The following is a 72,089-nucleotide window of genomic DNA, read 5'->3' as shown; positions in this document are numbered from 1 at the left end:
CCCACACAATACGCAACAAACTTCTATAAACATTAAAAGTGGTGGTGATGACCAGGTCGTGGTAATGGTGTTATTGTTGGTGACTACCGTCATGATTGGTTGGAAAAGGTTGTTGAGTTTTCGTCCGACCATTAATGAAGAAGTTTTGTGGTGCTCCCGGTGATTTTTGATGATGAGAGGCAACGTTTTTGCGTATTCTGATGACTTTGTGGTGGAACTACTAAAATCAAAAAGAACTAATAATATACATTATAAAAAACTAATAAATTAATAATCTAACCAAATAATATTTATTATATAAAAATAATAAATTAAAAGTAATATTCCAATAAAAAACAATTAATCCAAAAAAAGAATTAAAAACATTAACAAAAGAAATTATTAATATGATAATATAATATTTATTAGGATATAATATTATAAATTAAAATAATATTTATTCATATATAATAATCCATTAAAAAAGAATTATTCCAATAAACAAAATTAATTAAAATAAATTAATCATCCAATATAATAATATTTGTTAATATATAAATACTATATATTAAAAATAATATTTATTTATATATTATAATCCAATTAAAATATTCGATAACAAAGATATTAAAAAATTTAAATAAAGAAATTAATAATCTAATAAAACAATATTTATTAATATATAAATATTATATATATTAAAAATAACATTTATTAATATATAACTAGAAAAGATTCCCCGGCGTTGCCGGGGTCGGAAGGTATTGCTTTGTAAAGTAAAGTAGCATGTTGAATTGCATTGAGATAATCTAGTAAATAAAGATAAACAATGTCATTTAATTACATAAGTAAAGAAATCTAAATCATTATTTCTTGCAATAAATGAGGAAAATAAAGAAATGGTCTCAAAAATTGAACTTTATTGCCATATATGGTAGCGGTCGGAAAACCAATCCGGAAAATATAGACTGTTGCTTTTTGTCCATTAATGTGAGGGTAATTTGGTCTTTTCAGGTAGTAGGGACTGAATTTGTCACCATGGGTAAACCATATGGACCATTTATGTAATTTTAGCGGTGATGGTGGTGGTGGTGGTGGTGGCAGATGGTGGGTGGGTTTATGGTATTGGGTGGGTATAATCAAAAAGAGAATGTTAAATATGGTAAACCATAGGGACCAATCATGTAATTTTGTTTAACAATAGTAATAATAATGATGAGGGACCATTTCTGCCAAAAGACGAAATACTAATAATATGTAATAAAAGGCGAGGGTGTGACATCCCCAATTTCACGGCCAGAAAAGACCGATTTGTTTATGCTTGTTTTTAAAATCAGAGTAATCTTTTAAAGAAAGCAGTTACTGAATTTGTTCCCAAAACAAAATGTGATAATAATTTATCGAAGCATTTCTTTAAAGAAATGTATTTTCATTAAATAACAAAAGCTCGGGATGTCATGTTCCGATACAGACCAAAAGCATAAACAGTAAAAATAGACCTTACAACAGTCATTTATAAGTACTGATCTATAATCCAAAATATCTCGTCAAGTCCACCAACTTATACTCTTGTGTCATTACCTGTAATGCAAAGAAAACTGAGTGGGTCAGGCTGGGGAGCCTGGTGAGCATATAGGGTTTTCAATCCATAATCATATAATTATTATATTCAACCATCAAACAATCGACCCAATTAACCATCCCCATTATCTTCTTTATTTCTTAGGATTTTACCCTTAGAATTCAACTACCCACCATTCTTTCATTCCTAAGGATTGACCTAAGGAATTGGCACAAAATCTATTACTACATAAGGCGCATCTACCAACATCATCCTTTAAGCGCCTCTGCCAGGATTACGTCATACACTATGAGGCGCGACTGCCAGGTTTATGACATTCTCTTTTGGGCGCATCTGCCGACATTATCCTATAAGTGCATCTGCTAGTATTATGACATTCTCTATTTGGAGCATCTACCAATATTATTGTCAAGCGCATCTGCTAGTATTATGACATTCTCTATTTGGTGCATCTACCAATATTATTCTTTAAGCATCTTACATACCTCGTCATTTACCTCATCATTTTATCACATACCAACTATCTCATCTACCCATGTTCTACCCAACATATTAGTAGATATAAAATACATATACAGTTTAACTCATTTAAAAACCTGTATAAAACATTCATTCGACAACCATCTCAAGTAAACAAACAACGTATAAACACATAGCTCGTATTTCATAGCAAATACTTCATATCTATGCGGTAGAAGAAAGTAATTACACACTCACTCAAAACATATACTTAATACATTCAAATAATACTTGTATTAAAATCATGTTATGAAAGGGACTATACACTCACACGTATAAACAACTTTATATTATACACATAGCACGTATTTCATAGAAAATACTTAATATTTATGTGTTAGAAGAAAGTAACCACACACTCACTTGATCAGAAGATGATCGGACAGCACTACGACTTGTAGAAGTAGTATTCTTCGGTAGATCTGGAAGATCTTCACAAAAACCGGGCTCCTCACGGGCAGAGCTTCGTCTCGGGAATTTCACTTCTCGGGATCCTCGGGGCTTCGGGACTTGCTTCGGGGCTTGGGAATGATATCGGGGCTTCGGAATGTTTTTTGCACGAAAAATGAGGTAAAACAGGAGAGAGAGAAGAGAAAATGAGCAAGAAGGCCAGCTGCCCTCGCAAGGTATTTATAGGGTTGAACCCTCGCATTACGTTGGGTGTAATGCTTAGCTACGTGGGGCGTAGTGCCAAAAACGTCATCGCTTACGTATGCGAGGCACTCGATTCCGAGGGGTTCATGCATCGTGGTACGCTGGGCGTACGCAAGTATGTTGGGCATACTTCGGATAAGATCAATGACTCCTTCGGATATACATCCGAATTAAAGATTAAATATATATTTTACTTATTTAATAAACTTCAAAAATTCATATCTTCCTTATACGAACTCCATTTTCGACGTTCTTTATATCCACGCGTAGGTGTAACTACGCTCTACAACTTTCATTTAGACCCTGTCGGCTAATTTTGACTTTATTTTTACAATTTATTTTTAGTAGGTCGGGACAAGAAAACTCCGTTATACATTCATAACTTCTTCATCCGACGTCCATTTTCGTCTGTCTTTTTACTGTTGCACTATTATCAACAAGATCTTCGATTCTGATTTAGATCGCTAAGGCTAAATATCACTCTAACGTAAATTCACTTTTTACGTCATTCAACGTCGTGCCGGTTCTGTCGCGAAACTTCGACAGGTCATAACTTCTTCATTATAACTCAGATTTTGGCGTTCTTTATATGTATGGAATCCTTGTAACATATACTACCACTTATTTAAGATTATTCCTTCAAATTAATCTTCCATCAAAAAGTCATTTTTGATGCTTAACGTCTCAAAATTGACTAGCCCGGATTTACGGGCGTTACAATTATCTTCCCCTTAGGATGATTACGTCCTAGAATCATCAACGAAATAGGACTCGTATAATGATTCCATATGTTATCCTTCATCCTAGGTAATAAATGTAAGTTCTATGTTTCCTCGAAAGAGTATCTAACTCTTCGACTTCTCGATAGCAGGTAGTGCTCAATCCTGCATCTGCTCTTCGTACTATGTTGTACTTTCAATCGTAACCTTCGAGTTACAAAATAAATCCTTACTGAGGACTCCTTCTTTTTCTTAAATAAGTATTTTCCTTTATCTATTGTAACAGACCAATGGGTCGTGTTCTAATGACCTCTCATCGTATGATGCAATGCTTAGACTCAAGTCTCATAGAGTCAAATTCTAGAATGGAATATACCTTCCTTCATATTCTAATGTGATATAATCACATTTTTACATGTAGCATTTCTAGCTACAAGCTTCCTTAACAACGAGCGTGATGTTATTGATCGCATTGATTTCAATCTTCTAACTTGAGTCAGATGCTACCTCGAACTTGGTTCTATGAACCAGTAACAAACTCATCGTAGTTGGAATCAATTTGATATGACCGCTAGGGTCAGAATATCAATCATCTTCTTAGTCACTACCGAAACAATGGTAACGACATACTTGAATAAAACGACATCAATTACTAGCTTCTTGGTAACCTTGTGACTTTCCCTGATCCAAGTGTGAGTCATGTGCTTCCGGTAGTATATGCATCTACTACCTTTCACACTTACTCATACTCGTCCCAAGTATTGTCCCGCAGTCGACCAAGTCACCGTACAAGAAAAATCATACAATCATTCAACACACTAGATAACAAAACAAGGTTTTATATTATTTCCTTGAAACTATTACACAAAAGTTCAAGTTCACCCTATACTATGCCTCTAATAGGATACACCATAAGTTACTATTCACATTTCTACTTCATAACTTGATCTTTGGATATAAAATCCTCATTCCTGATTCCTTGCATTGCCATCTGCTTCATCAAGGATCATCTGAAATGAGCAAGAAGGTCGGCTACCCTCGCAAGGTACTTATAGGGTTGAACCCTCGCATTACGCTGGGCGTAATGCTTAGCTACGCGGAGCGTAGTGCCAAAAACGTCATCGCTTACGTATGCAATGCACTCGAGTCTGAGAGGTTCATGCACCAGGCTACACTGGGCGTACTTCGGATAAGATTAATGACTCCTTCGGTATACATCCGAATTAAAGATTAAATATATATTTTAATTATTTAATAAACTCCAAAAATTCATATCTTCCTCATACGAACTCTGTTTTCGACGTTCTTTATATCCACTCGTAGGTGAGACTACGCTCTACAACTTTCGTTTAGACTCCGTCGACTAATTTTGAGTTATTTTTACTATTTATTTTTAGTAGGCCGGGACAAGAACATTCTGTTATACATTCATAACTTCTTCATCCGACGTCCGTTTTCGTCTGTCTTTTTACAGTTACACTACTATCAACAAGATCTTCGATTCTCATTTAAATCGCTAAGGCTAAATATCACTCTAACGTAAATTCACCTTTTACGTCATTCAACATCGTGTCGGTTCTGTCGCGAAACTTCGACATGTCATAACTTCTTCGTTATAACTCGGATTTTGGTGTTCTTTATGTGACATCCCCAAAATCTCGGCCAGAAAAGACCGATTTTCATTTATGCTTTTAAAATAATTTCATAGTAAATCCTTTTGATTTGAAAGAGTTTTGGAATTTGTTCCCAAAAAACAAAGTATGATAAAATAATATTTACCAAAGCATTTCATAAAGAAATGTATTTTTATTATATAATCAAAACTCGGGATGTCATGTTCCGATACAGACCATAAAGCATAAACAATAACATTACAAGTCGTTCAACAAATATATACATATACATACTTGTAAACAAAACAAATTGATGATTCATCCATCTTATGCCCTTGCGTCACTTCCTGTAATACAAATAAAACTGAGTGGGTCAGGCTTGGGAGCCTGGTGAGCATATAGGGTTTTCATCCCACAATAAGTAATTAAATTTATTTTCATTAACCAACAATAACCCAATTACCCATTCCCGTTATTCTCACTTTGTGTCCCTAAAACAACTAACACAAGGGACCTAGTCTAAGAATATTTCATCGGGGCGACAACACATGCATTCAGGGGTTTCCCGACAATATATGCCAAATAAGGCAACCATGAGGGGGATGGAGTACAGCGCATGAACACCCAAGTTCATTAACACCTACAGGTGGCGAACCTGCTAGCGTTCCACATGACTATCTAGAAAAGTCTGTGGTCGTCATCTAAACTCCGCTAGATGACTAAATCAAAAACAACATCGAGGCCTCTCATCCTTTTATCACACAACTATCTACCCATGTTCTGCCTGATATATTAGTAGATAAAAATATATATTTTTATACATAGTTTAAAACCTATATAGCATTCCCATTAAATACATATTCCAAACAACAGATGAGACACATACACAGAACATGTATTTCATAGAGAATAAATCATATCTATGAGATAGAAGAAAGTGAATATACATTCACACATATAACAACAAAATATACACATAACACGTATTCGTATAAAATACTTCATAATTATGCGTTAGAAGAATGTAACTACACACTCACTTGATCAGAAAATGATTGGACAACACTACGACTCTAAGAGTAGTATTCTTAGGTGAAACCTGGATCACTTCACACACCGTGATTCTCGCGAGCAGAGCTTTGGCTCGGAAACTCTTTTCTTCTCAGGATCTTCGGGCTTCGGGACTTGCTTCAGGTCTCGGAATGCACATCGGGGCTTCGGGGGGTTAAAATAGGGCTTAGAGAGAGTATCGGGAGTGGGAGAGAAGAGATGGAGCAACCAAAATCGGCTGCCCCTTGAATTCTATTTATAGGGCTGATTTTCATTCCTCACGTCGTGAGTTTCTAAAGCTCACGTCGTGAGCCCGATAGGTCACCGCGTTCGTCATTCGTCCACTTGTGTCTGCAGCTTTGAAAGGTCAAATCGTCCTGCTCACGTCGTGAGTCCTGACACAGGCTCGGTTTTCGTGCCCCGAACTTCAGAAATTTATATCTTTTGCATACGAGCTCCATTTTGACGTTCTTTATATCCAAGTGTAGGTGAGATTATGCTCTACAACTCTCTTTTAGACTCCATTGGCTAATTTTGATTTTAATTTTAATATATTATTTTTAGTAAGCTGGGACAGGTAAACTCCGTTCGAAATTCATAACTCCTTCATCTGAACTCCGTTTTCGTCTATTTTTTTATCGTTTCACTACTATCGATGAGATCTTTGATTCTCATTTAGATTGTTTCGGCTAAAAATCACTCGATCTCAAATCGAGGATTCGGGCTACATACTGCTAAGTCGAAACTTCGGAAAATCATAACTTCCTTATACGAAGTCAGATTTGGGCGTTCTTTTTTTGCACGCTCTCGGTTTAAAAAACTCTACAACTTCCATTTAGATCACTAAGGCTAGATATCGCTCTATCTTAAATTCATATTTTATGTCATTCAGCGTCATGCCGGTTCTGTCGCGAAACTTCGACAGGTCATAACTTCTTCGTTATAGCTTAGATTTCAGCATTCTTTATATCTTCGGAATCCTTGTTTCGACCACTACGTATTTATGCAAAGATATTGGGCTTATCTCATACTTTAATTTTGACACTTATTTTATTCTTAATTCATTAAAATATAATAATTAAGAAAATAAACACATAATTCACATAATTCACATAATACTCAAATATTTCATCAATAATACTCCAAAAAGAGTTACAAGGGTTAACCTAGACTATTACATCAATGATAATGCCTAGCCTGGAAATGCGGGTGTTATAATTCTCTCCCCCTTAGGATGATTTCGTCCCCAGAATCACACATCACCAAATAATTGCGGATAGCGACTCAACATGTCACTCTCCGTTTCCCAAGTGAGATTTGACCCATTCGAATGTTTCCAACGGAGAAGCACTAATTCGACCATCTTTCATCGAAACTTCTTAGTCTTTCGGTTAACAATTTCCTCTGGTTCTTCAATTAACCTCTTGTTTTCATCAATTCTCAATTCAGAAATTGGAATTATATCGGGAACTTCTCCCGTGAACTTCCTCAACTAACACACATGAAAAGTGTTATGAATTCCATTCAGTTCTTCTGGTAGTTCTAGCTTGTAAGCTTTGTTCCCAATTTTTTGAAGAACTTTAAATGGTCCAATAAACCTTGGACTCAACTTTCCCCATTTTCCAAAACTTATAAGTCCCTTCCACGGTGATACTTTAAGTAAAACCGAATCTCCAACTTCAAAAGTCATCGGTCTTTGCTTTTTGTCAGCATAACTCTTTTGATGATCCCGAGCTGCTAGCATTCTTTCTCTAATTATTTTCAACTTTTCAACGGTCTGATGAACCATCTCGGGTCCCATAAACTGCTTTTCTCCAGCCTCAAGCCAACAAGACGGCGTACGACACTTCTGTCCGTACAAAGCTTGATAAGGTGCCATCTTTATGCTCGAGTGGAAAGTATTATTGTAGGAAAATTCTACCAAAGGTAAATGCTCACCCCAATTACCTAGGAATTCTAGGGTACATGCTCTCAGTATATGTTCAACTGTTTTTATCGTTCTTTCACTCTGAACATCAGTCTGTGGATGGTAAGTTGTACTTAAACACAATTTGGTACCCATTTCCTCTTGTAGACTTTTCCAAAATCTTGAGGTGAAACGGCTGTCATGATCCGACACAATCGTTAACGGAACACCGTGAAGCCTCACAATTTTCTTCACGTAAGAATTCGCAAGCTTATCCATAGACCACTTCTCATTGGCTGCTATGAAATGCGCACTCTTAGTGAATCGATCAACGACCACCCAAATCATGTCGTGACCACTTTTCATTCTCGACAGTTTAGTGACAAAATCCATAGTAATGTCTTCCCACTTAACCATAGGTACAAGTAAAGGTTCTAAACTCCCATATGGTTTCTGATGTTGTGTCTTAACTCTCGTACAAGTCACACACTCAGCCACATACTTTGCAACATTAAGCTTCATTGTTGGCCACCAGTAGTAGGGTTTCAGGTCCCTATACATTTTAGTGCTGCCAGGATGCATCGAGTACATGGTTTTGTGAGCTTCTTCCATCATAAGATCTCTAATTCCTCCGGACTTAGGTACCCAAATACGATCTTGGAATACCTTCAGTCTATGACTGTTTGTACCAAACACCAATGTTTTGCCAAAACGTTCCTCCTTTCGGTCATTTTTCCCAGAAGATTCCTCTTGAGCTTTCTTTAAACTCTCCACAATTATCGAGACAACTTCTATTCTTAACGCTCTTGGCCTTTTTCTCTCAACATTGACTTTTCGGCTGAGAGCATCAACAACAACATTAGCTTTACCAGGGTGGTAAAGTATCTCACAGTCGTAGTCCTTGAGTAACTCTAGCCAGCGTCGTTGCCTCATATTTAACTCTTTCTGATTAAAGAGATATTGGAGACTCTTATGATTAGTGTAAAGTTTGCACTTTTTGCCATAGAGGTAATGCCTCCATATTTTCAGAGCAAAAACTACGGCTGCCAACTCCAAATCATGAGTAAGGTAGTTCTTTTCATGCTCCTTCAACTGTCAAGACACATATGCTATCACCTTTTCTATTTGGGTCAAAACACAACCCAACCCAACACCAGACGCATCGCTATAAATAGCGAAGTCTTCAACTCCATCGGGTAGAGAAAGAATTGGTGCCTCACATAGCTTCTTCTTTAGCTTCTCGAATGCTTCCTTATGCTTCTCGCTCCAAGCATAAGTAGCTCCTTTGTGGGTCAAAGCTGTTAATGGAGTAGCAATCGAAGAAAAGCCTTGGATAAACCTTCAGTAATATCCGGATAATCCTAAAATGCTTCGGATCTCCATGGGACTTTTCGGTTGTTCCTACTTCATCACATCTTCAATCTTTGCTGGATCAATTATTATCCCTTCTTGGTTGACCACGTGACCCAAGAATTGGACTTCTCGAATCCAAAAATCACATTTGGAGAACTTTGCATACAGTTTCTCCTTCTTCAAGACTTCTAACACTTCTCGCAAGTGTCTGCCATGCTCCTCTTGGCTTTTCGAGTAAATCAGAATGTCATCTATGAACACTATCACAAATTTATCAAGGAACGGATTACAAATCCTATTCATCAAATCCATGAATGATGCTGGAGCATTGGTTAGTCCAAACGACATAACCAAGAACTCGTAGTGTCCATATCTAGTTCTAAATGCAGTCTTCTCGATATTCTGCTCTCTCACTTTTAGCTGATGATATCTTGACCTTAGATCGATCTTCGAAAAATAACTTGAACCTTGTAGTTGATCGAATAGGTCATCAATCCTCGGTAACGGATATCTATTCTTTATTGTTGCCTTGTTCAGCTCTCTATAATCTATGCACATTCTCATACTTCCATCTTTCTTCTTCATGAATAACACCGGAGCTCCCCAAGGTGATGAACTAGGTCTAATGAAACCTTTGTCCAATAACTCCCGAAGTTGCATCATCAGCTCCTTCATCTTCGTCAGTGCTAATCGATAAGGTGCTTTTGCTATTGGTGTGGTTCCTAGTAACAAGTCTATTCTGAACTTCACTTGTCTATCAGGTGGTAATCTAGGAAGATCTTCGGGAAATACTTACGGATAATCACACACTACTGGAATACTCTACATCACCTTCTTTTCCTTCTTAGCATCAATCGCGAATGCTAAATATGATGTACATCCCTTGGTCAAACACTTTCTGACTTTCATTAGGGAAATGATTCCAGAATTTACTCGTCGTTTGTCCCCGTACACCATAAATGACTCTTTCCCTGGCGAGTTTATTTTTACTATCTTCTTTCTGCACAATATTTCGGCATCATTGGCGCTAAGCCAATCCATTCCCAGAACGATGTTGAAACCATTAAGTTCGATAGGAAATAATTCCTCGTGAAACTTTTTTCCATTAAGGTCGATTAAGATGTTTTTCATATGATGGCTAACATGTACAAACTTGCCACTAGCAACTTCGACTAATAAAGCAATATCTAGTCTATCAACAGAAAAGCTAGTTTTCTACCAAACTTATGCGAAATAAAGGAGTAGTTGGCTCCAGAATCAAACAAAATTTGAGCAGGTAATTCGTTTACGAGAAAGGTACCTGAAGCGACATCAGCTTCGTATTTCACAACCTCAAGTGTCATCTGAAAGGCTCTCGCCTTCGGATTTGGTGTAATAATGGGCTTAGCTTCCTCCTTCTTCTTCAGACAGTCTTTCAAAATGTGGCCCTCTTCATTACAACCAAAACACATCCTTTTGTTGGCCGGACACTAATTGGAAAAATGCCCAATTTTTCCACACTTGTAGCAGGTTACATCCTCACTACATTTCCCAAAGTGATTTTTCTTGCACTTCTCGCATCATTTTGCTTCGCCTCCTTTTCCTCCAAACTTTTTCGAATCGGACTTCGAAAATTTTCTTTTCTTATTGGAACCTGAAGTTCCTTCAAACATTTTCTTCTCGCCAACTTTAACCTTGCTATCGGTTCTTCCCTTGATCATGTCCTCAACAGACTTGGCAGCCCAAATAGCTACCTTTAGAGTAGGTTCCTGACGAACTGGCACTGCATACTCCCATGAGAGTCCTTTTGCATACCAGTCAGCTTTAGTCAGCTTGTCTGGGATGATGCGCAAAGAAAACTCCATCTTGTCTGTGAAGTTGTTAGTATATTCGTCAACTGACATGCTGCCCTTTTTCAATGTTAGAAACTTGTTCTCAAACTCCAACAGATTTTGAGCCGAGCAGAACTTGCACTTGAACTGGCCAAGAACTCTGTACATGACAATTGCAGTGGCTCATTAGGGCTTAAAGTCTTCCCTAGCGTGTTCCACCAACGAACAGCTCCACCTCGGAACCGACACACTGCAAAAGTAGTCTGCAACTTGCCTCTGCAGCCACAAGTTATAAAGGCTAACTCCATTTCGGAGATCCAATCCATCACTCCAATCGGGTCCTCCTTTCCAGTGAAGGTTGATGGTTTCCAAGTCAGAAAGTCCTTGTACTTGCATCCCATTCCATCATTCCTTCCACCCGGGTTGATTTGCCTAACTATCGGTGGGTTGGCTTGACCAACAGACCCACTGAAGTTTCCACCTTCCGAGTGCCCATCTTTCACTTCGGGCTCTTCCAGTGGAATTAAGAGTTCTTCACGATTTTATTGAAGCAACCGCCTAGTCTCCTCCATTTGACGATCCAACATTGTTTGAATCATCATTTGTACACCACCCATTGTTATCGGCTCAGGTGCTGCTGCTACGACAGCTATTTGCTCAATCATTGGTGGTTCATTCCTGTTGTCATCAGCATTTCCAACTCCACTCCTCGTTCTCACCATTTTTATCTATGCACCAAATAAGGTGAAATTAGATCCTCATTCAAGATAGATATTCAAATCATCCTTATCACTCCGAATCGTTTACATGCTAGTTCTAATATCGTAGATGTACGCTTAGAATCCTACACACATAAGGTTTCCAGATCCGGTCAGCAACAGACCATTGATCCGAACAAATAATATCATATATGGCAACAAATAACATTTAGCACATAAAAGCATTTTAGGCAACTTTTCTAAAATAAACTAGTTCTCGTGTCTAAAACATAACAGCCACGCATCTCAAAATTTCACTTAGCTTTTTAAGTTTAAGTCTAGAAATCCTACAAATACCTAGTTCACTTAAACTAATGCTCTGATACCAACTGTGACATCCCCAAAATCTCGGCCAGAAAAGACCGATTTCCATTTATGCTTTTAAAATATTTTCATAGTAAATCCTTTTGATTTGAAAGAGTTGCAGAATTTGTTCCCAAAAACAAAGTATGATAAGATATATATTTACCAAAGCATTTCATAAAGAAATGTATTTTATTATATAATCAAAACTTGGGATGTCATGTTCCGAGACAGACCATAAAGCATAAACGATAACATTACAATTCGTTCAACAAATATATACATATACAGACTTGTAAACAAAACAACTTGATGATTCATCCATCTTATGCCCTTGCGTCACTTCCTGTAATACAAATAAAACTGAGTGGGTCAGACTTGGGAGCCTGGTAAGCATATAGGGTTTTCATCCCACAATAAGTAATTAAATTTATTTTCATTAACCAACAATAACCCAATTACCCATTCCCGTTATTCTCACTTTGTGTCCCTTAAACAACTAACACAAGGGACCTAGTCTAAGAATATTTCATCGGGGCGACAACACATACATTCGGGGGTTTCCCGACAATTTATGCCAAATAAGGCAACCATGAGGGGGATGGAGTACAACGAATGAACACCCAAGTTCATTAACACCTACAAGTGGCGAACCTGCTAGCGTTCCACAGGACTATCTAGAAAAGTCTGTGGTCGTCATCTAAACTCCGCTATATGACTAAATCAAAAACAACATCGAGGCCTCTCATCTTTTTATCACACAACTATCTACCCGTGTTCTACCCGACATATTAGTAGATAAAAATATATATTTTTATACATAGTTTAAAACCTGTATAGCATTCCCATTAAATACATATTCCAACCAATAGATGAGACACATACACATAACATGTATTTCATAGAGAATAAATCATATCTATGAGATAGAAGAAAGTGAATATACATTCACACATATAACAACAATATATACACATAACAGGTATTCGTATAAAATACTTCATAATTATGCGTTAGAAGAATGTAACTAAACACTCACTTGATCAGAAAATGATTGGACAACACTACGACTCTAAGAGTAGTATTCTTCGGTGAAACCGGGATCACTTCACACACCGTGATTCTCGCGGGCAGAGCTTCGGCTCGGAAACTCTTTTCTTCTCGGGATCTTCGGGCTTCGGCACTTGCTTCAGGTCTTGGAATGAACATCGGGGCTTCAGGGGGTTAAAATAGGGCTTAGAGAGAGTATCGGGAGTGGGAGAGAAGAGATGGAGCAACCAAAATCGGCTGCCCCTTGAATTCTATTTATAGGGCTGATTTTCATTCCTCACGTCGTGAGTTTCTAAAGCTCACGTCGTGAGCCCGATAGGTCACCGCGTTCGTCATTCGTCCACTTGTGTCTGCAGCTTTGAAAGGTCAAATCGTCCTACTCACGTCGTGAGCACCGTCTCACGTCGTGCCCCGAACTTCAGAAATTTATATCTTTTGCATACGAGCTCCATTTTGATGTTCTTTATATCCAAACGTAGGTGAGATTATGCTCTACAACTCTCTTTTAGACTCCATTGGCTAATTTTGATTTTAATTTTAATATATTATTAATATATTATTTTTAGTAAGCCGGGACAGGTAAACTCCGTTCGAAATTCATAACTCCTTCATCTGAACTCCGTTTTCATCTATCTTTTTATCGTTTCACTACTATTGATGAAATCTTCGATTATCATTTAGATTGTTTCGGCTAAAAATCACTCGATCTCAAATCGATGATTCGGGCTGCATACTGTTAAGTCAAAACTTCGGAAAATCATAACTTCCTCATATGAAGTTAGATTTGGGCGTTCTTTTTTTGCACGCTCTCAGTTTAAAAAACTCTACAACTTCCATTTAGATCACTAAGGCTAGATATCGCTCTATCTTAAATTCATATTTTATGTCATTTAACGTCATGCTGGTTCTGTCGCGAAACTTCGACATGTTATAACTTCCTCGTTATAAATCGGATTTCAGCATTCTTTATATCTTCAGAATCCTTGTTTCGACCACTACATCTTTATGCAAAGATATCGGGCTTATCTCATACTTTAATTTTGATGCTTATTTTATTCTTAATTCATTAAATTATAATAATTAAGAAAATAAACGCATAATTCACATAATACTCAAATATTTCATCATTAATACTCCAAAAAGAGTTACAAGGGTTAACCTAGACTATTACATCAATGATAATGCCTAGCCTCGAAACGCGGGCGTTACACTTTATATGTACGAAATCCTTGTAACATATACTAAAACTTAGTTAAGATTATTCGTTCAAATTAATCTTCCATCAAAAAGTCATTTTGACGCTTAACGTCTCTAAATTTACTTGCCCGGATCTACAGGTGTTACAGAGGGTTATGAAAAATTCAAACCATTGGTTGTCTAGATGCAGCTGCCATTGATGTTCGGTTTGTTGTGTCCATTGTTTGTCTGGTTGCTGCTACCATTGTTGTTTGGTATGTTGTGTCCATTGGTTTCCTGGCTCATGATGCTATTGATTTTCGGTCGGTTGCGTCGATTCCTCTTCTGTCGCTTTTTTCCCACTCCATGATGCCCCAGTACCTTTTTTAGTTTTACTTTGGTTCTTTGGAACGATTTCATTACAGGTCCTTGCATTATGAGTTGTGCTATGGCATCTAGTACACCTTCTTATTTTTGGTTCCTCACCTTGAGATGGAATACGATTTGTATTTTTTTGGTCTAACGGATTGACTTATTTCCATCATAGGAGGGTTAACAACCATAAGGTCATCCAGAACCTCCCAATCACTAAGTTCTGAAAGAGGGTATACAACATGCTTGTACGTTCTTCGATATGTTTCTATTTTATAAGTATCTATAGCCATATACCCACAATGATCATTTTTCAATTGCGTTAAAACCATAATCACATGACCACACGGCAAACCAGTTAGTTGCCAATATCTGCAAGAACAAGTCTTTTCCCTCAAATTCAATATGCCACCACTTTTGAAGTCATGCACTTGATATATTGTATTTTCAACACCAGATACTGACCATCCTTGAATCCCCTTTTTATGTTTTTTAACCATATCCTCAGCTCACTTCGTAAGTATTGTTGAACTTTTTTCTGTTAAAAAAACATATATTATTATATATGACAATTATCATATCATTTAAAATTAAACATAATCACACCTGTAGCCATCCGCCGTTTGTAAAACCATTTCTGCATAAGTGTGCGAAAGAACTCAAGAAGTGGTAATATAGGAAACTTCCTTGCTTTATTTGATACAACATTCATGGACTCCACACTATTTGAGGTCATATAATCATACCTCGTGGTAGGGCAATACGCTCTGGTCCATTTCTCACATGGAATTTGAGTGAGATATGTCGCTACATCATCTCTTATATTACAAAGTCTACCCCAATAGAATTCAAACTCAGTGGTTTTGTAAGCTCTTACTAGCTTCCAAAACAAAATTGCTATTCTTTTGTTTTTTCCAAAGGTGTGGAATATGTTTCCTATTAGATGAAACCCACACAATCCATGTTGAGCATTTGGAAAAACATTTTGAATACTTACAACAATTGTGGGTGCTCTATTTGTGACCACTGTCAGACCTTCCACATCACCAATTCATTCATGTAGTTTTTCAAGAAACTATGTCCATGAATCCGTAGTCTCTTTTGGGCAAATTCCATACCCAATAGGCAAGATCTGATTGTTGCCATCCATTGCTACTACATGCAAGATGGTGCCTTTGTACTTTCCCTTCAAATGAGCATCATCCATAATAATAACTTTTGACAAAACTGCAAATTTGGTCCTTGTGGTTTGCAAAAATCTTTGGATGGGGTTCAAAAACTTTCCATCTTGCACAGAAAAGATCCAAAATCAAGGTTTTTCTAGGTTTTTAGTCCAAAAAAAATTGAAAAGACGGTTATACCCTTATTTATTTACTTTTACATTTTTTTAACATTTTATTAACATTTCAATAATAATAATAATAATAATAATAAAATATATAAAACTCTATCACTCTTACGTCTCTTTCTCCCTCCCTCCCTCCCTCAACTGATACTTCTCTTTCTTTCTTTCTTTCTCTCTCTCTCTCTCTCTCACACACACACATACACACAATGTATTTTCATTAGAGATTAAAGACCTATCGACGAATTCCCCTTCTCTGTTCTTCGTACCACTGAGTTGTGTGTCTCCGACTATTACTACGGTTTCATCTCTAGATTCAAGACCCACTGACGAGTTCTCTAACTCCGGCGATAGCTCTAGACATGTATCGATGGTGGAAGCTCCGACATGTAGCAGTGGTGGGATCACAAACAGAAGGCTGAAAACATGGAGCAATAGTGGAATCACTATTAAACCCTCTTTTCAATGATGTATCCTTCAAAATCTCGATACACTTGAGTCAATCCAAACCTCAATTTCTATACAAATCGTCTTATTGCAGTGAAATTGTGGAACCCCCAAATGGAATATAGTTTAGATTGAACACAATCACAATAAATCGAGAAAAAAATTGAAAACCAAGATGGTCGGTTTGCCGACGCGATCCATCGACATCAAAACCTCATCGGGGGTTGTTGTCTTCGATCCATCGACAACAGTGGGCATGGGAAGCATTTGGGTGATTCTTGTTCAATACGAGGGGCTGTAGTCGACGTCTCCAGCAGGCCCATCATGGCTTCTTTTCTCATCGTCGGTAGTGAATGAGTTAGGGGTGTTTGGGTGGCGTTCCTCGACCAATCGCCAGGTAGGAAGGGGGTAGCTCCGGTGCTCCACTCGACTGCTTCCCTTCTCATTGTAGGCTGTGTATTTGAGCTGTAACAGTAACAATCAAAGGGGGTGTTTGGCTGAGATCGGTGAGCAGATTAGGAAGAGGACGAGTACTGTCATGGTGGCGATTGGTGGTCTCCTAGTTCCACCGGTTTCCTCCTACGCCAGAGATACATAACTGGTAAAGGAAGTTAGAGAGAGAGAGAGAGAGAGAGAGAGAGAGAACGTATGGGTGGGTGGGGGATAATATATTTCTTTTCTTTTTATTTTTAAGACAAAATGGTATTAGAATAATTGTAAAAAATAAATAAAATAAAATAAAAGGGTATAATCGTCTTTTCAAGTTTTTTTGGACTAAAAACCCATAAGAACATTGATTTTGGATCTTCTGTGCAAGTTGGAAACTTTTTGGATCTCATCCAAAGATTTTTGCAAACCATAAGGACTAAATTTGCAGTTTTGTCAATAACTTTTCTAAAACACTCTCTGAAAGCACGTATCTACAACAAAAAATGTTAAAACCATTAAAATATCAACAATATAATTTGTTTATAAACACTAAGGAAAATAACAAATATATTTAAAAATATATTACCGCGCATCCAATAGCGAAAAAGCAATACTCAAAACGATCATCCGAATCAGTTTTTATGTACGCCACAGTACCATGATTATGTTTCTTAAGATTGTGAAAATAAATTGGAAGTTTGGAGAAACTTTCTTCGGGGGTCCCCATCATCAATCCTAAAGCAAATTCTCTAGCATGTCATGCTTGTGAATAACTCATATTTATTTGTACCAAAGCATTCATATCTCTAATTATATCATTAGGCTTCCAAACTCTCAAACTTCCTTGACCCATAATGTTATGTATTATGGTTCCCACAACTTCGTTATTTGCTTGCCTATGATTTAGGTGTATAAGCAGTAAAGAACATGTATGCTCGTCATTAAACGTCTCAATTTCAAACCTTTTTGTTCCTTTAATGACACATGTGTATAAACGCCAATGACAATTTTCTTGCATATAAACAAACTGATACCGAGATTTTGAAGTTTTTTCGACCTTTATCTGAAACTTTTCTCTAAAGGCTTTGAATTTAACAACAAATTCTAGCTCTTTTTTAGTGTTATAGGTTTGATTGACAATTAATTTATCATTCAGACGTAAACTGTGAAATGGTCCAGTTTCAAGAATAGGTTCTGGACAATCAGGAAAATAGAAGGAATACAATACCATGGATTAAAAGCAATTTTTCGTTGCGTGTACTCATCATCCGACCACCCTTCATTTAATTTTTCCTCACATCTTCGATCATCAATTTCAGGAACTTCTCCAAGCTCAAATAAAATTTCATGTTGTAATTTAGCCATGCCCACTTTTGGTTCTTTATCATAATCTGATACAAAAGTGTCATTATCAGTAACCAAAACTTTTTTTTTTCATATCCCACTGGCACTTCATTTCCTCTTCCCCTTGAACGGTTTCCATCACATTGGCTTTCTCTACGACCTCTATTAGTTTTTGTTGGATTAAACTGGTTGTTAACCACTGCTTGTTCGTCACCTTCTTCATCTATCACCGTTAAATACAAATGCACCGTCTTCTTTGATTTAGACATCACATGTCTTAATTAAAATACAACAGTTTCATCTCCAAGCTCCATGACACACCCTAACTTCGGGTGTTTAAAACACAAACATATATGACTATTTAACACACCCACCTTACTTCTAACCATTTGTAATAACATTTCATGGTCAATGTTAGGAGGAAGATTTAAACCATAGTTTTTCACATTATTTCTAACGTAAACCTCAACTCCATTAGCTAACTGCCACAACCCTTCTGTACACAAAATAATAAAACTCATTTTACAAATCACTCTCCATAAAATCAACGAAAAAACAACTTTTACTGGTAATTGGAACTCACAAATAACCACTTTAATACGTCTATAACTTCTATAACTGATATGAAGAGGTGTACACAGATCTGCAAAGATGTACATTGATCCTTAGAGGTGTGCACTGATCCGCAGAGGTGTACACTGATCCACCGAGATGTGCACAAATCCGCAGAGCTGTACACTGATCCGTAGAGGTGTACACTAATCCGCAGAGGTGTACAGAGATCCGCAGAGTTGTACACTGATCCTTAGAGGTGTGTACTGCTCCGCAGAGGTATACACTGATCCTTACATGGCTAAGGTGCTGTTTGTTTTTTGAAAAAAACCTCTTCAAACCTCTTACTGCTGCGCGGCGCAGCACACGCGCAACACTTTTCATCTCACAGTTGTTTGTTTTTTAGAAGTCTTCTGAGTCAAAAACCTCTGCGCAGGCTCTGTTTGGCGCAACACTTGTACTGCCTCTTCTAACCTCTTCCAACATCTTCTTCTTCTTTTTTTATTGCTGAAATTTTGATTATATGTTATTAAAATTTTATTTCACATTTTTTTCTGTTTTTGTTTCTCTTTATTCTTATTGAATTTATTTTTCATTTTTTTATATTCAATAATGATAATTTCTTGATGAAATATCATTATTTTTTACTAAAATATTTTTATTTTTACTTGAAATATCATTCTTTTTTACTGAAATATCATTAATTTTTACCGAAATGTTATACATTATTAAATTTTACGTATTAAAAAGCTATTTTCGGTTTATAAAATTAGTTTATTTTAATTTTTTAATATCTGCAGCAGTATGCAGATGTTAAAAAAACAAACACGCTTCTTATTATAGTCTGCAGCCGTTCGGTCCACCTCTTGTACTGCAGAGGGTTGCAGAGGTGGTTCGCAAACTTCATGAATTTTTGCTTCAGAAAATCAAACAGCACCCAAGTGTTGTGTCAAAAAAAATTATTAATATTAATAAACTATATGCACCAATTTGTATTATATTATTTATATGTATTTGGTTTGTATTAGTGTATTTAAAAAAAAAATTAATATTAATAAACTAAAATTAACGCAAAAAAAACGGAAAAAAAAAATTGTCATATTTTTTATATAATAATCACGTAATATAATAGTGTATTTAAAAAAAATTAATATTAATAAACTAAAAATAACGCAAAAAAAATTAAAAAACAACATTCCGTAGAGGTGTAGCAACATCCGCAGATGACTTAATAGATCCGCAGAGAGTGCTTTGCGGATCCTTTGATTATTTTCTGAAATGTGTTTTTCCTTAGTTATTTTCTTCAAACCACTTATCGTTTTTTTTATTACTGAATTTTCTCTTTATTTATTAACGTAGGGAGGATAAAAATAAGATTGTGGTACGAACCTCAATTCAGTAAACCATCGTAACAGTCAAATAGTCATATCAACGGTGTAATTACACAAAGTAATCCATAAAACTGATTTGTCATGCCCATCACTATGTCTGGAGACTTATCTTGATTCAAGGGAAGAATATATTTTTTGGTTCAAGTTTAATCATGAACGCAACTATGATGAAAAAGACCCTAAAAGAAATCTATGCCTTTACATCAATTCAGTCTTTACGTGATGTCTATTTAATCTTTCTTTTAAATGCAATAACTTATCAACTTTTCTTATTGCATTTGCCTTTTTCCTTTTTACATCCATATCCGTCGTTATTTGCTCATACTCAAATCCTTTTCTTGAAGGAGATGTTTAAATTTTATTAATATATTTTTTAGTGTAAATTAAATTAAAAAATGTATACTCTTATATTAGAGGTTAACTTAAACATAACCGTAAAAAAAAACAGAATATTGATATTTATATGTTTCAGTCAATATGACATATGTATAAGAACATGTGGTGGATCCAAGGCTACTTGGAACATGAAAGAACAAAACAAAGAATAGACAGGGGATAAACAAAGAATACTTGTAGCCTAAGTATTATTAACTTAAAACTTATTTTAAGGATTGAATTAATAAAAATTGCAAGTCCTAATTTATATATAGTTTAATTGTGAGTTACCTTTAAGAATAGTACTTTGTTCTTGATCCGAAAGTAGCATGGTCCATTTGGGTTGTATGACACCGGAACAATATAAAGGATGGATAATTGATAAAAGGTTATTTATGGTTTATTAATATATTATAAGTTCTAATATATTAATATGCAATCATATTATTTAATTAGTATTGATCAAGAATTAATTTTGAAGTAATTTTGTGATCAAAAGAAACTAATTAAATATAAGGGGTTGATTTGGTAAATCATTCATTCTTATAAAGTGGGCTTATGATCCATAGTTATTCATGTTGAGCTAAATCGATGTGGTAACCTACGGATACTCAATGAAGGTTTTAACCCATGGAGCATGAGGGATATGGAAAGTCGTTAGGGTTTATATGGTATAACCCTAGTTTGCCACACTATATAAGAACCCCTCTAGCTTAGGAAATTGGCACTTAAGTGAGCACTAAGGAGGCACTATTGGAAACACAAGAGGGCTAGCCAATTTTATGAGTGCAAGTGACTTCCTCTTAAGTTCCTCAATTGTTGGTGGTGTTGTGTGATTCCATTTGAGGTACAACACTTAGGGCACTAAGTTCTTAAAGGTCTAAGGCTTCCAACTACAACAAAATGTATGTCATCTAACTTGTTTTAGTACCCAAGTATCAAAGTTTTGTATGCAAGCTAGGGTAATACCTTGGAAAGTTCAAGTTTGGATGTATAATAGAGAAAACAGATATCCAAGATATCTACGGTTGTATGCATACCTTAGGAGTGTTAGAATGCTCAAAACCCTTCTCATGTCCCTCTTCCTATCTACTCCGGAGTTTCGTTCGGTCTTCAATTGAGAAACTCTCAAGCTTTGAAAACCGTTCAATATGGAGGACCCATTGATGCTTCACCTTTGTTCATGCTTACATTTGGTGCTGGAAGGAGGAGTTGCCCTGGAAGGATATTTACCATGGCCATCAATGAGAAGGCCTTGGCTAATGTTTTGTACAGGTTTGATTGGGCTCTGCCACATACCGGCGTTTTACATAAGAGATTGAACGAGAATAAGTACTTCAAACCCTTTACAATTCTCTATGTGTGGAAATATTTAACTATATAGATTCGACATATCGGTTGAAAAGGATTGGTGTATAGAGGTTGTTAATATGGTAAAGGAAAGTGCACATGCAGTGTTTGTGGAAATGCCTAAGAGAAGGTAATATGTTTATATTGCTTGTTATAGATCAAATATGTCGTAGGTTTATACATGATCATGTTATTTTTTTTTTTCATATGAACAAGTTTCTAAGTCTTCTTCAGAGTTGGAATTGGGTATATCAGCTTGAATTATGAAGGAAGCATTACCTGCTAATGATAAAATGGCTAAGAATGCAAAGGATATTGTTAAGGAGGATGTTGTGAGTTTATCGGCTTTATCACCAACGAGTACGTTTATATACATCTAAAAACTTCTACTGAATTTGATTTCTAGATAGTTGAAATTGATTTTAATCTGTGTAAGGTGAGTGATAAGTGTCAAAAACAGAATAAGAAAACCATCAGTGGAGATGATCTTCTTTGGCCAATGGCTACTCTAGGGTTATAAGATTATATTGACCCACTTAAGCTATACAAAGAGGTATTTTTAGCTTTTGTGTACCATTTTTTGTGGATTCAATTTCCTTAGTCACTAATGAATTTGTTTTTATGTTACTTTACGCTCTTCAATGGATTGTTGTGACAAAGGATAGTTAAAGCTACTAATCGATCAAACCATATAAACTATTTATAAATTCTATGTATCTTTATATAAATAATCACATTTCGGTGTCTTACGTTTTAAATATTTTATTACAGATTCTATGTCCCTAATTTGGTTGTGTGGTGTGTTCAGTTGCTATGGACTCAAATGGCCACACATACACTTAATTTATCCTATACTATTTTGGTTAAATACTTATTTACGAATTTCACTAACTTTTTGTTAAGTACATCTATTACAGTTGGATATATCAACTATGCTTTTACAACTGGCATGTCGTTCTATTCTTTTAAATAAAATTTAACTGTTTTATTCATCAGTGGAAATATTTGTGTTCAGGTGGAGGGTAGTTGTACATTTGGGATAAGATAAAGAACACCGATGATGATTGGATGCCCTAAACCTCTCGTGGCTCTCAGGTTTTTCTTCTTCCCATGAAAACTTGACCAGTAAGCACGTAAGTATTTATATTTATATTAACATCTGAGGCTACAGTTTTGTTGTTTTCCTTTGTGTGTTTTTTTGTACTGTTTGGAACGTAGATCACAAAGATTTAGGCAATGTGCATCATTTTGTTGGTGCTGAGAACACATGCATAGGTTGGGGTCATGCTCGGTCTGGTGAAAAGGTTTGTTTTAAATTTTATGTAATAGGATTGACCAATGAGTACACTTTTGGATATGAATTCAATACTTTACATCCTACTAAGTTTTGTAAATGTTTATTTTGACTTTATATATTGAAAGCTACTTATTGAAATGTCTGAATAGGTTTAACCAATTTTCTATAATCTACGAGTTTGTTTATTTACTTTGTACGATATGCTTAGATAAGGTTAATCTTTCTATATAGAATATAATATTGTTTAAATAGCATCTTCACTATGTTCTATGAAATTGGGTTTTGTCTTTGCTTTGTGTTAATATTACTTCAGTCTTTCCACGGACTTTCTTCATGGGTATCTACTAAAGAGGTGGTTGCAACCACACGTGTTCTTTATTGCAATAGTACACTAAGAAATCTACAATAGTGAGTTTTCACTATAACTTTTTCTTTAACAAAACGTTTTGAATTTATTCGACTAATTTAATCAACTACAAACATTAATATATTACTACGTCATCTAACTGGATGCTATTAAAACCGCTCTTCTACTTGGAAGGGACGTACAAAATAGTTAAGACACACAGATTACATGCAATTCGGCCACTAATCAATGTGGTTGTTGTTTCAACTTCAAAATGAATAAATATGATGTTTTTTTTCCATGTAGCCATACATTTAGTTGGCAAATAGTTACAACACTAGAAATGTTCCAGAACTTGAAGAATTTGTAGTATCGAATCAGGAGAAGTTTGAGAGTGTGAGTTTCATAGTTCATAGTCTCCTTTTGCATGTGAAGTTGAAAACATAGAACATATATAATAATTTACTTTCTTTTGCAGGGAAACAATCTTGAATTGGTAAAGCAAGTTGTGTCATCTATGACCAAAAGGAATATTCAGAGGTTGACTAAGACACATTTGACTTTACCGCTTCAAGACATAGCCAACACTGTACTTATAAGTGCTACTAAGGAGGATAAAATGGATGTACTTGAAATGGTAACTAGAATATAAGCATCTTTCTTTTTGATTTTTTTTATACTTATGTTTTGACTTTGTAAGTTTTTAAAAGATTGAAGCTGGTGAGATCTATGCAACTATCAACCAACATGATGACATGTTAGATTCCTTGAGGATCCTAAGGAATACAAAACATGTGAGATGATTAAGCATATTGATTCATCCATCTTAAGGTATAATCTTGAAACTAAAAAGATTCATCATCATGTAATTTATTATAGAAGAAGTTAAGAAATATGTTATAGTGATAATATATGGATGTTTGTTTTTGTTACTGAACTTTAGAATCATGAAACTATCAAAGAAGCTGACCACAATGGATGAGTCTGAGGTACCAAAAGGCCAATGACAAAATTGTATTTTGGTTAAAAATCCTAAAAGATCAGTTCTAGATGAGAGAAACAACAATACTACTGCAGCTTCAAGTGCCCAAAATGTAACATCCCAAAATTCGAGGCCAAAAAATTTCACTTTTGATTAGGTGATTTATAAAATGGTTCATCAAAGCATTGCCAAAATCATGCCAATACATAAAGCCATAGTATCATTTTCAAACCCAAATCATCTGAAATAACAAGATATTAGAGTACAATCCAAGAAAACTCTAAGCAGAAATCATAAGTGTGCGTGTATGATGCGCTGCTACACCGCCAGCTCCTTCCCCTTAGTAAGTTCCCCCATCATACCACATAGCATACATACTACTGGGCAATTCAGGGGCGCCCTTCCTACCCATGTCAAGCCATTCTGGGGTGCTAACCTACCCATGTCAAGCCATTCTGGGGTGCTGACCTACCCATGTCGAGCTATTCTGGGGTGCTTACCTACCCTCCGGTCTATCTCAACTGAACACGGGGACTATTTCACCCCTACTACTAACAGATAACGTCATATCATAATCATGTTCTCAGACATATCTGGGGTGTCCGACCTACCGATTGGTCCCAATAACCGAATTGGGGATTGGTCCCTTTCTACTGATACTATCTCATATAACATGGCAATTAGCAAACTAGCATACTCACATATCTAGCAGTCTTGCATACTCGCATATCCAACAATCAAACTAGACATTTATCACAAAGATAACCATCCCAACTAACAATTACTAGTGGGTCGGCCTTGGTGCCTTAGACCCACTCGTACAAGAAGGTAACTTACCTCGATATCGTGTGGTGTCTGAACTATACTTGGCGTGAAGGTCAGCTCTCCGCGACTCCTCAATCCCTACATGACAACCCTCAAATCATCAAACAGAACATACAACCCTAACCAGGGTCAATACAATACCAAAACCAGGCAAAGTCAACATTGGCCAAAGTCAATGCCTAGTTGAACTGACTCGCTGAGTTGGTCTACCAACCCGTCGAGTCCATACTCCACTAACACGATGCAACCCCAACTCCACTCGTCATGTCTAGCGAGGAATCGTCGAGTTTTCCTTCATTCAAACCATTGGGACCATCTTCATCCGAATCGTCGAGTTCTTCCTTCAACTTGGTGAGTTCATCTCCCTCATAAGAACGTGTCTAGTCTATGACTCACCAAGTTGTATGAACAACTCGTCGAGTCCATCTTCAAAGATTGGGAGATTGCCTTGGCCTCATCGAGTCTGCTCATACACTCGTCGAGTCTCATGATTCCCATGTCCCTTTTCGTGTCTAAACATCTACGGAACTTTCCTCCCAAACAACTAGTCCATCCACAGAAAGATTTGGTGGTCACTACACCGCGACTCGTCGAGTCCCAAGAACAACTCGGCGAGTCCATCATTGACCAACACTATACAGTCGATTTAGATGGGCCTTAACACCCCAAAACCATAGATCTAGCCCCTAATGTCCATTTCATACGTAAAGTTCCAAACTTGGTGCATACGCAAGGGCTATTTGGCCCAAAAAGCTATAAAAGATTGTCTCCAAGGTGCATGGGGTGTTCATGGCACCAAAGTGGGTACCTTTGTGCCATAAAACCCCCCAATAGCCCTGGATCTAGAGCATACACTAGCCTCCAACACTTAATCCCGAATACCACCTCTCTAGGGCTTAGAAAGATGTAGGAAAAGGCCCAAAAATCAATATCTGTAGACAAAGGTTTAGCTTCATACCTCCAATAAGCTGAAAATGAGCTCCAAACTCTGTATCTTCTTGTTTCCCCTTGGCCCCACAAGTCTCCTCCTCCTTTCCAATCTTCAAACACAAGAAGTAGCACCACAAGGCTCAAAAACACAATAAGAACGGCTAGGGTTTCAATATGATGTTTTATGGGAGTGATAAGGGAGGTGGAGGCTGAGCTAAGGTGCTTAAATAGGGTGCAAACCCTCAAATTTAGGGTTTCACTCACTCAACACCTACTTGCCGAGTTAGTCTCCTGACTCATCAAGTAGGTCACTCAAACTGTCCACGGGTCACGACTCTACTCGACGAGTTGGGCCTCCAACTCCTCGAGTCCCAGAAAAAAACAAACATTACTTGAATAATAGGCATACCAGGAATCAAGTGTTACACAAAAACAAGAGGAGAGTTGTTCTTAAAGATCTCACAAACATTTGTTGTGATAATATTCACCAATAATTACAAAGTCTCTATGTAAGTAAACTTTCATATTTTCAATATTCTATCAAGAAATAAAAAGAATTAAAATTTTTTGGGCAAATTGTAATGTAACAATATGGGCAATGCATGTCTTATGGTTGTCACTATTAACTTTGTTTATATTCTGTAACAATATGTATACAATTAAACCGATTCATATGATTAGCTTAAGATTGTTTTTCTTTAACGATTTTTGTCTTTAGTCTGGAGTCCACAAAAGACCAATATTGAAGGGTCAAACAACAAAACATCTCCAGGTATCAAATTTTGGGCTTCCACGACCTATCAATGGAAGACGATCTACCATTCATACTTGGGTGTATCCACAAAAGAATTCAAAATTATAAATGTATAATAAATGATGAATAAATCTAATGTAAACTACATCTACTACCATGTCTATCATCTACAATAATAAATTCTAATCTCGCAACGCGAGTTTCTTCACTAGTTTATAGTAAACACAAAAGAATCCTACTTAAACACAAGAACTGAAAGAAAAACTATTAAATAAAAAGACTTCCGAAAATACCCCGAGGACTAAAAGAGTCTCAGTTTCTGGATTATCCTAATATTCCATAAGATACCACATTTTCATTCCATCTCTCCAAGTTCCCATTATGTGATTTATAAATCCTCTTCAATCTACGAAAATCACCTTCCAAACCAGGCGAATCATGTATTTAAAATAGATTTGATAATCTCTCCAAGTTCTAATACTTTATATGCAGTGTAGTCGTTTCATAAGATAACCCCGATTTGATAATCTCTCCAAGTTCCCTACTTTTAACCAATCCCTAACATTATCAATATTTCAGAAAGAAAACTTTAATCATATAAATTGAAATTATATTAAACATTTTTATGAAACCTCAATTGTATGACTAAGATGACCTGTTCAAGGTCGATTTTGAGTTGTAAGTCGAAGGGAGAAGGATTACCAATTACGTTTCTCGGGTTTTAAGTATGGTTTGAAAAAAATAAAAAGGAATCACAGTAAAGAATGAAAAGATTTTTCCAAATGTTAACCAATTAAAGCCAAGAGTGGGCTTAATTTGTTTTCAACTTAAAAGTATGATGCTCCACACTATCAAATTCCATCATCCTTACCCAAATTTTGTTGGGGGCCTTTTGTATTACGAACAACGAATAAGTAGACTTTAAGAATATTAAAATAAAAAGTTTCAAACCGTTGGGGCTACTGCATCCGCCCCTGAGGATATGAAGGAGTATTTCATCAGTTGATTGTCAGCCAAGTTAGCGCATAGCCAGCCAAGTAGCTTTGTATTAGCTACAAATAAACTAATTGATTGTTCACTAGCCAATTGATGGTCTTTAATTCTCAAGTCATATTTAACAATCTCCATCTTGACTTGTATAATAATTTAAGCTACAGAAACCAAGAACTTCATCTTCTTCTTTCCAATTTTTCCTGTAAGGACTTAACTCCTTTAAACATCTACCAACATATAAATGCATGCAAGGTCCGTTTTATCCCAACATATAAATTAAATTACCAAGAAATTACATTACAAAGTTTTCAAGTTCCTCAAACTCCAAGAACATAAACTTAAAGGACTTAAAACTTCATTCTACCATTAAATTTGGAGAGAAAAAGCATAAAGGAAGGAACTTTACACTTACAAAAGGTCTAGAAGAGACTTGAGTGGTTGGATCTTCTTTGCAACAACTAAATTCACCTTCAAGCTTCACAACAAGGAAAAAGAACAGTAAAAAATCAATGGAAAGAGGAAATGATTAACAAGGAGTGTTCTCTGATGATGGGGGATGAGAGAATGATTGAGTCGTAGGGATTTATACCTTTAAATAGGCCTGAATCCCGATTCCTCTAAGGTTATTCACATCAAGACCTTCACATCGTGACTTTTATTAAAGACCGGATCGTGAACTGGTCATCCCATTACCCAGAGAAATTCCAAAATTTAATTAATTCAAATTAAATAATCTAAAAACATACCAAGAGAATGAGTGCTACATCTTCATTTATTGAAATGTACTTTGCTTCAATTATAGACAAAGCAATAGTCGGCTACAATTTTGACTTCCAACTTATATCACATCCGAATAAAGGGAAGATGTAGCATTGTAAGCAATTTTTTTCACCAGAGCACCACCATGGTCAAAGTCTATGTATCTAACCAAGTCATTATTTTGTATGTTAGCACCATACACTAGACAAATGTTAGTCGTTCCTTTCAAGTATCACATAATGTAATTGATCTCTTCCTAATGCGTGTTCTCTGGATTACTCATAAACCTGCTCATGAAACTAACTGAATAAGCCAGAACATGTCTAGTAGAAACCATAACATACATGAGACTTCCAAGAACACTTGAATATGGATCCATACTCATGTAATATGTTTCCCTATTTGTTGTCAGTATAGTGCTTCAATCAATGTTTAAAATGTGTTGCCAAAAAAATTCCAACATGTTTGGATGGATCAATTTGAAACGATTGCAACACCTTTATCATCCATGTATGACTATATATATATATATATATATATATATATATATATATATATATATATATATATATATATATATATATAACCATTATAAAATTGCATTGAGTAATTAAAATTAACAAACTAATTTCGAATATAGTTGTGCGAAATCATAAACAAATCAAACCTTGTGTACCATTGTCTTGGAGACTAGTTCAAACGATAAAGAGCTTTCTTCAGCAAAAATACATGATCTTTCTTTCAATCAAGGAAACCTTATGGCTGGTTCATGTAAATCTTCTCATTTAGACATCCAAGAATAAATGTTGTCTTAAAATCAAGTTGCACAAGCTCCTGATTAAACACACTAACCATGTCTAATAAAAAATGAATCATTTTATACTTTACAACTCGTGAGAAAACCTCATTATAGTTTCTTCCTTCTTTACATGAGAATCCCTTTTCCACAAATCATGCCTTGAACCTTGTTGGATCAAGTTCAAGGAATCTTTATTATATTTTAAAGACTCATTAGCATCCTATTGGTTTTGCTCCTGTAAGTCCCCAAAATGCCTGTATATCAATCAGATCCGTTTGATGGTGCGGAATCCTAATCAAACGGATGATGTCAGATCAAATAGAAGAGAAGGAGAAGAAGAATAATATGAATCTCAATGTATTGATAAATAGAATGATGATCCAGATATAAGAGATTCACACACACTAACACACACTTGTTCTTCTCTCTTTTTAGGCAGTACACTCTTTTTCTGTTCATCAATCTCTACTCCTCACCCTAACACCTATATATATACAAGGGGAACATGGGCCGTAAATGAGTTTACGGCCGTAAACACTGACTGTAAACATGTATACGACCGTAAAAACCAAGTTGTTTACGGTCCAAAACACAAAAATACATTTTTCTAGAAAAGTAAGCTATGAACCATATTTCTAACCCAACAATCTCCCCCTTGGTTTATAACTTTGTTTTCTAAATGACCCAACAAGATCCCCCTAAAAAGTAGCTGACTTTCCATGTTAATCTTCATTGGGAGATTGGCTTCAACATTTATCTTCAAATTCTTCATCTTGAGCACTTGGGCTTTTCTTCAGAATTTGACATTGAACACACATTGGGTGAGGATGCTTGATGTACTGATTCTTGAAAGATAGCGCTTTCAGCTTGAGAATCTTCAGAGAGGATATCATAGAGAACAAATCTTCTAGATCACTTCAGCAGGTTTAAGATAGCAGCAGACTGATTGAGGAGTCATCAATGCAATCCGTCACATAATCTTCTATTTCAGCTTCACCTTGCTTCTGGGGTAGAAAAAAATTGAATGTTGAAAGAATAATCTTCATTTCTTGCTCCTTCGAATGAGAATTCTTCGATGATCACGGATGAAGCCTTGGCGCAGAAAATCTTCGATACATTCTCCATGAGTCTTATCTATACCTCAAACCACTTTTAAAGACCAAACAAAACTAAAAGAAAACTTAGCACACATATCAAAACAGAAACAAAAATATTTTTTGATTTTTCATATTTTCTAAAAAAGAAATAAAATAGAAATAACACTATTTTTTTAAATTTTAAATTTTCTTATTTTTATTTTATTTTTTTTAATTTTCCCCTAATATTTAAATTAGAAGAGCACTATGAACAAACTTAACAAAAACAAAAATAATAGCTAACTTTAAGAGTGATTTGGGATCAAAGTTTTTATATAGCCTTTATCCGTTTATCAGTACCTCTCCCTTCATGAATAATTCTGGTCAATCGTCAGTATTGTGGTCCACTTAAACACGAGAAATTGTGACAAAATTAGGACATACTATATGTGACAAGACAATGTGATCCTAAGTTCCTAGATAATATTCCTTAAGGACCATTCAGCTGACGACGACCAAAGATATTGTTGTCCACCTAAATTGAGCAGCGAGATCTACAGACAACCTAGTGATTGTTCAATTTTAAATGTACTAGAATGTGTTTCCCACCTCTTGATATGCCCCAGCCATCAAGGACTTCCAAAATACTCCTTAGACCGGGTGAGCAGACAATTATTAAGAGAGAAGATAGATTTAGAATGCATATACTGTACATCCAGGTCGGATCTCTTCCAATCACGCAAAGGATGAAACATATAACTAACTGAAGTTTTTAGAGGGATTAAGAAGAGAACGTTGCATATACTGTGTACCAGGTCGGATTATGAGTCATGCAAAGGAGATAATATGTGGCTAACAGATAGAAAGAATTGCATAGAGAGAAAATGCAGAGAGATAGAATTGCATATGTTACAGACCAGGTTGGATATCTCGATCACGCAGAAGAGGCAACATATGACTAAGAGACAGAAAGCAAGAAAATAACCTTCTACAGACCTAGTTTATCGGAATTCCCTAGTCACCCTATCAAAACCGGAATTAAGGACAGAATCTGCACATCGAGAAAAAGTTAATCCATAGTTCTAGATACGGGTTATTTTAATGTGACCGGTAGATTCCCATGTACATCTCCCTGCTCAACCTATCCGAGCGTCATGATGTCAGGCTAAAAGGATCTAACTAGGTTAAGGTTTTTCAAGTCCTTGAATTCATTAATTTCAACTCTCCCTAGTCAAGTCCATTTAAAATCTTTCATGCCTACCAGCGCATCGAGCACAGAGCCTAGACAATTTAGATTGAGTCCCTTACACAGATTCAGATTTCCTGTTATCACATTATTATATCACTTCCCACAACATCTCCCTCAAGCATATTTCATTTACACCAAAAAATTTTAAATTAAAATTTTCTAATTTTTGTTTTATTTTTATTTCTCCCCCTAAATTTGTGCATAGGAGATAAACGAAAGTAAATGCGCAAATTTAAACTATCCTAAAACAAAAATTAGTCTTTAAAGCGAATCACAGTAAGATAAATTCAGGAGTATAGAGAAGAAAATGCAAACCGTAATTCACCGATTGAATCAGCATCCAAAAGGTCTGAGAACAGCACGCATAATCTCAGAAAAGATCCGAAAATTCTTTATGTCATTAAGCACTAACCCCATGTGATCCCTTCCTTTCTTCCCTTCTTTCCTTTCCCGCAAAGTACACATACTCTCGAACAAAGTTCTGAGTGTTGTATAGTTGAGAGATGTCTCCATATCATGTGCCTGGAACAGCCACTACCAACAAACTGAAGTATGATGATATGCCTCCATAGCTGCTTCGACACAGAGCGAGATTAGTTGGTCTTTGGAACCCAATCCATTTTGAAACTAGGTCGACGTTTGTCATAAATGCAAGGTACTCTATCCCATGACATATCCTGCTTATCACAAACAGAAGATGTAGAAATATTAGAGTCATTAGGAGATTTAGGAGATTAAGCCTTTTGTAACCATTGGTAGTTGGGTTTAACCCATTTCTTTTTCAATCCGATGGGTACCTCGGCACTTGATTTGGAACTTGAAGCCGATCTTCGAGATGACTTTGACTTAGCCGGTCTTTGTTTCACTGGAACATCTCTTGGATTTGGCTTGTTGGCAGGCAAAAAATCTTTCAAAAATAAGATCAAATTAGCTCCAGATCTGACAAAATTGATTGATACAATCCAAGCTCTGATACCAATTGTTAGTCCCCAAAATGCTTGTGTATCAATCAAATCCGTTTGATGGTGCAGAATCCCAATCAAATGGATGATGTCAGATCAAATAGAAGAGAATGAGAAGAAGAATAATATGAATCTCAATGTATTGATAAATAGAATGATGATCCGGATACAAGAGATTCACACACACCAACACACACTTGTTCTTTTCTCTGTCTAGGCTATACACTCTTTTTCTGTTCATCAATCTCTACTCCTCACCCTAACACCTACATATATATATATATATATATATATATATATATATATATATATATATATATATATATATATATATACACACACACAAGGGAAACATGGGTCGGAGAACATGGGTCGTAAATGGGTTTACGGTCGTAAACACTGACCGTAAACACGTATACGACCGTCAACACCAAGTTGTTTACGGTCCAAGACACAAAAATACATTTTTCTAGAAAAGTAAAGTATAAACCAATACCCATCAACAATTCTTGAAACTGTAGTGAAAAATGCCCTTTTCATTTTCTGCAAGTTCTTGTGCTTGATGACCATAATAGGTAGAATCTTTCACTTTTGGTTTATGAGGAATTTTATCCAAATAGTCCTTAGAATAGTGGTTTCCAAGACCACATTTGTGACATGTAACCTTAGGTTTTACTGAGTTTGGAACTTCCTAAGGTTTTAAGGAACGATTCGTAATGTTGGGTTGGTATGCATGTGGATTTTCGGTGGGTTTAGGGTTTAAGATTGATTTAATGAGGAGCTTGAAATCGATTTTGAGGGTGTTTTTTACTGGGATTCCATGGGCGTCTCTACTTTACGGATAGAAGTGCAAACTCATGTTGGAAACAAAGTTCGGAATCAGTAGCATCTAGCTCAATGTTTTCTTCAAATGGATAGTTAAGAATCAGAGATATTGGTGTAACATGTGGTGTAAGTTAAGCAGGTGGAATAGTGGGGTGACTCCAAAACGATCCGATATAGATGGGTTCAGAATCAGTGGATTGACTGAACTGATTAAAGCGACAGGACCTCCTGAAAGTTCTCTCAATGTTTGAGCAACATTATATTCATGACCTTGTAGTTCATCAAACAAATGATAAAGCTTCAGTTTCTTTAGAGATCCATTACTCTGAAGACATGACTTGACATTTCCCCATCCTTTTCCTAGGCTATTGATAAGCTTGAGGTTGTACTCGAGTAGAGTTCGGACTACTCTATATGTCATCATGATGTTCACCACGATCCTATAACGATTTAATGCAGTGGCTATAGACTCACCAGGAGTTGTAATAAAGGTGTCAAAGTCGTTTACAATGGACGTAAAACGCTTATCCTTCATGTTCTTTGAATCTTCAAACAGATCTTGTAGTGCATCCCAAATTTATTTAGCAGATTTGCATGGAAGGGATAGAAGGCCCAAGATCAAACTTTAATAGTTGATAATATCTTTATAATTGGTAAACTTTCCAACTTTATCTATTAGAATGGTCCCAAAAAACAAGATCTTGTCTTTAAGTCTCAAAAGGACCCAAAAGTTCATCTTTTTCAACTTAATCCATTAAGTACAAGTATCCAACTTCCATATCTGAATCAAGATGATGTTTAGATGGGTGAAGTTTCAAACTTTATCTATAACAAGGTCACAAACTTTCAAGATATAAACTTTATGCACTAAAACAAACAAAAGCTCATAATATCTCAAACTAGTTAGATCTAACAAATGCATCATCAAGATTCAAACTTTATACCTCTACAAGATAGATCAACTTGAAAAAGTCTAGATGTACAATCTCCAAAGCAACCAACACTTCTCCAAGAAGTTCATTCTTCTCCAAGGTGTACAATGCATACTCCAAAGCACTCAAAAACACCTTCTTTTAGCACATAAGGCTCAACTAGGATTAGAGTTTCATGGAAGGGGTGTTGGAGGGGTGGAGGCTGAGAATAAAGTGGGTTTAGGGAGTTAAGGAGCTTAAATAGGGATCAAACCATGAAAATAGGGTTTGGGCACTGATTGTGCACTCAGGGTGCCTTAATACGCCCAACATATTCCTCTTTATATGCCCAACATACTCAACACAACCTAAAACCAACCAAACTTCAAACGAGGATAAATTCTTCGTTCTAACTCCAATTTTGACATTCTTTATATCCATAGAAAGGTTATGAGAATCTCTAAACTTCTACCAACTCATCCTTGACTTAAAACTTTCCAAACAAAAATTCAAATTTCATAATAGCCCGAACATACACTTTACTGAAATACTCGTTGGCGCCAAAACACAAACCTAACTCCCGGATCATCCAAATTACATTACCCACACCCAAATGGGTCTAAAACTCTTTTCCTCAAAGGCCCTAAGCCTAATGATAATCGGTCTTCGGGTCACCACCCCCACATAGGAAACGATTTGGAACAAGGCATTACAAATATTGTAATTAAACGCTTAGAATCCTGAACATAGAAAATTCCTTTTTCCAAATCGTGGTTGGAAATAGACCTTTCATTTAAGTAATCACAGTTTGGAAACCTAAGGCATGATAAAATATAAATCATTTAGCACATAACAACAATTTAGGCATCTTATCCTAAAGTAAGCTCATGTTGAAGTCAATTCAGGTATATTACCTAAAGTAAAATAGACACTCATCTAGGGGCGGAACATGAATACTAAAACCAAGGAAGAAAAATCAAAACTTTATAATAACTATGTAAAAGAAAGCATTTAAAAAATATGATAATATCAAAAATTTAACAAATAAGCTACATATATTTAACAAACAACCAGTTTCAGGAAAAATATAAGTTAATTAATTACTTTTCACTATATTAAATTTTACTTTTCACTAAATATATACCCTATATCGTTTCCAAATTTGTATTACACTTTCAAAGAATAACAGAGTTTAAAAACGATAAATATTTTTACATGCTTTATCATAAAGCAATTTTGTCAGATTTTAATCTATCTTAAAAGATAAATTAATTGTTGTCAGATTTTAGTTATTTACTTTGTTATAGATATCTTCATAATCACCATTCACACTTCACAATCTTTAACCAATAAATAAAGAGAAATCAGATTCAGAGAGTACCGTGTCAAACCAAGTGTAGCTCACTTTGGTAGGGAGGAGATCGGCTAGGGAAAGAGGGAGCAGACTGATTGCAAAGGGGATGTACAAGGTGAACAGTCTGGCGCCTTGTTGAGATGAACGAGCGCTCAAAGAAGTCGTCAGTCCAACAACAACAACAGGTGGAGGAGGTGCAGTTAGGCGACAACGTTATTTTGCTGGTGAAATTTTGACTTTTCCCAGTGGATAGATACTTTTTTTTTTGGGGAGGGGGGGGGGTTTACTATTTACTATTACCCAAAACTTGAGCCAAGAACTTCATAAATTTGATTACATTTTTAGTTTTTTTATAGATTTAAATGCTTAAGAGATATAGTTGCCTTAATGGGATTGTTACAACTTTTTTGTGATCTCCTTGATTTTTGGTTAATTTGGTATGTTGTTTCTTAGTTAGCAACTAAATTTTATTAATTTTTTTACATATATATATATATATATATATATATATATATATATATATATATATATAATTAAGCTTAAATCAAGGGTCCTAACTAGCCAATTTAAAGATTAGTTAATTTATTTCATATATACAATATACATATGTAGGTACTAGAAGCATTAAAACTGAGGAGGCCATGGCCCTCTTTGGCCCTTCTTAGGATCCGTCACTACATTCATCTCACAATCATTCCTTATCATTCAAAGTTTAAGTCTAGAATTCCTAAAATTCTTAGTTTGATTAAACTAATACTTTGATACAAACTGTGACTTCCCCAATATTCTCTGCTAGAAAATACCGTTTTATTTATGCTTATATTAAAAAAGAGTTTATTTATTAATGTGAAATTTTGTCCCGTATAAGTATTTATGAAGAAATATGTTTTATTGATTTATCAAAAACTAGGGAGTTCATAACTGATACAGAAACATAAGCATAAACTTTGACAGGCCATACACTAATTACACTAGTAGCCTACAAAGTCTTTTAATCCCTCAACAAATAATTACACTAGTATCCAAATATCTACGTATCGCTACCTATGATACATAGAAACTTAGGTAGTGTTTGTTTTTTGTCTGCAGATCTGCGAGATCTCTTCTGTCTGCGCCGTGCAGACCACGCGCAGACATTAGTCTTCGCAGACTGTTTGTTTTTTTGAAGACTGCAGACCTAAAAATGTCTGTGCGCCCTCTTCTTGGCGCAGATGTGGATCAGAGTCTTCTAACATCTTCAGACATCTTCTAGCCTAAAAAAACATATATATATCTTTATATTTTTAAGCTTTTTTTCAATTTATATTTTTTCCAACTTTATTAATGATAAACAATTTGAAAAAAAAATTACAAAACTTAAAAAAAAACATTTGACGATACAAACATGATATTTTTAACAAATTTATAAATAAAAATTTATTATAATAATAGTCGTTGAAGTTGTTTATATAAATATGAAAAAAAAATCATAATATATTCTTATATTTTTTTGCCAAGATTTTGTAAAACTTTATTGAATAGAGTATGATCAATTTCTCGAGAAAATATTTATCGTACGTTTTTAATAGATTTTAATTGAAAAAATCGATGTTTATTTCCATCTATTTATGTATCAAATTTTTTGATCACTAATTATAATGTTTAGTTATAACATTTACAATCAAAGTTGTTCGTTTTAATCAAATATGTATGTGAATTAATACCATTTTTTTTATATAATAATACATAAAAGTTGATCTAGATTCGTTATATATTTATAATAAAGTCGTAAAAATATATAAAAAAATCGCTTTGAAGTTTTAAAAAATCAGTTTATTTAGATTTCAGTTTATTTTAATAGCCCGCAGATGTTAAAAAAACAAACAATCTTTTTTTTTCCAGACTGCAGATGTTTGGTCCACCTCTTCCTACTGCAGAGGTCTACAGATGTGGTCCGCAGACTGCAGACATTTTGCCTCAGAAAAAACAAACAGCACCTTAGTGGGCTAGGTTGGTAAGCTTGTTGAGTACATACGGTTTTCAAACCACAATAATATAATTAAATTCTTTAAATATATATTTCCATACCAAATAATTAACCCAAATTACCCATTCCTGTTATTCTCGCTCCCCAATCGTATAACGATATTCACAAGGAAAGCTATCCTAAAGGATCCCTGAGTGAACAATATTGCATTGGGGATTCCTTGATAATATATGTCAAAAATGCACCCATGGAGGTGAATAGAATACCCCCATGTATAGTACATTTATATGTACACTTCGTAGCCTTGTCCATATGTGGTCTTTCAATATCTGCATATCAGAGACTTATCCATGTATGTGTCGTTAACACCTACATGTCATAGACCTACACATATTAGATTCCTTAACACCTACATGTTGTAAACCTATCCATTTGTGACTTATAAACATCTACAGGATTGCAAGCCTGACCATGTTCGCCAGACGTGTCTAGAATAGTATGTTATTGTCACCTAAATTCTACTAGATGACTACTCCCTAGTACTACAAGCTACAATGTTGGTTACAAGCTTATAATGTATTTTACTTTCCTCAACCCTTTACTACCCAATAAGATTTATGTAAAATAAGTAATTCAGTATTTTATATGGTTTAACCAAGTAAGCCACATTGAGCATAAATATTGCAAATACATGTAGTAGGCACACATTGCATCTACACAATTAAAATACTTCATATCTATGTGTAAGATTAATGTAAATATGCACTCACTTGTTAAAAGTGGATGCCTCGGATTTTGGGCATCGTTCACCTTAGCATGATATTTCTTATAACTAATGATAGTCTAGATTATTCAACAATCCTAATGTCTACATTAAGATCTATCAAGGGAAAACTGGGTATGATCATATTGGAGGTAGGGTCCGTTTGGTATACAGAGTATACTGTTTTGAAATCCCACTTTACAGATCTCACTAATTCCAGCCTAGACATCAATCCTACAAGTAGATCAATCAATAACACAACTTGGAATCACTGAAAAATCTTATTTATAAATTCATAACAACGACTATGAATATAAATATAAGTTACAATGAAAGTGATATGGGTGTAGATTAAATTACAGATATTCTCTAGAAAAAACTGGGAGATTGCACTGAAATAACTCTAACTCGGGAGTACCTACTATTCTAAATTCTAGCTATCCCAGCGCCTAGCTAAAAGGTTGAGAAGTTTGGAAAATTTGTAGCTTAAGAACTAGAGAGTTTTGAAAGAGACATTGGAGAGTGTGGGATGAGACATGAATGATTTCAATGGATATTTATAGTTGGATAGGTGCGTGCCGCACGCTGTGCAGGTCGAGCGAAGTTGATCCTGCCCCCTTACCGCCACGTGTCTGGTCCATATTCGTCCATGCCACTATGTCGGTAGCCTCTTGCGCGTCGTGCCCCTCGCGCGCACGTGGGAATTTTTGATATTTCAAAAAATCATATATTCTTCATACGAGTTCCGTTTTCAACGTTCTTTATATCCATGCGTATCTATTGACGAGATCTAAAACTTTCATTTAGACTTCGTTGGCTAGTTCTCACTTTATTTATAAACTTATATTTTTATCAGACTTAGATTGCTAAAGTCCATAAAAAAATCATAACTCTTCTATATGATATCCACTATTGATCCTTTTAGATTGTTTTTTTCTAACAATAAATCGATTTCAGTTTTGGTTTTTGGATCACACACTATTGCACTGAATCTTCGAAAAATAATAACTTCCTCATATTAAATTGGATTTGGACATTCCTTATATGCACACTCTCGGTTTAACGACTACTATGACTTTTGTTTAGATTACGTAGGCTAATAATCAATCTATCAAAACTCCACTTTTTAAGATACACAATGTTGATTCGGTTTAATCGTGAAACTTTGAAGAAACATAAATGATATGTACATATTTAGTGATGTATTTTTTACATATTTCTAATACTTTTAGCCACAATTATGTTTATTTTGGGACATAAGGTACTTATTATATTTGAAATCTATTTTGTAGTAGAAAAGACATGCTTGAGATGAAAAAGAAGCAAACAAGGAGCTAGAAGCATGAATAAATGAACTAAGGCAAAAGGAGACAAAGAAGGCTTGAAGATAGAAGACCACGATGTGGTGATCATCCACCACGACGTGGAGAATGGTAGATTCTCAGCCAATGAGTTTACTTGGATATTACGGGATATCCATGAAGACCACAACGTGGTGCCTTTCAACTACATCGTGGTTGCCAGATATATGGAAACTATATATATATATATATATATATATATATATATATATATATATATATCCTATTATTATATCGAATGGAGGGATTTACAACCGATTTTGTAAGAAGGATTACAACAAAAACCCTCTAGAAACCTCGGAGAAGATCAGGAATCGATTGGAGCTCAAGAGTTTAAGAGATATAGAAGAACTATACATAGATCTAATCAGTTTGCTAACATATTCATCTCTAGTCTTATTTACATGGATTTTGCGTCCCTTTCTTCTATTATGAGAGGCTAAAAACCTTATACTTATGTTTGGTGAAGATAAACCTAACCTTTATGAATCTATTTCGATTTATTGATGATATATGCTGATTTTACTTGTGTTTGATAATTGAACCCTAATATGTTTTAGATCTAGTTTTTATTACATATTAATCATGTTTTGTGTGATAGTTGATCATTCTAATTGCATTAATTTGCTACCTCTGTTTATAATCATTAAATAGTTAGAGTTAGGATAAATCACATCTTAGATAAAGTAATTAATGCTAGTAACTTTAACTGTGTTAGAGCGCATAATTATCCTTAATTTGTGCTTAGTTGGTTAACCTGGCCATAGGAAAGTTACTAATATCATTCATAGGCTAATTTGTGCTTATTATCGATTTGGTGTGTAACTTGTGCTTGATCATTGCATGGTAATTCATAAATTGGTATGTCTAGACATTTGATCATAATAACTAGTTAACAAATTGGTAATCAATATATTTAAGCCACTAGAAATAAATCATAGGAGAAGGTGAAATCGAAACTGAACAGAAGTACTCTTTAATCTTGAAGTAAATTCATTTTTATTTTCTTGCTTAGTTAGTAATTTGGTAATGATTTGAATTAAGTTCTTCTAACCTTGTAAAATCAGTAAAAAAAAACCCCAATTTATGTTTGTTTTCTTAGTTTAAATAGAAGTAGTTTCATTAATTAATTAAATTACGTTCTCTATGTTCGACACCCAACTTACCCAAACTATTCTATAATCTGAATAGGTAGATTGCCTATAGGTGCATATATTAGTTAAGTTAGATTATAAATTTAAAACAAATAGATACTTTTGTATGCATCAAAGCTTTTGGTGTTGTGGGTGGGGAATGACTTATTTGACTTTTAGTTTAATTGCTTTTGGTTACTCGATCCTGTTGTGGGTTAAAAACCGCAAAAAGTCATTTTTCTGTCTAAGCAACAACCACATTGTGGTTATCATTTTCACACCATGGTTACGTTTTAGTCAATTTTTAGTTTATTTATTTTTATTCATTTTATGTGTTTTTTTTAATTTTGTTTTTTGTTTCAGTGATTTATGATCTGAGGATTCAACACTCCAATAATTCCACAAGAAGAAAGACAAGAAGGTCGGAAAGTCTAGCAATACTTTTCATGCTAAAAAATTCAAACTTTTTGAAAAGACTCCAAGCAAGAAGGAAGTAGGATATGAGCTAGAAACATCTACCGAAGGAAGTTCAGAAGATGAGATAAAAAGTGAGGTTGAGGAAATGGCGGACATCACAAGCATGACTATGGGAGATTACAAGAAGCGGATCCGTGAGGATAATATACTAGGTCTTGTGCCACTTGAGATTCCAACTAAAAGTGGTTTTGAGCTCAAGGGGAACATTCTATCAATGCTCAAGGACATACCTTTTTTCCGGGAAAGAATATGAAGACACATTTAAACACATCGATGAAGTAAAGGACATTGCAAACTACTTCAATGTTCCAAACGTGCCTCAAGATTCATTGTTAGTTAGGATGCTTCTAGTGATATTTATCGGCGAAGCTAAAGTTTGGTTGAAATCACTCTTACTCGGATCCATTACTACTTGGGAAAATCTTCATGAAGCCTTCATTAAGCAATTCATCCCGCGTTCAAAGATATCTAAACTCAAAAAGAATATTGCTAATTTTTAACAAAATAATGGTGAATCCTTATATGAAGCATGGGAGAGATACAAAGGGTTGCTTATGAGTTGCCTCAACATGATCCAAATGTGCAACATGGAATTTCCATTTTCTATGATGGAGTGAATGTTACAATGAGACAACTTCTTTACCCTCAAGGACCAATGACAAACAAATAACCGACCATCATTAAAGATTTAATTGAGGAATTTGCAAGGCACTCATGTGAATATCATAACCCACGAGAACATTTTACTAGAGGTAAAAGAGATGGAGGGAATGAGAACATGGCTGCAATCATTACTCAACTAGAGAATATGGATAGGCAAATGAAGAAATTGGATCAATCTATACACGCCATAAGAGTTGGATGCGATAATTGCCATGGGCCATCTTTAAATAAGGATTTCAAATTAGATGAGCATGGGAATAAGAAGGCGCAAGTGTTTTACTCTAGTGATAAAAAATATGATGAAGATTGGAGAAAGCCGAAAAGGAGTGGCTGCCTTATGACGAGTACAAAAAGCAAAAGGACAAGAAATATAGACAAATCGATCGATGATACTACCAAAAAGAACAACCGCCACCCGCGAAGAAATTGGATTTTTGAGTCAATACTTAATAGGTTTATGGAAGCCTCTGAAAAAGACACGATACTCTGATGCTAATGTGAGAAATCATCAAGATTCCATCAATAACATTGAGACTCAACTAGCCAAATTAACGACAATTGTTAATGAAAGGTTACCTCCTAGAAATCCCGAATCAAAATCACAACCTCATGTAATGGTGATTTACACTGAAGAAGTTGATTATGATCCATTAATGACCCAAGATACATATACTTAGAAGCCCGATTGGTATTCAGAAGAAGAGAAGCTTGAAGCATAAAAAGCAAAATCTAAGTTGAGTTATGATGATTCACCACGTCGTGGTGACCTTGCCATGTTGTGGTTAATAGAGAATCAAAATTCTTCTCCTTTAAATTGTATTATCCTCCTTTACCATTCCGTCTCAAACTATTAAGCATAATTTGGAGCCAAAATAGAAGAAGTTCATGGCACAAGTACTTTCTCTCTCAATTAACACTCCTTTCCTCAAATCTATGGCTAAGCTTCCTAAGTTTGCTAAAGATGTGATGACTAATCGAAAAGAGTTGGAGAAAGCATATACAATCATGCCAAATGAGTTATCTTCAGCTACAATCATCAATGAGTTGTCAATCAAATGGGATATACGTGCCAACTAACTTTGCCTTGTGAATTTGGCAATTCCATCACCATAAAAGCTTTAGTCAAGTCATGGGAAAGCATCAATCTTATGCCATATTCTTTCTACAAGAAACTCGATCTACCAAGGTCCCAAAATACAAAGATGACATTTTGAATGGCAGATCACTTAATCACTAACCCACATGGAATCATTGAGGATTTTTTGGTGAAAGTGGGGAAATATGTTTTTCCAACTGTTTTTGTGGTATTAGATATGAAAGAAGACAAAGACCTTCCCATAATTTTGGGAAAGACCATTCTTGAATATCGCAAGATCCCTTGTTGACATTCATGACTCAAAGCTCACATTTTGAATAGAAGATGAAGAAATCACTTTTGAAATGAATCCAAAAGTGAGTTATGACGAGTCAAGAGATGAAGTGCTAAGGATGAATAATTTGGAAGGTGAAAGTCTTAATGAGCTAGAAGAAATTAAGAAATTGATGGAAGAAGAGTTGAAAGTTTGGGAGAAACCGCATGTGGCAAAAGTAAAGTGTTCTAAACCAAGAGCTTCAATTCCTATGATGTTTGAGGTGTTCGTGTTCACTACATCCATGTCTCAAGTAGAAGAGGTAAGTGACGAAGAAGAAAACGATTCGGGTAATTATGGTGAGATAAATGATGAAGAAATCGGTGAAGAATTAAATGAGATATTAATTGCAAATATGGAGCTAGGCAAAGAAGATCATAAAGAATACTCGAAGAAGAATACGAATATGAAAGGGAAAAACAAGGGAATGAAACGTAAACATGAAGAAAGCTCTAATCAAAAGAAGAAAGATGTAACACCCGTTTTTTTAGGCTAAGCATTAGTATGATGATGTAATAGTTATGGTCAATAATTGTAACCTAATCTGAAGTAATAAAGAAGAATTACTTGAATATTATGTGAATTATGTTATTTTATGTGCATTATACTCAATTATAAGGTATAATAAATAAAGAATAAAAATAAGCATCAAAAATAAAATAATAGTTAAAGTCAATATCTATGAAAAAAGTTGTAGTGGTCGTGACGAGGATTCTGGAGACATAAAGAACGCCGAATCCGTATTATAACGAAGAAGTTATGACCTGTCAAAGTTTTACGGCTAAACCGGCATGACACCGCGTCACGTAAAAGGTGAATTTTTGATAAATTACTTTTTAGCCTTATCTAAACAAAATTTGTAGTATACGTTAAACCGAGAACATGCATAAAAATAACGTCCAAATCTAACTTCGTATGACGAAGTTATGATTTTTCTAAGATTTAGCATAGCACTGCACAGTCCGGAATTCGAATTTTAGATCGATTGATTTTTAGCCAACACAAACTAAATAAGAATTGAAGATCTCATTAATAGGAGCTCAATGACAAAAAGACAGTAAAAAACGGAGTCCATATGTAGAAGTTATGAATTTTACACGGTCGTTAAACGGTGTAATGTTCTCATACTATTAAATTTAAAATCGGTCGACAATTAGTTGATGGAGTCAAAAGGAGAGTTGTAGATATAGTCAATACCTATGTGTGGATATAAATAACATCGCAAACGGGGATCTTATGCGAAAGTTGTGGAATTTAGAAGTCGGGATGGGCTGATGCAAAGTGGGTGACGTGGTGCGATTTAAGTAATTGCTTCCTCCCCAAACCTTGCCACCAGTTGGATGCTCAGAACTTGACAAGTTGGATGCTCAGAACTAACTGAGTTGAGCCATTTTTCAGCCTAAAAAACCATACGAGGCTCACTTATTTTCCTCACACCTTAACCCTTCTCTCTCTCTCTCTCTCTCTCTCTCTATATATATATATATATATATATATATATATATATATATATATATATATATATATATATATATATATATATATATATTCTTACTTCTCTCTAAACCTTCCTGTAACATTCCGTTTAAAATAAAATAATTAAACAATAAACCCTAAAATCCTGAGATGTATTTTTATATTTTATATTTTTATGTATATATATATTTATATTTTAATATTTTATATTGGCCATAATCTTTAATAAAATATAGAGTATTATCGCAAGGGGTTAAAGTGTAGCTTCTGGACCAATTATGAATAGAAGTATGATGTTAGAGTGTAATTGGTGACTTTTGGACTTATTCTGGAAGGATTTATACGAGCAGGTGCCAAGTGGTAAATTTTGGGCTTAGTTTGAAAAGAATTTGTAGAGGCATGGACCATTATTGTTAAAATGTGACTAAATTTGGTAAGACACGGGACTTGTACATGTGCTACTTACCCTCCCATTTTTAAGATGTCATACCCCAAACCCTAACCCTAATCACCATTGTCAGACACCATATCTCGTCTCCTGCCGCCATTACCCCTCCTTTTTGCTTTTTCGATCAGCCAAGACCCGACAAACCTTTGTTGCCGGTGATATCAAGGACCGACGACTCCTTGTGACTCCAACGGCAGACTTGAAGGTCGGTACTGCTACTGTTGTTGCATTTTCCTTCCTCTGTGTCTTTTCCTTCTCTTCTCTCTTCTCCGTTCTATGTTGCAACCACGTCATCGGTGGAGCTCCAATGGTTGTTCCGATGCCCCCATATCGTCCAAAAGCCACACGCCGCCGCGAGGATGGCTAAGCATGGGGTGTGTGATACCGTGTTGTATATGTCTCCATGTGGTTGGCTTCTATCGAATGGAAGGTGTGAAGAACCACTATAGCAGCCGCTATGGTGGCTGCCGACGATAACAAGGCTATTGTCGCTGACCGTCGCTGCTATTCCATCGTTTACCACCCTGAAGGGCTGTCGTGCTCAGGTTTCACGTGGGTTCAAGTGTGCTGCTACTTCAAGTTCATGTTTTGTGTATGTGTTATTTCATGGAGTGGTGTGTGGGTGTTTGTTTGACCGGAAAAGCCACCACCACCACCGTGAGGTGGTGGTTGCCACCTCCAACCATTGCCTGCTGCCACAGGGTGGCTATATGTATCTGTTTGTGTATGTGTGTGTGTTTATATTACTATGTGTGTGTTATTTGAGATCTGCATTATAAACCTGTAATAGGGTAGGAATAATCAAAGAAAACTAAAAAAGCACCACTGTAGGGTGGTGGCTACCGCCACTAACCCCCGTGTTGGGTGGCAGTGTGCCTCGTTTGCGTTTTGACTCGTTTCGGGATGCTTGGACAAAATAGGTCCAATGAAACCCTAATGGGACCAATGAAACCCTAATGGGCTCAATGAAACCATAATGGGCCCAATGAAGCCCTAATTGACCTAAAAGCCCAACCATTTGATTAATAGGCTAGTATTTGGGTTGGAAACCATAATTAGGGTTTGAAAACCCTAATGTCTTGAAACCCTAATTTTGGGATTGATCGGGACCGCACGAGAATTATTTATTAAACCTAAAATAATAATTAATAATCAGGTGCAAATTAACCTAAGAAAATAGTGGACTCAATGGATTAAGTCCTTAACAGGTTAAATAGGAACACTTAACCCTAATCATCATTTCGTGTGAAAACCCTAATCTCACCCGGGCCTTGATTTGGGCCTTTCTTTTTGGCCTTTGTGATTGGGTTATTAATGCTTTATCCAAGAACAAGTAAATGGACTAAAATAAATGGATGGGCCTTATGATAAGGCCTATCTGAAGGACTTAGGCCCAATTTGGAAAATTTAGCCATAGATGGGCCATAACTGGGCCTTGATGATTATGTGATATTGGGCCATGAGAATACCAAGAGTGGAGTGGAATAATTAAATGGGCCTCAAGGAAAGACCGTGTAGAGGTCTGGGCCTAATTTAGAAAATTAGGCCATATGTTTGGCTTTGACCCATTACTTGACTATTGGGCCCTTGGAGTGTGAGTTGGACCTTGGGCTTGGAACCCAATTATTTATTGGGTATTGTTTTATGTTGGCGGTTCGGGAATCTATCAACCAGCAGCTGGAGTTTCATCAGTGGGACTTCAGCAGTGTCAGGTAAGTTGTCCTCACTATACTAACAGGGTCGAAGGCACCAATGTCATTCCTTATCGGATTTGCATCCATGTTTATTGCATGATATGTTTATTGATTTACATCCTGTTAGTTAAGATGGTTGTGATGTTAGAGATCGGTTAGATCAGTATCCTGGTTATAGGATGGTTGCTATTTTAGTGATCTGTTAGATCGGTATTCTAGTCACAAGATGGTTGCCATGATTAGTGATTGTTTATATGTATGTGCACATGTTTGATGGTTTAAGAAAAGGTTGAGGCAGGTCCTGCTATGTGAAGTAGGCCAAGACACCCTGGGCAGACTGGGTAGAATGAAGACCCGAGCCAGGAAAATCTAGTCAGGCCGAAGGCCCAGCGAGCGGTCTGGATAGGCTAAAGGCCCAGACCTGCTGAAGGCTCGGAGAGTTGTCCGAATAGACTGAGGACTGGGAGTCGGTCCATTCAGACGGATGGCTCATTATGCATGTTGTTTGCTTATATGTTTATATGATATGGTTATATATGTATGGCGTTAGTACTTTGGGGGTAACTCACTAAGCCTTCGAGCTTACATTTATCGATTATTGTTTCAGTTACTTATGATGATCGCGGGAATGTGAAGGCGTGATCGTGCAACTCATTATATTTTCATGATTGATTCTGGGGATACTCTGATGTTTAAATTATTTTGAAAATAAATTGTAATGACTTAATGGTTTTAAATGTTTTAAAAAATTTTAAATTGGCTTAAATTTTTAGGATGTTACATGTTGATATCAGATCCATGGTTTGAGTGAATTGGATAAACACTTGTGTGAATCCAGTCTTAAACTAGGATCTAAGAGTTTTTGCAAAATGTTTTTGAAAAAGAAATCATAATAAAAGAGTTGGGTTAAGGGCATGGGCTCGATATCTTGTCATGTTCTTGTTTAATTGTTGGCTTGGGATCGGGAACGTAGACCTTGACTTAACTTTGACTTTTAAGGAGGATGCAAGTGTACGATTAGCCAGAGCTCGTGGATAGACCCCAAAATACCTTACGGGTTATTTGATTTATGTGATATGTTAGAACAACATGCTACTACTAGGCTAGGGATCTTCAAGAATTGCATGATAGAATTGTTTGATTATATGATATCGGATAGCCTAGGGTTTTTCCTTATATTAAATTGACATCATTACTGTAGTTTCTCAGTGAATATTTAAGATATTATAGCCTGAGAATGTTTGGTTTGGCCTTATTTCCTGTTCTTGTTTGATGAAGGGCTTAGGGTAGGATTAGGTATCCGAAAGTCTATAGGGTCCAACGTTATGTTTGGATAGCATACACGAGTGCTGCAGGGTTGGTGGAAGTTTCATGGGTGGGTTGTGAGAGGCCAGGAGGCCAGTTATGAGATATTTAGCATTCCTCTAGGAGCGAGGATGGAGTGCTCGCTATGTTTATGTATACTATTAGGGTGTTGTGGTGATACTTGAGACAAATATGGGTAGGTGTGGAAGGTAGTATGGCCCCATACTACTGAAAGCACAGGACCCATACACGTAGCAAGGAAGTCATAACCCCTGGGGTTTAGTTAGGAGTTGGTTCCCTATTATTATATGGATTATCCGAGATCTCTTTGGTGTATTATCAGAATGGTGGGTACGAGATGTCTTGAGACCGGATCCTGGTCAGGATCGGGAGCTAGCAACCAGAATAGGCCAGTATTGTCAGAGGATCGTATCAGGGAGATTGTTCGGGGTCAGATTCTGGAGATGTTGGGTCTATCAAGAATGCCATGGTTGAGTATTTCGACGAGCGTTATACAGCCATTGCTGAGACGGCTGTCGCAGCAGCTTCAACAGCTGTAACGACAATAGGAGGAGGAGCTCGTCGAGCTTTCCAGTACCGGGACTTGTTATTGGGACATATTCTGATGAATAGAGGGTTGCAGTTATTTGTGATTAGCGAGATGTTTTGTACTTATTACATTCAGCGGGACGAGCCGGAGAGGCTAGCATAAGAGTTTATGGATTTGAGGCTTCAGGGGTTTTGCTCGAGGCCGGAATACAAGACGTGGGGACTCCGGAAGGGAGTGAGGATTATGTGCAGCTGGAGTGTTGCAGCTAGAAGTAGAATGGTTAATTTATGGAGTGGAATGTCGTTTTCTAGGGCAAGGATTGTACCCTTTTAGTTTTCGAACTCGAAGGAATGAGCAGGCTTGTGACCCTAGGATCAGGTTGTATTCTAGCTCGGGGTTAGTTGGTCATCGGGATTAGCGATAGTAGTTCAACGATGGTGAGTACGAGTGGGTCGATGTGGCATAAATATTTTGTGAGGTCCGGTTCGCCTTGGATCCCTTGTATCAGGCGGTAAGAATTGATTGTGCGATCTATTGCACTTTTGGGATTGTAGACTATGTCTTGGGAGTAGTTGTAGCCCGGTTTAGTGTAGAGGTTGCATCAGCTACTGCAGTTCAGCTGTGGAAGATTGAGTTGGTAAGTGAGTCAGGGTGTGGACCTTGAATGAAATGATTTCTAGAGCTTGAGAGTGGGAGACTTGTTTGGAGCATCTTGGGAAGAACGGTATTATGTGGGAGGTCTATGGATAGGGTCCCACATGATGGTTATTCAGAATTGTTAGGATTTAGTGGTTTTAGTAACCGTCATTGATTGGCGGATGAAGGCGCCAAAGGAAGTAGCTCGTTGTTAAGGTATTAGTTGGACCATTTATCCTTTGGTTTTCAAGACTAAGTGTGGGATCATTCAAGCATTAGAGACTGTCGGTTTCATTGGTATTCAGGAAGTGTTCATCTAGTTCTTAGAAGTGTGTGATCATTGGGATTGGATAGTAATGGGGCACTAGTTGGGAAGAGATGGTTGTCATCAGATTGATCGTTGGAAGGTGAGAAGGATCGGGAATTCTCCAATTTTCATGTATTGTAAAGACTTATTCAAAGGTAAGTGAGGGAGAGTCGTCCCGGAATGCGTAAGCAGGAGCGTTTTCGAAATGGGGATAAGTTTCACATCCTGACAGGGAGAATGGAGGCCCAAGTGGCTGTTGGGTTTGAGGGTTATGTTAGTTGAGGGTTCGATAAAACTCCTCGGCGTGAGAAACGCATCTTCTTGGTGCTTGGTAGCAGAATTTGGGGAAACAGGTTGGGGTTCTATTCATGAATTGAGTTTAGTTCAGGTGTTTGGTCGAGTGTGTGCTCGACTCTGAGGGTTCTTGGATTGATAGATTAAGGTTTTTGTTAGCTGCTAGGGATCGGCAGTACATTCGTCACGGGTGTGCGGGTTATTTAACATATGTTGTAGATATGCGGGTCAGAGATCAAACCACGATTTCCCTAAAGGGTGGCAATCAACATGAGGTCTAGATTTATGCTGAGATTATAGTCCACGAATTGGATCAGGAGTTTGAAACCCTAAGTGGGGGAGAACTGCCTATATGGTAAAGGTCACCAGGATGAGCCTAGGTTTATGTACAAAAGACTTAGAGCGGTCTGGATAGGCTGAAGGCCAGCAGGGAGTACCAGTCAGGCCGAAGGTTCAGAGAAGGGTCCAGACTCGCTGAAGGCCTGGAGAAGCGGTCTAGGCATGCTGAAGGTTCTGAGAGTGGTCCAGATAGGCCGAAGGCTCGATGAGGCAGTCCAGCCATACTGAAGACTTTGTACGTAATCCATTAGATCTAGCGGTCATACAATGAGGGAGTGTTATGAGACTGCGGGAGGACCTGTAGCATTCACAAATTCTTGCGGAGGATTAGGCTAGGGTGTGCCAGTTCATAAGATTGTGGGTAGACCACGACATGATTGGAATCAGGAAACGGTAGGTCATTGGAGACCGGACATGATGTAAGACTACAGTATTCTGGTAGCATTCACTTTTCGTAGTTGATTCGATGATGATAGGATGTCAGGCTTTTATGATCGGATGAACTAGAAGGATTGATGGAGCCATGATTGGTGGTATAGCTAGGATAGTTATTTTTAGCCAAAGTTTCTTCAGGTGTCGCGTGGGGAAACTGCGAGATTTCTCTTGGCTCAGCAACAGACAGGACTTCGGTATTCCAGATAAGTTAGGATCAGGAAGGTCTCAGTGGACTTCGAAAACAACCAAAAGGCAACCTTCTAGGGTTGGTTACGGTTGCCTTGGAAAGACTGGGGTATGCTTGTAGTTGTGGCCATGTAGTTCAAGTTGTCTGGCATGTAAGGAATGATAAGAAACGATTTCGAGGACGAAATCAAATTTAAATGGGGGAGAGTTATAACATTCCGTTTAAAATAAAATAATTAAATAATAAACCCTGAACTTCCGAGATGTATTTTTATATTATATATATATATATATATATATATATATATATATATATATATATATATATATATTGGGCATAATCTGCAATAAATTATTAGAGTATTATCGCAAGGAGTTAAAGTGAAACTTCTGGACCAATTATGAATAGAATTATAATGTTATGGTGTAATAGGTGACTTTTGGACTGATTCTGGAAGGATTTTTAGGAGCAGGGGCCAAATGGTAAATTTTGGGCTTAGTTTGAAAAGAATTTTTAAAGGCAGGGACCATTATTGTTAAAAGGTGACCAAGTTTGCTAAGACACGGGGATTGAACCTGTGTTACTTACCTTCCCATTTTTAAGATGCTATACCCCAAACCCTAACCATAATCGTCATTATTAGCCACCACATCCCGTCTCCAGCCGCCACCACCCCTCCTTTTTGATTTTCTGATCATCCAAGACCCAAAAAAAACCTTTGTTATCGGTGATATGTGTCACACCCCAAAACTAGGAACGGCGGAAACGTTCTGGGGCGGAGGACGTCATGTATAATATCAACAACAATGTAAAGTAGTAAACAAGCAACAACATCATCCATTGCATTAATAATATAATTATTATACAAATGTGTTCTGTCAAATTTTGATAAACACTAAAGCATAAATCAAAATGAAAGATAAGTCTTGAACAAGCTCCATCTTCCTTTCTCCTTGCATCGGTACCTGTCTATGATGACCTGAGGATACAAGTAATTTTGAAAGCGAGTATCAGCTTTAAAGCTGGTGAGATCATAAGTATTTAGTGTCTTAATTTGTATGTGAGAAAATGTAAGTATATGTACTTAAAAGTATTGAAAGTGTATATGAACTGTAAGTGTTTGAAAAACCCTAGAATCCCTATGATTCCTATTAATAACAAAAGGAGTCTTCTACCAAGACTTAACTGTTCCGTATGTAGTCTTCTACCAAGACCTAACTGTTCTGAATGTAGTCTTCTACCAAGACCTAATTGTTCTGAATGTAGTCTTCTACCAAGACCTAACTGTTCTGAATGTGTGTGTCTCTTGTAAGAGGATGCATTTTCCAAAGTATAACTATCATTATTCAAAAATATAGTCTGTACAATAATGTTTAAGTGAGGTTATCACTAAAAATATGTAATGGAAAATCAATGTAGTACTATGGTGTAGTGTCCAACTACAACCGTACTTATTACCTTAAATCCAGGGTAATACTTCCAAGTACTGTAGTATTTAATAAAAATAACTACATCGGTACTCAACTGCCTTATTTGAGGGATAAGGTATAATGTGATGTCTAGATCCCAGACTATACGCTCCCCTATCAAAGGGATTTTGGGACCTACCCACGGCCCCTGCATGAACGCAAGCCGTGAGCATCCACATTACCGAATGATCATGTATACTCGATATAACTATCACAATTGTGGTGTGATTCATCAGTATAGTTAGATCCTGAACTGGTTCCGTGCTATAGCACCTAATGACGTCTGTAAAACCCTAGTGCAACCACTCTCCTAATACCCCTTTTTGGTGTAAAACCCTAAAACTGCCAAACTTATGTTCTAAGTCTGAATTTTCATTGTAACTGCTCTACTTCTATTGGATTGAAATGGTTTGATTAGAATGGGAAATTTCAGGTTGTCACAATATCAAGGACCGACGACTCCTTGTGACTCCAATGGCGGGCCTGAAGGCTGGTACTGCTACTGTTGTTGCATTTTCCTTCCTCCGTGTCGAAAGGAAATAGAATATTTAGAAATGAAGCATTGTCCGAGTTTGGAATCATCACTTTAACAAGTGAGTGCATAGTTACTTTCAATTTATACATAGATACGTTCTATGTGTGAAATATTATCCGTGTCATTGACAATGACATCCTGAGGTTTTTAATATAATGAAAATACGTTTCTTTGGAAATGACTTGATAAATTCTTCATCATATTTTCTACAACATATTTCTTTAAAAGTGATACTTTGATTTTCAAATATACCATAAACAAATCGATCTTTTTTGGCCGTGAAATCAGGGATGCCACAAAAGAAAACTCGAAGAAAGCATACATTCGACATGTTTAAACATACAAGCGCAGGTGTAAAGAGCAAAAGGAGAAAATCAAGATCACACTCCCAACCACAACAACTAGAGTGGGAATGAGTCCGACTCACGACACCTAAAAAGAAGCGCTTCTCGGGAGGCAACCCGATTTTTGAGAGTTTGCATTTTATTTTCTTTTTAATTTCTTTTTAGTTTTTGTTTTTAATTTTGTTTTTTATTTTAGTTTAACTAGATGATCATGTGTTTCTCTAGTCTTTTGATCTTGTTTTGTAGTGTTGAACGAAAGTGAAGAAGTGAAGGAGCTTAATTGATGCAAAATCCGTGTGATTTTTAGTAGATTATAATTGAAGACCATATTTTTGAATAAGTGTGGGGTCCTCACTAGGTGAAGAAAAGAGATTTGAAGGAATTTTACAAAAGGAAAAGGTCGAGAATGGTCCTAATCCATTAAGAAGAAACGATGCATGATGTTGGCTCTTAATGACTTTCTGAGAAGTTACCACGACGTGGCCATCATCTCCACGTTGTGACATTTGTTTTTTATCATGACTGAATTCCATCAGACCTATACCCACGATGTGGCATCAAAAGACCATGTCGTGGTGTTTTTATTTTTCATGATGACGCCTTCTTACTCGACACCACGATGTGACATTGCTTTCCCACGTCGTGGCGGTTGAACACACTTTTTGAAGATGGTTCTTTGGTGTATTTTGATTCGACACATTTACATTCATGCGAAAAGAGTCCAAAAGTTCTATTTCCAGCCATTATTATGAGATGTCCAAGCTTTTCCACAAAAGTTTCATAATTCGATATCGCAACTACTGTCCAGGGGAGTCTATTATAATTTCTCCTCTTTTTATTTTTATGTTCTTTAATTGTTTAGGTATTTAAGCGGGACATTGCTTCTATTAAGTTTGGGGTAAGGGGTTGAATATAGCAATGCAAGCATACTGATAAAAAATAATGAAAATGAATAGGATGTAAAAATATATTAGAAATATTTAAAATAATAATCTAAAATTGAATCTAGTCAGAAAATTGTTGTGTTGAGACCTAAGTTGCTAGTATTGTGTGGGACGATTCAATACAAGTTTCAATGTTTATTTGAGCCAATAAATATTATAGTGTATTTATGGCTTCCACGTCCTAGTGAAATCATTGAACAAAAACACAGCCTTGCTTAATTTGAGGGACATAATACGTTTAGCATCGTGTACCAAAAATTTATCTAGGAGAGCTTATGTAGCCACTGCATCTTAGACTAATACATCTAACCAATAAGGGTTGAAGTTAAATTCTCTTGCTTAAGCATATACTTTTTGTTAAGGATTTTTAGTTTTGAGTGAAAATTTGAGAAAAGAAAAAAAGTGAAAAAAGAAGAGTAAAAAATAGAAAAAAAAAGTTTCAAAAGTTTAAGAGAATAAGAGTCTATAAAGCTATGAAGATCAAGAAATATGAAGAAAAACTTAGAAATCGAAGAGTCAAGAATAAGACAATTTGCCAAGTTATTATTATTTATTGTAATTTTTCTTTCTAGTTTATTTTTCCATATGTATGCTTGGGGGCTTAACTAAAAATTACCTTGAGGTTAAGAAATATTTTTGAGGATATATTCGAAGGGATGCATAAAATAAATGTTGTTCATAAGAAGTGAGGAAGTGTTTCTGAGGATCATTAGTATATAGGATTGAGGAAGTTCTTACGAAAATCTAGACACAAATACATGCATTGAAGTCTTGATGTAAGGGAGAGGCTCATAATGGATTGTCTTGTGCGATATTGGTAGCTAAGGTTTTGATGTGTTAATAGTAAAATAAGTTTTGATTGAGGGAAAGCAAAATCCAAGTGTTGGGTATTTTGATATGTGCATATTTAGTCATGTATTTTGTACACATTTCTAATACTTTTAGCTACAATTATGTTTAGTTTGGGACATAAGGTACTTATTATGTTTAAAATTTGTTTTGTAGTAGCAAAGACATGCTTTGGATGAAAAGGAAGCAAATGAGGAGCTGGAAGCATGAATGAATGAGCTAAGGCAAGAGAATACAAAGAAGTCTTGAAGATAGAAGATCACACTGTAGTGACCGTCCACCACGACGTGGCGAATGGAAGATCCTCGACTAATGAGCTGACTTGGAGAATATGGGATACCCATGAAGACCACGACGTGGTGTCTTTCAACCATGTCGTGGTGGCCAAATATAAACAAAAAACTTTATATATCCGATTATTTGGTCGAATGGAGGGTCTTACAACCGATTTTATGAGAAGGATTACGACAAAGCCCTCTAGAAACCTTGGATAAAACCAGGAATCGAATGGAGCTCAAGATTTGAAGAGATATAGAAGAATTCTACGTAGATCTAATCAGTTTGCTAATATACTCATGTCTAGCCTTATTTTCATGGATTTTGTATGTTTTTCTGCTATTATGAGAGGCTAAAAACCTTATACTTATGTTTGGTGAAGATGAACCTAATCCTTATGTGTTGATATCGATTTATGGATGATATACGTTGATTTTACTTATGTTTAATAATTAAACCCTAGCATGTTTTAGTTCTAGTTTTTATTACTTATTAATCAAGTTGTGTGTGATAGTTGATCATTCTAATTACATGAATTTGTCATCTAATTGTTTATGATCATTAAATAATTTGAGCTAAAATTAATTACATCTTAGATAAAGTAATTAAAGCTAATAACTTTAACTGTGTTAGATAGCATAATTAACCTTAATTTGTGTTTGGTTGCTTAACTTCATCATAGGAAAGTAACTACTATCATTCACAGTCCAATTTATGCTTATTATTGATTTGGTATTTAACTTGTGCTTGATCATTACATGGTAATTTATAAATTGGTATGTCTAGATATTTGATCATAATAACTAGTTAACAAATTGGTAATCAATATATTTAATCCACTGGAAATCTACAATAGGAGAAAGGGAAATCGGGAGTGAACATAAGTACTCTTTAATCTTGAAGTAAGTTCATTTTTATTTGCTTTCTTAGCTGGTAATTTGCTAGTGATTTGAATTAAGTTCTTTTGATCTTGAAAAATTGGTAGAAACTCGCAATTTAAGTTTGTTTTCTTAGTTTGATTAGAAGTAGTTATATTAATTAATTAAATTTCGTTTCCTGTGTTCGACACATGACTTACACAAGCTATTCTATAATCCGACTCAGTAAACCGCATATATAGGTACATATATTAGTTAAGTTAGTTATGTTATAAATTTAAAACAAACATGTGTTTTTGTGCACATCTATAACTTTTTCATACGAATTCGGATTTCAGAGTTATTTATATATACATAATTCTTATCACATATGATATGCATTCATTAAAAAAATTATTTTTCTAACCAACGATATCAGTTGTTGTCATCAATCCTTGAAATTGAAGATCCAAAATTCATCAAAAACATAAGTGGATTTGAAAATAGTTTAGGATTATATTAGCATTTCAAAGAAAAAATATCTATGTTTAAATAAGTATATTTTAATGAAATCAAACTCAAAATATCTTACTTTCCGAGGATTGATGTGGTTACCTATTAATTTTGTCATAGACCCGTAGCATGCATTCATTAAAAAATATCCATATGTAAATATGATTTTTGTCATAGACCCATACTAGCATGCAATTATTAAAAAATATCCATATGTATATATCATTTTTAGTGCGTGTTTTATTTTTATTTTTTCCACTTTAATTCGTTTGTTGTTTCTAAAAAGATATTTATCTTTTTTTTTATTTGAAATATACTATAAACTATGTAGTTACAAAAATTTTAAAAAGTTTTTAAAAAATTTACTTTATTTTTAATATTTAGCAAGTCATATTAAATAGTCTAAAAACAAAATTAAAGTACAAAATATGATTATGTGAATAAAATAAGTATGCAACTTAGGAGAGGGGATAAAATATATGGATATTAATAAAACTGACCATTTGTTGTTTAGTTAAAATGTATAGAACTTTTTTTTTTTATTTATTTTACCGAAATAATATATGAGATAGAAATGAAACATTTTTTTTACTGATAGACGAAAAAGCAGCTATTTTGAAATGTCTAAATTGGTACCGAATACAATCTCTTTCTATCTATATCTCTAATATCCATGGTTCAAAAAAAGCGCGTCATGGCGCGCCTCAAGGCGTGTCATGGCGCGAGGTATGGTGTAGCCGTTACAAAAACATCCAAGGTGGGTTTGTGAAGCGTGGCGTCCAAATAACGTGTCAAGTCGTGCCTTATCGCGTTATGGCGCGAGTTTTTTTCAAGGCACGAGTTTTTTTGTTTTTGTTTTTTTTTTTTTTATCGGGCCTAAAATAAATGAGTTTTTGTTAATTTTTTCTATTAGATATTAATATAACACTTCTAAAAACTACATATATTTGATAAAATTCAATAATTATATGATTTATATGTTTTAATATTTATAATATAGTCACGCCTTGAAAAACGTCATGGCTCGCCAAGGCTTGTCATGGCTTAACTTTTACCTTGCCGTCAAACCACGCCTTACGTTATTTAGAAACTTAATGAATATTTCAAATGTCTAATATCTATATTTGTCAATCAAATGACATTTTAACTTCTTATATCACGTCTACTTTTCATTTGATGTGTTTATTTTCAGTTTTGTTAGATTTCAATAAAAACGAAACAATTTTTTTTCTAAATTTAATCACTTGCTCTTGAAATTCTAGAATATGCTATTAATGAGAATAGTAATTCATTATTATTAACAATAGGTCATGGGGATTTTTTTGATTCATCATGCTATTGCTCTGGGTTTATGTACAACTACTTTGCTCTTAGTAAAATATGCGTTAGATGCACGTGGTTCCAAGTGCTAGATAAAAATGATTTCGGTTATAGTTTTCCATGCAATGGTCCAGGATGAGGCGGTACTTGTGATATTTCGGCTGGGATGCATTTTATTTGACAGTTTTTTGGATGTTAAATACCATTGGATGAGTTATTTTTTATTGGCATCGGAAGCACATTACATTATGAAATCTAAAATCCAAAATTTTAGTACTAAATGTACTTTCTTTTAGATTTTTTTCATCAAATTAGTTTGGAATGTCCGTGAATAACCCATTTCAAACATAGATACCATTCTTTTAAACACATAAAGATAATTATTTCGATTAACTTATTCAGTCTTAACGCTTTTTGAATATAATAATATTAGGTAATATTTAATTAACAGTTAATAAATATCAAGTGGTTGATAAATGATATCATAACAAGTCATATGTTCCAATCATATTAAATAAATATAAAGGCATCCACAATGCATTGAACTCTAGAGTTCAATTGATTGTCACATCATCATTCTAAATTCCATACAACTCTATTATTGTTTTCTCTACAATGCATTGAACTCTACAAAGTTCAATAGAATGTTACAAAATATAATTTATAGTAAATATTTAAGGATTAAAACTTTCCTTTTTTCCATTGAAGAGTTCAATGATCATTGAACTTCAAATCCATTAAATATCAATGTGGCATCTCACAATCGTTGAGTTTCATCCATTGAATGACATATGAACTTGTCACCTCATTCAACTCTTCCAATGAATTCACCGTTGTGATGCTCTAAGTGATTAATAATTAATAACCAATAATAAATTATACATAGAAAAAGCTCTCAATATATATGTTCCATAGTGACTACTTGACTAATCAGTATTTCTATATTTGGTATTTTGGTATCAAGTGCCGATCAAGTTGAAGGCCGATGTTGCTGGCCTTTTGTGATCCACATAGGCCCATAGTACATGACCACACAGAGGACATGGTGGTGACAGTGTTCACTGACATGTCTTTCCACTCCCAGTATCCATTCCAAGTCCTTTCAAAAAGAGGATTTTGGGTACTCCTATACGCACTAAAGATTCGTATATAAAGGTCAAATATAACATTTGACAATGACAAGATAAAATTAATTTATCCCCCAACTTGCAAAGTTTTTTGAAAATACAACCTTAATGTTCTATAGCATTTACTTTAAATTTTATTATTTTTTGTTATATTGTTAAAAATGTTTTATTTTATTTTATAACTATTTCCTTTTTGTTTTCTATCAACCATCGGCCGTATAAATATATCATATTAATTTTTTTTTTTTTTTTTTTGTTTTTCTAAACCATTTAATATATATTAGTCAATAAAAAAAATTTATGTTTTATAAACTTTTTCCCAATTAATTATATTATATTTTATTATATTATTAATTTTAATTTTGAATATATTATTTTTTACTATTATATCTATTAAATATTTAATGACATTTTATTTAAGAAATATAAATTATAATAACAAAATCGCGAGTTTCGCGTAACGGGTAGAGGCGATATTGTCGACGTATTGATTCCATTAAACAGGTATCTTAACGTTTTATTACTAAATATTAATTAAAGATTACAATTTAGAAATTAAAATTTACAAATTTATTTATTGGCAACGTTTTATTAATATGTAATTTCACTATGTTGTATTATAATAAATGAGATGTTATCTTTTTAAAATATTTTTAAGATTTATATATATTTTAATTGTTTAGAATAAAAAAAATAAAGTAACTTAATAAATTAAATTATTGAATATAAAATAAAATAATGTATAATTCAAAAAAATAATAATATATAATTTGTTTGTTGAAAAAAAAAATGTTATTTTTAATATAAATTGTTATATTAAATTGAGAAAGAAAATTAAAAAAAAAAATCAATATAAACTAAAGAAAAAAAAAAGACAAGGTATTAGATGGTTCAATGGGGATTGAACTTCTCTTTCATTACATTCTAGCTACAATATATTTTTATTACATTCTAGCTACAATATATTTTTATTCCATTTAATGTTATAGTACAACTTTTTAATCTATTAAACTCTATATAAAACCTTCGTTTGGGATGATCATACTTTATTTTATTTATATATATATATATATATATATATATATATATATATATATATATATATATAGTATTAGATGGTTTAATGGGATTGAACTTCTCTTTCATTACATTCTAGCTACAATATATTTTTATTCCATTCAATGTTATAGTACAATTTTTTAATCTATTAAACTTTATATAAAACCTTCGTTTGGGATGATCATACTTTATTTTATATATATATATATATATATATTATTTTAAAATTTATTTTAAAAATACACTCTTGTTCGATACAATCTCGTGTGTGTGTGTGTATATATATACACACTAGCCGTTGCGGCGGGTGTGAATAATTATTTCAACAATTATTTTGTTACGGAAACACATTATATTTCATGGAAAACAAGTTACTTTTCGAAGAACAGTATATTATTTAATCTATTTGTTGCTTTTATGTATGTTAGATATGTGTTTTCTAACATTAGGTCCACTGTGTCAAAAATAGATCATTTTTATTTTATGATAAAATATTTGATCACATTTTGGAAAATAATTTCATTTATTGTTTAGAAGGTATTTTCTTTTTGATGGGTGTTAGATAGTTTTCATTGAGCTAGTAATTGTTTTTCAATTATGTTTCATAAACATGTTAATTACAAACATGTAGTATATCAACTAATAGTTTCTTTTATAATATAGATTTTATGTTTCATATTATGGGTTAAGGTTTTTGACTTAGAGTTTAGAGTTTAGCGTTCGGTAAAATTAATTATCCAATACATTATAAGTTTTGCTTTGTAAGAAAACGAATATAAAATTACAACAAAAATCAATAATTTTAGTATTTCAGTGGCATGTTGTTATATGTTGGTTTGGTTTTAATTTTGAATATTAAGTCAATTTAATATATATATATATATATATATATATATATATATATATATATATATATATATATATATATATATATATATATATATATATATATATATATTTCACTAATATTTATCTTTTTTATAATTGAATAAACTTTTTTTAAATATTTAAAGATATATCATGTTAAAGAATTAATTTATAAAATTCCAAATTATAATGTTTTTAAAATAATCAAATTTTCTTTTATAGTGGTTGTTTTGATTCCAAATTATATTGGTTTTGATATAATAAAATTTTCTTTAAATTCTTTTATAATGCTTCTTTTGAAAACTTAAACAAACTGTCCGCGATTATAAATAATTTACTTCCTATTATATTCTCATTTTATTATATCAGTATTATAATTACATATCAATTTTAACATTTTTATCAATCTTATTTGTTGGTTTATACTTTGCCTCTAGGAAAATATAATTTTTTGTAATTTTGTGGCTGTGTATGGTCGTACTCATGTGTACGGCTGGTGATACTATATATTGAGTTAGGAGTGTATGTGACTGTATAGCTAGAAGAGTAAGAGAGGAGAGCATATTGTAGAAAGAGAAAGTTAGAGAGAAGAAGTGGGTGTGTGTTAGTGTGTGTAAATCTTGTATTTGGATCTACAATCTAATCATCAAATAATACAAGATTCATCATATTCTTCTCCTTCTCTTCTATATCGATCTGACATCATCTAATTGATTGGGATTCCACACCATCAATTGGATCTGATTGATACATAAGCAATTTGGGGACTTACAGTTGGTATCAGAACTTGGATTGTATCAATCAATTTTGTCAGATCTGGAGCTTATTTGATCTTATTTTGAAAGGATGTTTGTGTGTTTGGATACATCAGGGCAAAATAAGGGAGATTTGTTCTTTGTAGTTTTCCTAAAAACGAGTTTTTTATCGAGTTTTGGAGCAAAAGTGGTGAAAAACGTCGTTTTTTTGCGATCTGATTGAAGGTGTGCGGCTAGTTGAAGGTGTACGGCTCGGAGTGTGCGGCTCGGACGAGGTCGGCTTGGTGGACGGCTCGGTGGCTTACTCATATGCGCATTCATTAAAAAAAATTGAAGCGAAGTTGAGGGTGTCGGGGATCGAACCCAAGACCTCTAGTTGATCAACACAACGCTTTACCAACTCGACTAACAGACACTTTGTTTCACTCCTTCGAAATTTAATTCAAAACAAGTCCCTCTGGGTTCCAGTTTCACAGTTTTTCCAATTTCAACCCCAAAAATCATTTTTTTTTTTAAATTCCACTTTCTACCCAAAAAAAATTATTTTTTAATTTTTGACTTTTAATTTTGACTTTAACTTTTCTAGTTTGACGTTTGACTTTAAACTTTTACTTTTTCATTTATCTTTCAAAATTTCAAATTTAGCTTTTCGGTTTAAGTTTTAAGTTTGACTTTTTAAATTTGAGTTTTAAGGTTGAATTTCTCGGTTTTTAAGTCAAAGGACAATTCAAAAAAATTATATAAAAACATATAATAAAAAAATATAAAAAAAAAAGTTCCTCAATCATCCCGGTCAATGAAGTTTCATGTACTTCATCTTGTGAAACTACAATTAAATTTCTTCGTGAACAAATTGATTTGCTAAAAAGAGAAAATGAGGACCTTAAATATGAAGGATATACACTTAGGAAATGTCAGAAACCATTAAAAGCACAACTAGAGGCCAAAACTAAGGATTTTAGAAAACTTCAAGAGGAATTTAGCAATAAATATGAAAATTATGACTATAATAAGAGACAACTTGCTTCTGTGACTGCCGAACTTGACACATTGATAAACAAATTTGAAAATGCAGATTTTAATTTTAGAAAATATGATGTGTCAAGTGAGGTAGTTGCCTCGATGATTGAGAAGCAATTAAAATTCAAAGATAATCAAAACAAGGGTCTATGGTATCACAATGTGCCACCTCATTTTAATCACAACTATAACCCACCCCTTGAGACCAATGAGGAAGAAATGTATGCTCATTATGGCCAAACCCCTATCCCAGCTTCAGTTAAGACTGAACCATCTGGGCCTACTAAAGTCATTCAAGTGAACGTTTCTGATGTTTCTACTTCCTGTGCAGGTAACGTAGTAGAGGATGAGAACAAAGAGAACATTATTGAACAATCCAATGACCCCTTGAAATCTGAATCTGTTGCTTCTAACTCAGTTATTCCTAACAAACCTGTTGTTGAGAAATACAAGCCACCAAAACAAGCGAAACCCATGGCTTGCTGTAATTGTGCTTATAGGGACAACAAGAGACAAGGCATGTATACGCCACCATGGGTAGGAAGAAACAACTTCCCAGTGAAGAAAAAGACATGTTTTCACTGTGGAACACCTGGACACATTGCATGAAATTCTCCAAATTGCGCTTACGTTCCCTACTATGCACAAGGATGGCAAATGCGCCAAGAAGGAGATACCAAAAAAGAATCCCTTCGAGGCCACAATCGCAAAATGGCGACTGGAATGCCAACAAGGGAAAGAGTTCAACTCCCAATGCCAAGAAATCAAATCCCAAGGTCAAGAAGGGAATGTTGGCCAAGAAGTCCAATCCAAGAGATGCTCCAATGAAGCCAAGACCGGTTAGGTCAAAGTCATCTCGACGATCAGCTTCAAGTTTAAAATTAAGTGCCGAGGCATCCATCGGAACGAAAAAGAAATGGGTCAAACCCAACTACAAATGGGTTCCAAAGGTTCAATCTCCCAAATCACCTAATGACTCTAATATTTCTACATCTACTGTTTATGATAAACATGACATGTCGTGGGAGAATGTTCCTTACAAAGATGACAAAGGTCGACCCAGTTTCAAAATGGACTGGGTTCAAAAGACCAACTCATCCCGCTTTGTGTCGGAGCAGCTATGGAGGCATATCATTAGACTTCTGTTTGTTGGTAGTGGGTGTTCCAGGCACATGATAGGGGACATCTCTCAACTGTACAAAATTCAGACCTTTGTTTGAGAGTATGTGTGCTTTTGTGGGAAAGCAGGAAAGGAAGAGATCACAAATGGAGTTAGTGCTTAATGACATGAAGAATTTTCGGATCTGTTATGAGATTATGCGTGCTCTTCTCAGACCTTCTGGATTCAAATTCAATCGGTGAATTACGGTTTGCGTTTTCTTCACTATACTCTTGAGTTTATCTTACTCTGATTCATTTTAAAGACAATTTTTCATTTTCTTAATAGTTTTTTGTTAGTAGTTATTATAGGGAAGTGATATCAAGAAGGTGATAATGAGCAGTCTAAAACATGTGTAAAGGACCGAATCTAAATTGTGTACACTTTGTGTTCAATGTGTTGGTAGACACGAAGGATTTGACAGTGTGGATTTAGTTAGGATTGTTTGGACTGACCATACGATTCTTGGGTAGATTGAGTAGTGAGATAAACATGGGAACCTACAGGATGCACTAAATTAATACGCATCTAGAACAGTGGTTCAAATTTTCCTTGATGTACGGACTTATGTCCTTAATTCTGGTTCTAATAAGGGGACCGGTAGGTTTTGATAAAGTAGGTCTGTAGAAATTATTTTCTTGCTTTCTATCTGTCAGTCATATGTTGCTTCCTTTGCGTGGTTGGAACATATCCGACCTGGATTGCAACATATGCATCTTTAATTCTATGCATCTTATTTATATGTGCAATTCTTTCTATCTGTGAGCCATATGTTGTCTCCTCTGCGTGATTGAAATGATCCAACCTTGAACACAACATATGCAACATTCTACCTCAAAATCTCTCTATCTCAGTTAGTCATATGTTGTCCCCTCTGCGTGATTGAAAGAGATCCGACATGGGACATAACATATGCCCCTATTTCTAAATCTAACTTCCTCCTTAATAACTGTATACTCACCTAAAGTAAGGAGTCCTTAGGAAGTTCTTGATAACCAGGGTATATCGGGAAGTGGGGAACATGTTCTAGTGTAACTAAAATTGAATCGTTTAAGAGGTTGCCTGTAGATCTCGTTGCTTAATTTAAGTGGACAACAATACCCGTTGTCATCGTCAGCTAAATGGTTTATTTAGAAAAGTTTGTCAATATTCTTCGTGTTTAAGTGGACCACAATACCAGTAATTGACCAGATCTATTCATAAAGGTGAAGGTACTGACAAACAAGTTAAGGCTGTCTCATAACTTTGATCCCAAATATTTTTGTTTTTGTTAAATTTGTTTATAGTTTTCCTCTATGCACAGATTTAGGGGTAGAATTAAAAAAAAAAATCAAAAATCAAAAATCAAACAAAAACCAGAAAATAAAAAATAAAAAATGGTGTTATTTCTGTTTTATTCTAGAAAATATGAAAAACCCAAAAATATTGTGTGCTAAAGTTTTCTTTTAATTTTATTTTGTCTTGAAAAATGAATTCAGATGTAGATGAGACTCATAGAGACTATATTCAAGATTTTCTGAGCCAAGGCTTCATCTTTGAGCATTGAAGAATTTTCATTCGAAGGAGCAAGAAATGAAGATTATTCTTTAAACATTCAATCCTTCAACCCCAGAAGCAAGGTGAAGCTGTAATTGAAGATTATGTGACGGATTGCATTGAAGCCTCCTTAATCAATCTGCTGCTATCTATGAACCTGATGAAGTGATCTAGAAGATTTGTTTTCTCTAATGTTCTCTCTGGAGATTCTCAAGATGAAAGTGCTATCTTTCAAGAATCAGTACAAGAAGCCTCCTCACCTAATGTATGTTTAAATCCAAATTTTGAAGAAATTCCCAATTGCTCAAGATGAAGTCATTCATTGAAGATTCATATTATTCTTGAAGCTGTGAAGATATCGAAGATAAACGCTGAAGCCAAGCTCCAAATGAAGATTGACAAGAAAAGCCAGCTACTTCTTAAGGGGAGCTTGTTGGGTCAATTAGAAAAGAAAGCTATAAACCAAGGGGGAGATTGTTGGGTCAAAATATTGGTTTATACTTTGCTTTTCTAGGAAAATATAATTTTTTGCAATTTTGTGGTTGTGTATGACCGTACTCGTGTGTACGACCGTACACCCTCTGTGCGGTCATACACAAGTGTACGGATGGTGATATTATATATAGGGTGAGGAGTGCATGTGTGTTAGTGTGTGTGAATCTTGTATTTGGATCTACATTCTAATCATCAAATAATACAAGATTCATCATACTCTTCTTCTCCTTCTCTTCTATATCGAACTGACATCATCCAATTGATTGGGATTCCGCACCATCAATTGGATCTGATTGATACACAAGCAATTTGGGGACTTACAGTGTAGTTCAACGGCTCCACCGAATGCTCCTATCTATTAGCAAAGATTATGTAAGTGTGCAGTTCTACTTCAGATGCATCGACATAGAATAGATCGACCCAGTTCCCGTTCGTTTCCGGTGCACTCGCTTTATATCTCCTACACACAAGGAAGGACGCGGTAGGAAGGAAGGAGCCCTAGCCTCTGTCCATCCGAAGATACATTGTTTCCATTGTGACGTGGTCGTCGAAAGGGGCACTACTAGTGTTGTGTACTTTTCATTGGAGCACACCTTTCTCTAGGAAGGGATCAGTTACGAGTACGAAATGCTTTTCACATAGAAGTTTGATAGCGCGATAAGGCAGTTACACTCCTCCGCCTGGTATTCCAGTTCAAATACTAGTAAGGTAGACAACCTCATGTCATGCGTTAAAATAGTAATGACTTTGCCTACGGGCTCATTGGGATACTCAAGTACGAAGGAATTCTCCACTTAATTAAGGAAGGTGTTAGAGATAGACGATCAAAGCAATGGAAGAGCAAGGGAATGAGGCGACCGGAGGGAGGGTTTAAGAAGCGAATTCGCAGAGCCTCCTAGTCAAGATCTGGAAGGTTCACTATTGTTGTTACCATAACCATCGGAATCGGGCTTGTGAAGGAGAGGCAATAGTAGAAATATTTGAAACTTAAAGATCCTACTCACGTTCACTTTAAAAGGTGGTTTAAGGAGTTTATAGGTTAGCATCAAGGTATGTAGTTTTCCCAAACCAAATGTTGATGGCTTGAAGAAGAATGAGGGGCAAGATAATTGATCGAGAAAGATCTCTTGTTCTTATTATAAGATCGTGATTGGATCCGCATATGTTTGGTAAAGAGAATAATCAAAAACGGAAAGTGTTCAATTGGAACATGAAAATGTGACTAAATTGTATCTACTGATGTGGTAATAGGAGCGTGATAACACTTAGAAAAAACTTTTTTAGATTCACCGTGAGTGAGGTTGAAAACCTTTAGCAAGGATACAAACCCTCTCTAAGGTTTACAGAGGTTTTACAGGTCAGAAGGATGGAGAATAGGGTAGGAATGGGTAGGGCTAATGGCGGGTAGTGAGCTCTATTGGGTCCTTAGGGTCGCTTGGGAGCACCTTGTTGCGAGTCCAAAGGCAAGGTAAGAATAAGAAATGGTTTAGCTAATGGAGATATTAACTCTTCCGGGAATCAGTAATGTGTAAACCATGTCAAACCAAGACCGATCGATATCCGAACGGAACAGATTCGAACTTCTCCTAGAATAGTTTTCGGTGCGAAATGAAATTCATAGGATATATATATATATATATATATATATATATATATGTGTGTGTGTGTGTGTGTGTGTGTGTGTGTATATATATATATGTGAGTAATTCAAAGAATTCCCCAAGGGGAAAAAGTATATTCTTCTGCTTCAGTTGATCCTGAAGCAGATCTTTTTTTCGAGTTCCTTCCTGTCTAGGATTTGAAAAAGCAAAGTCTTATGTGTTTCCACGCTCCTTTGAGATCTCGAAAAATGTACAAATTTCTTTTCTTAGGAACACATACAGGATTCGTCACTACAAAAAGGATAATGGTAACCCCACCATTCACTACTTCATTTATGAAATTCATAGTAATAGAGATCCATGTCCTACTGAGACAGAGTTTGTAATAGGAAAGTTAGGACTATTTATTGCCACATCAAGGAAAGATGAAATATTTTCTGTTAATACTCTTTATTCCCACATTTTTTGAATCCAAGAAGGAGTTTGTTATCTGTCTAAAAAACTAGAAGAGAGAAAGTCTAATTCCACATCTATTAGGGGTACTGAGTATATGGTGTAAGTCCTTGCTGTGTTAGCTAGGCCACCCAAACTTAAAAAATGAAGTCCATTTCTTTGAAATCCTACTATAGTAATCCCAATAAAAATGGAAAAGAAGAGACCTAAAGTAATGAAAAAATTACTTGGAACTACGAAGCTATAAGGTATCATACCCTGAAGATTACAAAATAACAAAAAAGTAAAAGTGACAAAGATGCAAGGGTATTAAAAAAAGGGTTCATTTCACATGCCCATGCATTCGTTCGGATTCTTCCTTCTTTACCTTTTCAACCCACCCTTACAGAACTCTTTTAAAAAACTTACCTAAGTTTCCAGATACGAGGATAATAAAAAATAACAATTGACAGTTTGTTTTTGATTCTTTAGTTATTAATATAAGGCACTAACAAAGATAGAGTGACAGAGGTATAAAAAAAACATCATTTGTTACATCTACTCATCCCACGATTACGAATCAACAGACCCCATTACCAAGATATGGCAACTCTTTTTTTTAAGTCATAGTAATAATAACAGTGTCATCTAGCTTCATTCATAATGAAATGATGTAAGCGGAAGGGAAGGCATGAATCCTCAATCCTAGCTAGTTTGATCTGTCGAAATAAGATTCTTGGATGGCTTTGTATGAAGAAGCCTCTCTTTCTAGCCCTAAGTGAGCCCTAGATTGTGAGTGAGCTCTCGGGGAGTAGAGACCGAGCGTAGAATACCAGTGGAAAAATTCTTTCTTTATTTCAATTTTTGAAAGGAAAAAGCGGAAGAGACGCTTCTCGCAAGCAGCAACCATCCATAGTGATGAGAACATTCAAGCGGAGAGAGATTATTCCCATCATGGGTTCTTTGCCAGTAGTTCCCCTTGAGCTAGCCTAAGAGCTAAGGAGAGAGTAACAAGTATTACCAGAGTATCATAGTTTATTTGAAAGAGACGACGTTTCACCTTTTCCGCGATGTGAAACTTGCGGGAAGTGTTGTATACTTTAAGAAGAGAGATTTATTCTACTTCTTTATTCTAGCAAACCTGAAAATGAGGCCTCCGGTAAACAAGCTATAAAAGATGAATATTGCTCTCTAGCTAACCTGAAAATAAGGCCTCTGGTAAACAAGCTATAAAAAAGGAGGCCTAACATAAATGTCTCACCAAGGGCCCTAGCACCCAAGAACCCATTAATTCCAGAACAACATAGCTAGCTAGCAAACACTATGACTACTGGACTAGGGGACTTGATGACGCGCCTCCTTGAACGGGCCAGAAGTGGGATACACAGGTTAAAGGATCCTCCGATTAGCCCAGCTAGTCCCAGCTAGGATGGCTCAACAAGGACTATAGCTTTCGGGCGTTCCCTCAGGGCAGGAAGCCCGCATGATAAATCTGGCCTCGCCAAGAGCATCCCTGTTACAAGATAAATGCAACGGCTCCAGGCGACAAAGAGTATGCCCAGAGCAGTAACGTCTCAGCCAATTGTTGGTCCTGACACACTAGGGGACACGATTAGCCAATCAAAGGAGCGGATCTTGTTGGAACTGCAGTCCCTGTTCCCTGTACGGAACAACATGGATCCCTAATATAAAAGGGCCTCCATCCTACCTTGAGAAGTAAGTGATCTCTCTCAATATTCATCACTCTCAGCCAGATACCCCCTACTAACTTGACCCTTAGAGCGTCTTCCTGGGACCTCTTCTCGGGAACCACTGACGGCTTTCCTTGTTGTGACTTTGCAGAGGCTTCCGAAGACAACAAGCAATCTAAGAGCCGGTGGTTGGAGCCCATGGAACCAATCCAAAGCGTCAAAAGTTAATGTGGTCGACGATCAAACGAAGTGATGTAGATATGTACATTGAATGTGCATGCAACAGATTATACCAAAAACTCACTTCCTTTTATTAGTTTGACTTTATTAGGCCACATTTTTTGTCAAAAAAAATGAATAAACTATTGTTAATGATTTTTCGCCCTCTTTAAATAAATATCCATATTGATATATAAAAAACAAGCTTTATTTTCTTCAAAAAACCCCACTTTATTTTCTTTGTTTTTTTTTTTAAAGATAAGGTCTATTTTTTATCAAAAAAATTAATAAATATATCAAAATTTATATATTTTTGTACTCTTTAAACATAGATTAATATTAATATATTTTTTTTCGAAATTTCAACATATATTCACATTGTGAATCTACTTAAAACTGAATTATATTCAACTCGGATTCATAGTATGAATAATAGTAACTCAGATTTGCATTGTGAATTCTGAAAACTAAATTATATACAGTTTAGATTCACAATGTGATAAATCCATTTGTTGATTTTACAAAAATAATTTCCGAGTAATCAAAACGTTAAAATATTATGGAATTACACATAAATATATTTTAACTCATGTAACACCCAAAGTTGAGGAGCAATTTTATTGAATGAATCCCATTTTGAGGATTGTACACGGCTTGTTGGAGGACCCAACATGATGTGTATAGTTAAGGAAAAGCATGGTTCTCATTAAGGTCAACACGACGTCTTGGTGTCTAAACACAGCGTGTCTATGAAGGAAACCCTAATTTTAAGGATGTTGCACCCTGTATAATCTCTTTAAGGCCCAAGGTTTGGTCTCCATACCAGCCTCCATTGACACTAAAACCCTAAAATCGACCCCTAAGTCTCTTAGTGGTGTTTTTGAGCTAGTAAGAAGCATTTAGTGCTCATTTTTGGGCTTTGTGAAGGAAGATGAGATCTTGAAGTTGTCTTGCTTGGTGGATTGGTTTTGGATCCAGAATCATCATCTTGTGGGAAAATTTTATAAGGTATCAAGTTTTCATCTTGGCTTTTAGATGTCTAGATCTCTTAATTTTGTGCCTTTTTGTGCTTTTGATCCATTTTTGGGTTAGTGAGAGTGTGAAGTCGTTTAAGGGCTTGTTATTCCAGATTCGAGTTTGTTTTGGTCCATTTGAGCATAAAGGTGCATGCTTTATGAGATTTATGGTGTCCTGCATTCATTAATTAAATTATTAAGTCCCTTTTAAGCTTAGGAGCTTCATTTAGACATGCATAAACGTAAAGTTGGCAACTACGTTGTGTTTACAAGTCAACAAGCGTGTTTTCTCAACATGGACTGTTTACTTTGACTTTGACCAAATGTTTGATCAGTGTTGACCTTGCAATGTTTTGGACCATGTTTGGCCTTTTGGATTGTTGAATTGGGCCTTGGCCTTGGGGAAAAGCTATGAAGAGTGA

General features: G+C 35.3%; 1 non-coding gene and 1 pseudogene across 1 annotated transcript; one reads left to right on the top strand and one right to left on the bottom strand.

Moving 5' to 3' along the window:
• Positions 1 to 22,371: 22,371 nt before the first annotated feature.
• On the top strand, positions 22,372 to 42,093 carry LOC145016289 (COP9 signalosome complex subunit 3-like; annotated as a pseudogene).
• A 217-nt stretch (positions 42,094 to 42,310) lies between these two features.
• LOC145019002 (small nucleolar RNA R71) lies at positions 42,311 to 42,416 on the bottom strand. The gene has a single exon (XR_013667322.1). It is a non-coding gene; the product is annotated as a small nucleolar RNA R71 (small nucleolar RNA).
• Positions 42,417 to 72,089: the final 29,673 nt, after the last annotated feature.

This window comes from Lactuca saligna, chromosome 9 (assembly GCF_052625555.1).
Source record: "Lactuca saligna cultivar CGN05327 chromosome 9, ASM5262555v1, whole genome shotgun sequence".
In the NCBI taxonomy this organism is placed as follows: Eukaryota; Viridiplantae; Streptophyta; class Magnoliopsida; order Asterales; family Asteraceae; genus Lactuca; species Lactuca saligna.
Note: the sequence above shows the minus strand (reverse complement) of the source record. Positions and strands in the feature narration are given on the sequence as shown.